The 72089-nt window shown below is 32.1% G+C and overlaps 3 protein-coding genes across 5 annotated transcripts; 1 reads left to right on the top strand and 2 right to left on the bottom strand.

The window, feature by feature from the left end:
- The first annotated feature begins 15485 nt into the window (after nt 1–15485).
- On the top strand, nt 15486–19188 carry LOC107411154 (enoyl-[acyl-carrier-protein] reductase, mitochondrial). 2 transcript variants are annotated; one of them, XM_016018687.4, is made up of 10 exons: nt 15486–15774; nt 15870–15967; nt 16497–16628; nt 16859–17002; nt 17076–17178; nt 17343–17442; nt 17708–17784; nt 17921–17999; nt 18648–18714; nt 18937–19188. In XM_016018687.4, exons 1-10 carry the CDS (start codon nt 15596–15598, stop codon nt 18945–18947), a joined length of 990 nt encoding a protein of 329 aa, XP_015874173.3. In that variant the 5' UTR covers nt 15486–15595; the 3' UTR covers nt 18948–19188. The 2 variants fall into 2 exon arrangements, with proteins under 2 accessions (XP_015874173.3, XP_015874172.3); XM_016018686.4 differs by having other exon boundaries at nt 15487–15774; nt 18648–18766.
- A 12046-nt stretch (nt 19189–31234) lies between these two features.
- LOC107411173 (DNA-directed RNA polymerase III subunit 1) lies at nt 31235–53391 on the bottom strand. 2 transcript variants are annotated; one of them, XM_016018715.4, is made up of 27 exons: nt 53130–53389; nt 52866–52995; nt 52502–52651; nt 50281–50443; nt 49237–49427; nt 48960–49069; nt 48715–48811; nt 47057–47272; nt 46819–46967; nt 46582–46720; nt 45925–46065; nt 44617–44805; nt 43456–43669; nt 43086–43179; nt 41801–42035; nt 40685–40876; nt 39988–40086; nt 38679–38882; nt 38323–38598; nt 37128–37275; nt 36831–36982; nt 35089–35244; nt 34898–35014; nt 34706–34791; nt 33916–34120; nt 33596–33798; nt 31235–31577 (listed from the first exon to the last, which is right to left on the bottom strand). In XM_016018715.4, exons 1-27 carry the CDS (start codon nt 53213–53215, stop codon nt 31523–31525), a joined length of 4197 nt encoding a protein of 1398 aa, XP_015874201.3. In that variant the 5' UTR covers nt 53216–53389; the 3' UTR covers nt 31235–31522. The 2 variants fall into 2 exon arrangements, with proteins under 2 accessions (XP_015874201.3, XP_024926501.3); XM_025070733.3 differs by lacking the exons at nt 31235–31577; nt 33596–33798; nt 33916–34120; ... (1 more) ...; nt 34898–35014; nt 35089–35244 and adding an exon at nt 36108–36330 and having other exon boundaries at nt 53130–53391.
- A 17351-nt stretch (nt 53392–70742) lies between these two features.
- Nucleotides 70743–71970, bottom strand: LOC107411157 (chitinase 2). The gene has a single exon (XM_016018690.4). The coding sequence runs from the start codon at nt 71909–71911 to the stop codon at nt 70988–70990; it is 924 nt and encodes a 307-aa protein (XP_015874176.3). The 5' UTR covers nt 71912–71970; the 3' UTR covers nt 70743–70987.
- Between the last annotated feature and the right edge of the window lie 119 nt (nt 71971–72089).

Below are 72089 nucleotides of genomic sequence, written 5' to 3'. Positions count from 1 at the left end.
AGCTCGGACAGACATCAGTTAGTTCGGATAGGTCATAAGTTAGCTCGAACATCAGGCAGACATAAGTTAGCTCGGTTGAAGACATAATTCAGCCTAGATGTCAAAGTCAACTCGTTACCTAATTTGCGATTGACTTTTTTTTTTTTGGGTTTTTATTTATTTATTTTTTGGACAAATCACTTTAGAAAGGTTTTTATTTTATTGTAAATTAATTAATTCCTAATTTAATATAAAGGAATTAATTAATCAAACTTAGATTAGGAAATGAAGTATAGTTTCAGCCAACTAGGTTTTTTTATGTGTGTGGCCGGTTTTTCCTAGGGTTTTTAGGATTTATTTTGTTTCTTTCAAAGCCTATTTAAAGGCTTATTTTTCAATAAGAATACAACTTGGATTTGATTAAGAAAATACTTGTGAGATTAATTATCTCTTTATTCTTTGAGAACACCTAAAACACCATTAGAGAATTGGTTGTTTTAGCTTGACTTATCAATAGGTTTTCCATCCCCTATTGTGGCATCTACACTATACCAAGGTTTCTAACCACAGGTTGGTTAGGGGTTGAGGTCAATTCCATTAGAACTTGAACATAATTAGATCCAGGCTAATATAATATGGGTTTAGGAGCAGGTAGTCCTAGGTTCGTATCATTTGGTATCAGAGCTAAATTTTGTTCAGGTTTGATCTATCTTTATTTGCTTTATTTGTTTTTGTGTTGTTCTGCAATTTTAGCATTAGGTTAAGGTTGCATCCATCCCATACACGTTCTGCATCTTAAAAAAAAAAAATAAAATTCATTCCTAGTTGAATTAGGATTTCCTAGTTTTATCGTATTTTTGTTTCCTACTTTGTTGGTTGTTTTTCATCATTGTTCTTTTTAATTTTGGTTATTATTGATTTTTCTTTGCTGTTTTAGTCTTAAATATTTGCATTCATCTATTTTTTTTATAAAAAAAAAAAAAAAACTGCACATTTGTGTTTAATTGGAGGTCACGGCTTTGGTGTTTATTTAGGAGTTGGAATTGCAATTTTGGTAATTATTCTTGCTACTGCAGTTGTTTATGGTCTGTGAGTGAAAAAAAGGAAAAAAAGAAAAAGAAAAAAAAAAGAGAAGAAAGCCGAATATAAATATATATATATATATATATATATATATATATATATATATATATATATATATATATATATATATATCGGTTTGTTGAAAATTGGTGTTGAAGTTTGTTGCTGGAAATTTCTTGTAACTGCTGCTGTGTTGATTATTTATTTCATATTTGGAGTTTCTGGAGAGTTATTTTTGCTGCTGGATATTTGAGTTTGAGTGCTAAATTATTGGGATTAAAATTAGTTAAAGGATTTGATACAAAAACTTGAATTACAAAGAACAACAACCAACAACTTTTCTATATTTCTGTTCTCTTTGATTCTTGTTCGTATTTGAATTTCTTTTTCTAGAATTTTATTCTTGAACTCATAATATATTACCATCTGGTCCAGTTCTTCAAAATTCCAAAGTTTTCTCATTAATTTGCTTTATTTTGTCTAAAAAAAACCGAAAATAGGTATTTTCATTCCATTCGGTATTTGTTTATTTTTGCTTACTATTTTGTTGATAAGTTTAATTAAAACATACTAGTGATCTAATTGCTGTTTTGTGGGTGTTTTAATTGGAACTTTGAGATAATTCATTGAGTGGAAAAAGGCAAGAGTGTGTGAGCTTAAAAGAGGGTAAAAGCCGTAACAAGTGTGCAAACACTAGTGTCGAGTCCTCATTTGAGTGAAACACGTAAGGGAGTGAAATTGTAAGGTCCTATTTTATTTCTATTGCATTATTATACTAACATGACAAAATCAAGATTGAGGAGAGGAGAGCCACCGTTGAGGATCAATGAGGAGGAGTCCGTAGCATACCATGGCGATGCCCGAGCTACCGGGAGTGGAGACCAAGTGGACATGAGAGCTGTTTTGGAGTCAATACAGCGGGTTAGTGCTCAAGTTGAGCATGTGAATCAAAGTGTGGGAAGACTAGAAGCCTTACAAGGAATGTCGAATGCAAGAAATAGGCAAGAATTCCATGGAGGGCGAGGCCGAGGACAAGGAGGTCGCGAGAGACCGAGAGAGGAATTTGATGAGCCATTCGGTGGAGACTTTGAGGAAGGTATGGATGAAACTTTTGCTGTCCAAGATAGAGCTGGCCGTGGAAGATATAGGAGGGAAGATACAGATGATGATTTGGGAAATATCAAGGTTAACATCCCACCTTTTATGGGTAAAAGTGATCCCGAAGCTTATTTGGAGTGGGAAGAAAAAATGGAGATGATTTTTAACTGCCATAACTATTCGGAAGGTAAGAAGGTGAAGTTGGCAGCAATGGAGTTTGGATATTATGCACTCCAATGATGGACCAATGAGCAAAATACCAGAAGGAGAGTTGGTGATGATTTAATCTCGACATGGCATCAAATGAAAAGAGCCATGAGGAAACGGTTTGTGCCATCCCATTACCATAGATTGCTGCATCAAAGGCTTCAATCTTTGTTTCAAGGAAGTAGGTCCATGGAGGATTATTACAAAGAGATGGAGATGTTAATGATGAGGCTGAATATGAATGAGGATAGGGAGGCAACAATGGCAAGATTCCTTGGAGGGTTAAACCGTGACATTGCCAACCAGCTTGAATTACAACAATACTTGGAATTGGAGGAGATGTTGCATGTATCAATTAAGCTTAAGAACCAATTCAAGAGAAGGGGTGTTAGCACACGGTTTGGAGGAGTTTCTAGCAGTGGAAGGACAAGTTCAAGTGGCTGGAAAAACAATTCTACTTATGAAAGCAAGCTGAAGCCGAAGCTTGGTGAAGAAGCTACTAACCGGCCAAGAAGGGAACTTAAAGCTGAATCTGTCCAAGCCCATTAAAGGTGAGGTAAAATCTAAACCTAAACCTCAAAAGTCAAGAGAAATTATTTGTTTCAAGTGCCAAGGAAGAGGACATATAGCCAGCCAATGCCCGAATAGAAGGATAATGGTAATTAGGGATAATGGAGAGGTGGAATCCGAAAGTGAGGCTAGTGAGGCTGAAATTGAACAAGAAGATGAAGGACTTGATGATGAGGCCAAACCATTAAACACATCAAATGCTAAATTTGGTCTCAAGGAGGGTACTTGCTGTCTACAAAAATGAAGAGCAGATACAAAGAGAAAACATCTTCCACACTCGCTGCGAAATACAAGGTAAAATTTGTAGCATGATTATAGATAGTGAGAGTTGTACTAATGTAATAAGTAACCTTGTCGTTGATAAATTGGGCTTAAAAACAATAAAACATCCTGAACCATATAGATTACAATGGCTTAATGATAGTGGTGAGATGAAAGTAAACAAACAAGCCAAAGTAAAATTTAATATAGGTAGATATGAGGATGTAGTTTTATGTGATATTGTACCCATGATTGCTGGACATATACTATTAGGTAGACCATGGCAATTTGATAAAGATGCTACTCATTTTGGTTGAAAAAATAGTATTGTTTTCAAGTTTAAAGGGAAGAAGGTCAAGCTGGAACCATTATCTCCTAAAGAGGTTTACAAAGACCAATTACAAATGCAACAAAGGAGAGAAGCCGAAAAGCTCAAGGAAAAAGCAAGTATGGCACCAACGACTTCACCACCCTTTCAAGGAGGTAGGAATGAGGTTGCTGACCAAAAGGTTTCTAAGACTCATATTGAGTGGAAAGATCAAGGAAAAGCCGAAAGAGAGGGGAAAGAAAGTGGCAAACCTGAGAGCATGGAGAAGGAAGAAAAATCCGAAGGTTTGCGCCAATCCAAGGGAAAAAAAAGAAAAAGAAAGAAAAGAAAGGTTAAGTAGCAATTTTTAATTGAGTTTAGGGGATATTAATAAGGTTATTGAGTGTAAGAAACCTTTGCTGGTCATGATTTATAAAGAAAATTATTTTAATGATCAAACTAACTTTGAAGAACTTGAATTGCCAAGTTCAATGATTTCTCTTTTGAAGGAATTTGGAGATGTCTTCCCAAATGAAATTCCAAGTGGACTACCACCTATTCGAAGGATAGAACATCAAATTGACTTTGTTCCAGGGGCTGCCATACCAAATAGACCAGCTTATAAGAGCAATCCCGAGGAAACAAAGGAGATGCAAAAACAGGTAAGTGATTTGCTTGATAAAGGATATATTCGTGAGAGTTTAAGTCCATGTGCTGTTCCTGTTTTGTTGGTACCTAAAAAGGATGGTTCTTGGAGAATGTGTGTTGATTATAGGGCTATAAATAACATTACCATCAAATATAGGCATCCCATTCCTATATTAGATGATATGCTTGATGAGTTGCATGGTGCTTGCATGTTTACAAAAATTGATCTTAGGAGTGGTTATAATCAAATTAGGATGAAAGAAGGTGATGAATGGAAAACCGCATTCAAAACTAAATATGGGCTGTATGAATGGTTGGTTATGCCTTTTGGATTATCCAATGCACCTAGTACTTTTATGAGGCTTATGAATCATGTAATGCGTCCATTTATTGGTAAATTTATGGTTGTTTATTTTGATGACATTCTAATATATAGCCGAAATTTGGATGACCATATGGATCAACTTAGGCAAGTTTTGCAAGTCTTTAGAAAGGAAAGATTGTTTGCTAACATTAAAAAATGTGAATTTTGTAAAAATGAACTTGTGTTTCTAGGATTTGTAGTAAGTGCTGCAGGAATCAAAGTTGACTAAGCTAAGGTGAAGGCAATTCAAGAGTGGCCGATTCCTACTTCTATCACCCAAGTGAGGAGTTTTCATGGCTTGGCAAGCTTTTATAGAAGATTTGTCAAGGATTTTAGTACCATAGCAGCACCATTGAATGAAGTTTTCAAGAAGAATGTTGGCTTTAAATGGGGGGAAGTACAAGAAAAATCTTTTAATTTGTTGAAAGAAAAATTGTGTAATGCACCTTTGTTAGTTTTGCCAAAATTTTCTAAGACTTTTGAAATTGAGTGTGGTGCTTCGGGTGTAGGTATTGGAGCTGTCTTAATGCAAGAAGGAAGACCCATAGCCTACTTTAGTGAAAAATTAAATGGAGCTACCCTAAACTACCCGACTTATGATAAGGAGATGTATGCTTTGGTGAGGGCTTTGGAGACGTGGCAGCATTATCTCATGCCAAAGGAGTTTGTGATTCATACGGATCATGAGTCTTTGAAGCATATCAAGGATCAAGGAAAGCTCAACCGAAGGCATGCCAAGTGGATTGAATTTATTGAAACCTTTCTATATGTGATCTGCTACAAAAAAGGTAAAGAAAATGTGGTTGCCGATGCATTATCCCGAAGGTATGTACTCTTTTCTACCTTAAATGCTAGATTGCTTGGATTTGAACAATTGAAAGAACTTTTTGAGCATGATAGTGACTTTGGAGAAATTTTTAGAACCTGTTTGAAACATGGATTTAATAAATTTTACATATTTGAGGGATATTTGTTTAAGGAAAACAAACTTTGTGTGCTTAATTGTAGTATTAGGGAATTATTGGTTCGGGAAGGACATGGGGGTGGTTTAATGGGTCATTTTGGTATTTTGAAAACTTTATCCTTACTGTAAGAACATTTTTATTGGCCTAACATGAGGAGAGATGTTGAGAGAATTTGTGAAAGATGTTTGAAGTGCCGAAAAATAAAATCAACATTGAAGCCGTATGGATTGTATAAGCCTTTGCCGATTCCTACCTATCATTGGGTAGATTTGTCTATGGATTTTATTCTTGGGTTGCCTAGGTCAAGGATAGGTAAGGATTCAATTTTTGTTGTAGTAGATAGGTTTTCTAAGATGACACATTTTATTGCATGTAACAAAACTGATGATGCATCCAATATTGCTAATTTATTTTTCAAGGAAATTGTGAGATTGCATGGAATGCCAAGAACTATTGTTTCGGATAGGGATGCTAAGTTCTTAAGCTATTTTTGGAAAACTTTGTGGGCTAAATTAGGTACTAAGCTTTTATTTTCAACTACTTGTCATCCACAAACTGATGGACAAACCGAAGTAGTAAATAGAACCTTGTCTGCATTGTTGAGAGCATTAATTAGTAGAAATTTAAGAACTTGGGAAGAATGTTTGCCACATGTTGAATTTGCATATATAGGTCTTTACATTTCAGCAACTAAATTTACTCCATTTAAAATCGTTTATGGTTTTAATCCTTTGACTCCATTAAATTTAACACCTTTACCTTTAAGTGAGCGTGTTAATCTAGATGGAAAACAAAAAGCTGAATTTGTAAAGCAGATTAATGAAAAGACACGAGCAAATATTGAGAGGAGGACCGAGCAATATGCAAAGGTGGCTAATCAAGGCCAAAAATCAATGGTGTTTGAACCTAGAGATTGGGTGTGGTTGCATTTAAGGAAATAAAGGTTTCCTGAACAAAGGAAATCCAAACTCATGCCGAGGGGCGATGGACCTTTTCAAGTTTTGGAGAGGATAAACGACAATGCCTACAAACTTGATTTACCGGGTGAGTATAGTGTTAGCTCCACCTTTAATGTTGCTGATTTATCTCCTTTTGCTGTAGGTGATGACTTCGATTTGAGGAAAAATCCTTTTCAAGAGGAGGGGAATGATGCAAACCCGCCCGAGCTCGCACCACCGACAACTCACTGGGGTACTGATCCGGTACAGATGAAGACTGGACCGATCACTAGGGCTCAAGCTAAGAGGTTTAAGGACAATCTTGTTGCCTTTATCCAGAAAGTAATTCATTCTCAAAAGGGCTTGTCCATACCTGAAGATAAAAGACTTGTTTTAAGTATCCAAGTAGTGGAAGCTGATACATCGGATACTCATACATCGGACATTTTATATCAGACACCCTTGCCTTGGACATCTAATCTCAGACCTCGGACATCAGTTAGCTCGGCCAGACATAACTTAGCTCAGACAGACATCAGTTAGCTCGGCCAGACACAAGTTAGCTTGGATAGATATCAGTTAGCTCGGATAGGCCATAAGCTAGCTCAAACATCAGGCAGACATAAGTTAGCTCGGTTGAAGACATAATTCAGCCTAGATGTCAAAGTCAACTCGTTACCTAATTTACGATTGACTTTATTTCTTTTTGGGTTTTTATTTATTTATTTTTTGGACAAATAAATTTAGGAAGGTTTTTATTTTATTGTAAATTAATTAATTCATAATTTAATATAAAGGAATTGATTAATCAAACTTAGATTAGGAAAGGAAGTATAGTTTCGGCCAACTAGGTTTCTTTATGTGTGTGGCCGGTTTTTCCTAGGGCTTTTAGGGTTTATTTTGTTTCTTTCAAAGCCTATTTAAAGGCTTATTTTTCAATAAGAATACAACTTGGATTTGATTAAGAAAATACTTGTGAGATTAATTATCTCTTTGTTATTTGAGAACACCTAAAACACCATTAGAGAATTGGTTGTTTTAGCTTGACTTATCAATAGGTTTTCCATCCCCTATTGTGGTGTCTACACTATACCAAGGTTTCTAACCACAGGTGGGTTAGGGGTTGAGGTCAATTCCATTAGAACTTGAACATAATTAGATCCAGGCTAATATAATACGGGTTTAGGAGCCGGTGTTCCTAGGTTCGTATCAGATCTCTTCATCGAGATCTCCATTAAGAAAGGCTGTTTTCACATCCATTTGATGTACTTCAAGATTCCGCAATGTAGCAATTGCCAGTACCATCCTTATGGAATTTATTCTCGTCACCGGAGAATAAATATCAAAATAATCAAGGCCTTCTTGTTGCTTATATCCTTTAATTACAAGTCTTGCCTTGTACTTATCTAGTGTTCCATCTGCTTTCATCTTCCTTTTAAATATCCATTTGTAACCTAACGGTTTACAACCTGGAGGAAGATCTACTAGTTCCCAGGTATGATTTTGCAAGATGGAATCAATCTCACTTTTTATGGCTTCTTTCCATAAATTTCCTTCAGGAGAACTAACAGCTTCTTGGAAGCTTTGAGGTTCACTTTCTAGCATATAAGTAAAAAAATCCGGGCCGTAGGATTTTTCCGTTCTTACTCTTTTACTTCGTCTTAATTCAACCTCAGTCTCAACTTCGGTCTCCTGATCTTGATCACTATCATGATCATCATCACTGATAGCATCATAAGTTCGTTTAGACGTACTCGATCTTGCTTCAATTTTATACGGAAAAATATGTTCAAAAAATGATGCATTTTTCGATTCCATTATTATATTCTTGTGTATATTAGGAATCTCTGACTTATACATGAGAAACCGATATGCACTACTATTTTGTGCATATCCTATAAAGATGCAATCTACTGTCTTGGGACTTATCTTTACCTTTTTAGGAGTAGGTACCACAACTTTGGCAAGACACCCCCACACTCGTAAATATTTATAGGTAAGTTGTCTTCCTTTCCAAAGTTCATACGGTGTTTTCACCTGATCTTTACAGGGCACCTTATTTAAAAGGTCGTTTGCCGACAAAATGGCTTGCCCCGACAAGTTCTGAGGTACTCCAGAACTTAACAGCATTGCATTCATCATTTCTTTCAAAGTTCTATTTTTTCGTTCAGCCACACCACTCGATTGCGGCGAATATGGTGGAATAACTTCATGTATTATGCCATGTTGAGCACAATACTCTCCAAATGGAGTTACATACTCTCCACCATGATCATTTCTGATCACTTTAATTTTGCGGGTGAGTTGATTCTCAACTTCCTTTTTATAGAGAATAAATTTCTCTATAGCCTCATCCTTGCTCTTAAGCAAGTATACATAGCAATATTTCGTGCTATCATCAATAAAGGTGATAAAATATTTATTACCATCTCTAGTCGGTGCAAACTTTAAATCACATACATCACTATGTATTAAATCCAGAGGTTCATTATTTCTTTCAATTGTTTGATATGATAACCTCGTTAATTTCGCTTCTACACAAGTTTCACATTTATGTTTGGTATCAATATCCAACGTGGGAATATGATTTAAGTTAATTAACCTCCGCAGAGAATTAAAATTAACATGACCTAGTCTACCATGCCACAAAATGGAAGACTCAAGCAAGTAAACGGAAGAAGTACTAGCTTTATTATTAATAAATTTTGGTTTTACAGTCATTACATTCAATTTGAACATACCATTGACTTCATAGCCCTTTCCCACAAACATCCCATACTTGGACAAGATAACTTTGTCTGACTCAAACACTAATCTAAAACCATGTTTGATTAGCAGCGATCCAGACACCAAATTCTTTCGAATGTCTGGTACATAAAATACACTATTTAGAGTCAGATCCTTCCCAGAGGTCATCTTCAGGACAATCTTGCCCTCCCTTTGGATTTCCGATGTGGCAGAGTTACCCATGAACAACTTCTTCCCATTTGCCTTTGGTTCGAAGGAGGTGAACATGCTCCCATCTGCACACACGTGGCGGGTTGCACCTGTATCTATCCACCACTAAGTTCATCTCAGAGACAACAGCGCATAGGTCAATATCATCAACCTCTCTTGCGATGTGCTCCATCATCTGTGCCTCCTTGTTCCTTTTTCTTTTTGGCAATCTACAATCTGCCACTCTGTGACCCATCTTGTCACAATTGAAGCATTTTCCTTGGAACTTGGCCTTTTTGGAGATGCCTCCTTTAGGCCCCAACTTGGAACTCATTCCAGATTTCTTCTTTTGACTCTTGGAGCTATTCCTATGCTCCACAACATTGGCCTTCACAGCGGCCTTCATGGATCTCCTATCAGATCTCCTATTATCATCTTCTATGCGAAGCTTGCTAACAAGAGCCTCCATATCCATCTCCTTTCTTTTGTGCTTCAGATAATTCCTGAAGTCACTCCAGCTTGGAGGTAGTTTCTCAATCATACAAGCCACTTGAAAGGCTTCATTAATGATCATCCCTTCAGCAAGAAGTTCTTTGATGAGCACTTGCAACTCATATACCTGACTCATTAGTGGCTTGGTATCCACCATCATATAGTCCAAAAATCTGCCTACCACAAACTTTCCGGATCCGGCATTCTCAGTCTTGTACTTCTGGTCCAAAGTTTCCCACAGCTCTTTCACTGATTTCGAGCTACAGTATACTCCATCAAGGGAATCCGATAGGCCATTCAGGACATAAATAATCGGAATTCTTCCACACATCCACCGCCATCAGAGTTTCTTTGTCACTCTCTTCACTACTAGGTGGTGCGTCCTCAGTTAGGAACCTTGCAAGGCCCAATGTAGTCAGGTAAAACAACATCTTCTGTTGCCACCTTTTGAAATTCGCTCCATCGAACTTCTCAGGTCTTTCTGCATGACTTGCAGTAAGAGGAGCTTGAACCACAGGAGTCTGTTTTGCCACTTGTGCAACGGGCACATCTCCACTTGCCATTTCTGTAAAATCACAAAAACCAGAAATCAACTAGTTGTTATTCTATCTTAACAAACTAATTCCAACCAATTTCCAATACGAAAACACAAACAATATGATTTTCTAGGGTTTTTGTATACACCCATAAAATTGCTGTATACACCCACAAAATTTACTGTTCACGTGCACTGTTTACATGTACTGTTCACAAAACACTGTTCACAGCAATGTCACTAACACGTGGCGTCACCAGAGGCTGACACGTGGCTCATCCACGTGCGTCTTCGGAGGCCAACATGTGGCTCATTCACAACGTGACACATGGCATAGTTAAGGTGACGACAAATGGCGCTGTTATATGCGGCACGTGGCGCCACGAGAGATCGACATGTGGCATCTGTAATAGGTAGCAACGTGTCAACTCAATGACCCGACACGTGGCTCTCTCAGAGGATGACACGTGTCGTTTGTGACAGGTCGACACGTGGCGTCTCGATGGTCGCCACGTAGCCTTGCCACTGTGCACAGTGTCACTGTTCATCTGCCACGTGTGCGCTCTATCATGGTGACATGTGGCATGCCCATATTAATTGGGCCACTGTTCATTTGGGCTGGGTCTTATCTGGGCTTTTGCCTTGGGTTGAACAGTAGCCTATTCTAACCTGGGTTGGACCTTTAAACTGGGCCAGATCCAACAAGTATCCAATTTCAGACCCATTAACCCAAAATCTGGCCCGTTTGCCCATTTTGACCCTTCTTCAACCTCCAACCGGGTCAAATTCGACCCATTTTACTGGTTAACGGGTTTTCTGACTCGGTTCATATTTTTTCACCTCTTTTTCACTAATCTAGCGCCAAAAATTGCCCAAAAATCATCAAAAATCTTAAAATTCATGGATAATTCAATTTTGGAAAAAAAATTTTAATTTTAAACAATGATAAGGAATTGCCCAAGAATTTTCAAACCCATAAGAAACAACTTTCTCACAAACCCAACACAACAAATAGATCAAATCATGGACATGTATATTTTACAAAAATACTTATAAACATTTGAATAAGTAAAAGCAAAAAATACCACATGTCTATCACACAACCCACTTGGGTTTGAAGCCTAAAAAAAAAAAATACACATGCCCACCTCATTTCTTTCACACGGGTTTCATCACAAACCAAGGACAAAAATATAAATATATATAAATACAATAAAGGGATAGAATAATTGATGGAAACAAATTTTGAGAAACTAAATAAACAAAATATACTAATTCCCATGACAAATCTAATACTCGGGTGTGAGGATTTTTTTTTTTTTTTTTTTTTAAAACAAAAAACTTTACACCCGAAAGTCACTAATCAACAACAAGATCGAACAATCCACATACATAAACATATATTCATGCGGAAATTGTCTTAAGATTGTTAGAAAAATAACATGGATATATGTGTATATATGTGGAATAACAATTGTCAATAATCATTATCAAATACAGGAAATAAAAATATAAAATAAAAACCTGCATGTCCTTAGTTTTAATCTGCTGGTTGAAAAATAGTCCGAAGCCTGTGTGATACCACAGTGTCCTTGAAACCGTCCCACCGGTGCAGATGTTTTCTGACGGTTGTCTCCCAGGATACAACGAAATCTAAGCTTTTGGATGCAGCACCACTAAAGCTTTCCCTTGAACTTTCAGTATACCTTTGCTTTACCACTCTCTAAATGCAAACCTTTTTGAAAATCTTTTCACTGGTCAAACAAGAATAAAAAAAAAAAAAAAAAAAAAAAAAAAAAAAAAAAAACCAATTCTATTTCCTACTCTCTTCTCCCTCCTTTTTCTCGTACCCCAGAAAAGCCTTTTCCTTTTCCAAAAAACCCAAAACGGCACCAAAATAAATTTCATTTAATGCCCACTATTACAAACCGTCCAAATCATTCAAATTCCTTAAAACGTTATAAGTTTCTCACTTGCCGTTAAAGGATGCAGCAGCAACAAGTATCCTTTCCCGGCAATGGTATCGCCTCTGGACTTATACTAATACCCTCAACTTCTATTACGAACGAAGTTCCAAGTGGGACAGTCAGAAGAATCATATCTGTCTGTTCATGGAGTGGGTGGATACTGTAATTAAGCAGCATAAGTGTGACATAAATCTGTTTAGTGTTGTTTTTAATCTCAAAGCGACATCTAAATCATCTTTTTCTTGCATTAATAATTGGATTAGGTTCGCCATGAAAAAGAGGGTTCAAGCTCTTCATTTGTGTTTGTTTACTACCCCTCGAGTTCCAAAAATTGAAGCCAGCTATGTTCTTCACCAGAAACTGTTCAGTCCAAAATGCTTCGTTGGGTTTAAGTCGTTGAAGGTGCTTCATTTGATAAATGTAAATGTTTGTGGAGAAGTTATAGAGTACGTGTTGTCTAAATGTTTTAGTCTTGAAGAATTACTTGTTCATGGTTCATTAACATTGGTCAATTTAAGAGTTGTTCGACCATCACTTGCACTGAAATATTTGGTGATAGCATATTGTTTCAAGATTAGGAGCATTGAAATATGTGATGCTGAAAACCTTGTTTCCTTTTATTGTTGTTGTTATGAAGAGGACCGTGACTTAAGATTGCTTATTAGGAATGTGCCTATGCTTCTTAGACTGTTTATTTATTCATCCCACATTGGCTATCGTTATGTTTCGAAAAACAAGTTTTCGTTTTGTCTCTCCACGCTAAAGTTTCTCGGATTTGACTAAAAAGGTTAGTATATGAAATTTATTTTTATGATGTTTTTCTCAAAAAATGACTTTTCATGTTAGAAGCTACTAATTTTAATTAACTCACTTTTTTTTTCCCGAAAAAATAATAAAATTCAGCCCTATGAAGAGAATGGTGTGTATCCTATATCAACAAATCTCAAATGGTTGACATTGGTACTTAATTTGCATGACAAATTTAGTCTTCTTCGATTAGTTCCTTTCATGAAGGCGTTTCCTTATCTACATAGACTTACATTGCAGGTATGGAAAGTTTTCTTAATTTACGTACAAATTCTATTGACATTGGTAATATGGATTTGGATTTGAACTTGAATCATTTTTAAGGAAATAATAGGCTTTGCCACTAGGTTATTCCAAAAGAAGCAAAATTTGTGCGTATAGATATAGCATTTCGAAAATTGATTACCCGCCAAGGTCTTTAGGTGTTTGAAGATTTATTCTTTTTTCTCTATGTGTTTTCGTTATATGTAGACATGTGAGGGGTTATTGGTGGTTCTTACGAAGATATATTTTTCTTGGTGCAGTTATTTTCCTATAAGGAAAATGAGGAATTGGACTTGGAGCTTTTGAAACCTACAAAATGCCCTCACAATTACCTCAAGAAACTGTCTATATTAAACTATTTAGGACGTACGATTGATATTGAAATTATCTTCTACTTAATTGAGAATGTAGTTTCGCTTGAGCAAATCTCTGTTGATACTGACGGTAAAGAAAAGGGGGGAGGTCATGCCATGCAACATCTGAAAGTAAAGATTCCCTCTCGTATAGAATTTGAATACATTTAATAAAAGTCTATTTTATTTGTTTTGAGAATTAATGTGGAGATTGTTATAATGTAAATAAATATACATATATATAGTTACTGTACATCACCAAATTAGTGGTTCGATTATGGAACCTGAAGCAAAAACTGTTGCTTTCATTTTATTATTATTTAAGATCAGTGGATTGAAATTTATATAGATATTTAAAAATAATTGAGTTGAGATTTGAAATATAGTTATTATTTACAGTGAATTTCTTTTTCAATCTTTAAACCATGTAACAATTACATATCTAAAGTGTGCATCCTTCTATAGTCATTAAATGCTCTATAAATTCAAATATTCAAGCCCATTTAGCTATTCTTGGAGAGGTTCTGCCAATTCTCTATATAATTTTCAATGAGGTTTTTCTTGGATAGGGCCATTCCAAAAATCTTGGAGAGACTCCTGGGTGGATCCCATCACAAGGCTTGTAGCCAAAGGTTTTCCATTAAACTCAAGCAATTGATTACATTGAAACATTTAGGATGCTGATCAAAGCTACAACGATTAACATTGTTTTAACCTTGGCATTCTCTAATAATTGGCCAGTTAGACAATTTGAATTCAAAAATGTTTTCTAAATGGTGATTTAAATAAACTAGTTTATATGGTTCAACCATAAGGATTTGTTCATCTACGGGCTACTACTCATCATGTAAATGTTTGCAAGCTTTCTAAAGCTTTGTATGGGTTGAAACAAGCTCTTATGACTTGGTTTGACAAGCTTAACAGTATACTCCCTAGTTTCGACTTTACAAACTCTCAATCAGATGCTTCTTTATTCATTTTGAAGCTAGAAGCTGCTTATATCATATTGTTGGCCTATATAGATGATATTTTGCTTATCGCCGAGCAACTGTGTAATTTTCTCTCTAAAGGATTTAGAGGACATGCATTATTCTTGGGAGTTGAAGTGGTGAGAAAGGATTCAACGTTTGTTCTAAGCCAAGCTAAATATATCTCAAATTTCCTTAACAAAAACTAAGATGGATAGTGCAAAAGCTGCATCAACTCCCATGTGTTCAAGCAAAAGGCTTTCTCAATATGATGGTGATCCCTTTCTTGATCCTATTATTTATAGAAGTACAATAAGTGCTCTTTAATATCTTTCCAATATTACAATAAATGATATTTCATTCACTGCTAGTTTCTGCAATCTCAAACAATACTTCATGTGTTCAAGAAAATGATACTATGTAGAGTTCAAATAATAAAGAGTTAGAAAGATAAGGAAAACTTACGAAAATAATAAAAGAAAAGAAAAACAAATGCATACACTGGATGAGGATGATGAGATGGTAGAGTTTATTCATTTTACTTTTATTATGAATAATAAATCGTTTTTTTTGTAATTTGTAAATCTATGCTGTAGATTTATAATTTTTTTTAATATTAAGTTTAAACTTTTTTAATACTTTTAAATATTTTTAATTTTTTAAAGTTGAAATTTCCAAGGGTTTTATTTATACTAAAATAAAGTTTTATCTCTTCTTTTATTATTATTATTGTTATTATTGCTTTGGGCGGATATGTGCACACCAATAAACGACGACGTCTTATAGCGCAACGGCGTGAAAGTTCGGAAATATTCTAGCAGGTAGTTCCGTGAGAGCTGGACAGAGAAAGTAATGGCGTCGGTGGTGCGATCAGGGGCTTGGAAAGCTCTCAAAAATGGTTCAACATCGGAATCCTTCGTCCACCTCCATCGATTCCAAACCCTAAGAGTACGCTCGTTCTCGGCCACCATGTCGCCGCCGTCCAAGGCCGTTGTGTATGAACAGCATGGACCTCCCGATAGCGTTACCAGGTCTGCCTCACTTGCTCTTTTACCTACTCAGCTTCTCAGAGACTTAGAAAAACTAAAACCCCCTAACCATTTTGGTCATTATTCTTTGCTGGAAGAGTCGTAGAATTACTGCCAGTGGAAGTGAAAGAGAACGATGTATGTGTTAGAATGCTCGCCTCTCCAATCAACCCCTCTGATATCAATCGCATTGAAGGTTTTCTATTTCCCCCTTAATTTTGTTTTAATTTGATTTTTCCTTTTTTTCTTTTTCAAATAATTAATTGGATAATTTAGATTACCATTGGTTTGTCTAGGAACATGAGGAATCAATTGAAAAAAAAAGAAAAAAAGAAAAAAAGAAAAAAAAGATTCCAATAGATGGTTCGAGTTATTTGTTGGAGAAAAAATAATTGAGATATGTTGTTGTGTTAAGCTTGGGCTAGTGGAATTTAAGTCTTTATAGGTTGAAGTTCAAAATATGCAACATCTCAGCAGCCATCTTAAAGGAATGCATATTAATTTGATTTTTTTTATTATTTTATTTATTCATGGGCCTTAAAAATATATATATATATATATATATATATATATATATATATATATATATATATATATATATATATATATATATATATATATATATATATATATATATATATATATATATATTTCGGTAGAAATATATGTTTTTGGAAATTAGCTATAGTTGATGTTGACGGGTTTTTGAACTTGAATCGTGATAGGGGTGTATCCTGTGAGGCCACAAGTGCCAGCAGTTGGAGGATATGAAGGTGTAGGAGAAGTACACTCCGTTGGCTCTGCTGTTAAGGGTCTCTTACCTGGTGATAGGGTTATTCCATCGCCGCCATCGTTTGGTATATATATTTTGTTCTCCCCATATTTACATTATTGATTTTCATCATGATGCATTTCTGATAACACCAAACCAAGGCAATAGACATCTTTGAATTTTGTTGCTCTTTCATTTCTGTTTTTGAAAGAGTGCTGTTGGCATTTGGCAGGAAGAAAATCTTAACTCATGGCACTCAATGCCTGTGTGCTCTGCCTAACTTTACTGGGTAATAATATATTTCTTTTTGCTTAGGTACATGGCAGACTTATATTGTTAAAGATCAGAGTGTCTGGTACAAGGTCAATAAGGAATCACCTATGGAATATGCTGCCACTATAACTGTAAATCCTTTGACTGCTTTAAGAATGCTTGAAGATTTTGTAACATTAAACTCAGGTACTGCCGTATCTGTATTTCATATGTTTCTTTTCTTTAGCTATTAATCTCTGATAAGTTTGAGTTTGATTAGGAGATGCTATTGTTCAGAATGGGGCCACAAGCATTGTGGGGCAGTGCATCATTCAGATTGCACGATCTCGTGGCATCCGTAGTGTCAATATTATAAGGGACAGGTGCTAACTGGAAAGTTTAGCTTTTGTTCTTGAGCTTGTCTACTTTTTATATTTGCAGTCTGCTATTTATGCAAATCAATTATGACATGGAAAATCCCCATTTTTTCTGAGGAAATTTTCCAAAGAAAAGGATTCTAACTTTCATTTGAATTGTCTTCTAACAGGACTGGGTCAGAAGAGGTAAAACAAAAGCTTAGAAAACTTGGTGCAGATGAAGTTTTTACAGAGAGTGAATTGGAAGTGAAAAACGTCAAAAGTCTTCTGGTATCATTTTCATTTACTTGTACTCATGGTTTCTGATATACGGATGTCCTGCTGCTACTTTTTTTTTTTTTTTTTTTTAAATTTATTTGTTCATGTTTTACTAAATTTTTGCTACGTACATCTTGTTGGCAAAAAAGGCTGGTATCATTTTCAGTTACTTGTACTTTTATGGTTTCTGATATATGGAGGTCCTTAGCATATGAATATGCATTGTGTTTTTTTCTTTCGTGTTTTTCTAATTCTGTACATCTTGTTGACATGAAAGGCTGGTCTACCAGAACCTGCACTTGGATTTAACTGTGTTGGTGGCAATGCTGCTTCTTTGGTTCTCAAATTTTTGAGGTGGGGATGTATTACATTGTTTTTTTAAGGACACCATGCTATTTGTCTTCTTGTTATTTATTTATTTATTTATTTTGGTTCTAAAGACTAAAATCAATGTCCCCAAACAAATAAAAATAATTTGCTTTGATCTCAGGCAGGGAGGAACAATGGTAACCTACGGTGGCATGTCCAAGAAACCTATTACAGTATCCACTTCATCTTTCATTTTTAAGGTAGTTATTGCATGCCCTTTATTGCTGTTCTGCTTAATAGTTCTGGAACAAAACTATCAATGAAAAACTGCAGGTTTCAGATTACTCTTCAACATTATGATGTGCATGTATAAGCAAGTAGAACATTAGGAGATGTTACATTAGAAAATAGCCAACATAGGGAAACCTTACTTGAATTTAGCCAAAACAAGGGTGAGATATAAATACCATAAAATGAGATGGTTTATTTAACTGAAAAGAAGACCTCACTTAATGAGCATAGATGAGTAATAACAGTTGAAGTTTCCAATAGATAATAAAGAAAGATATCGTTAAAGATAAGTCTCCATAGCAATAGACAAAGGTGAAAAAAAGAAGGATAGAAATATTGTTAAAAGAATTTGTTGAGCATTTTAAAATCCCATCCAGGTTGACTGTACATTCCGTGGCAGAAGTGGAGATTATTTTGATAAGTAATATGTTATCATGTTTTCTAATGACCATTGTTAAATATGCTCATCAGTCTATAATTCTGGAAAATATATCCCCCCCCCCCAAAAAAAAAAAAAAAAAGTCTATAATGCTAGAGACAAAATTGTTTCACCGATTTTATACCAGTTTGCGATGTCATGTCATGTTTGCGTCATTAATTATTTATCTGCTTTTCAGAACCTTTCTCTGAGGGGATTCTGGTTGCAGAAATGGATGAGTGCAGATAAGGCAAAAGAATGTAGAGGTATGATAGATTACCTCTTGGACCTAGCTCGGGAAGGGAAACTAAAATATGAGTATGCTCTCTTTTGTTGACAACATAGTTGCTCCTTTTGAATTCTTTCATCTCTATTTATGTCCTGACAGGCAACCGCATTCAGTATAAATGTATAAACAAGCGAATATTTATATTTTATATTTTGTTGCATGAATTATAAATGTTAATATAGATTTTACCAATTTGCAGGATGGAGGTGACTCCTTTTGACGATTTCCACATTGCACTTGACAAAGCACTTGGGAAGCAAGGAAGCCAACCGAAACAAATCATCAAATTCTGAAGTGAAGGTGTTTGTTTTATCATTGTGCTATATCTATACATCTTGTAGTTACAGTTAATAGCATGGCACTAATATGTCAGATTTTGGATTTCCTATACATAACAATGTAATTGCAGTAGTTCTTTGAAAATGCATTAAAAGCACAGAGACTTCTGACTTGCTGATGAGATTTACCATAAGGGAAAACTTTATCGTAAAATTATAATATACCAACGATGACCACCAACTCTGCCACTAAATATGATTGAGACTGTTAGACATAGAAACCTATTTACAATATAAATTATTTTAATTTTTGTTTTTAAGAAGAGGGCAAAGAAAGCTGAAGAACTTCTTTAGACAAAGAACTTCATTAAACATAGTGATACAGCGGGAAATTTTAACTACAACTGATTTTAGGGATGTGCTATTATGGGTTTTCTTACATCTGTTAATTTTAATCCAAAGTGAACTATAGCAAGGAACAATGGTATAAAGGTTTTCCTGAAACTAACCGAATTTTTCTTTTAATAATAGGACCAATTATTATTATCAAGTTCAGAATGATAAATATAAAGTGAACACAATAATTCCAAGAAGAAATTAAAATTGACTATATATATATATATATATATATGAGTTTTAAAATTAAGGGAATCTATATGGATCAAAATTGACTAACCAAAAAAATTTAAATATTAAAAAAATTGACTAGTTTTTTCAATTTACATATAAGATGAAGAAAAATATTGATTAATTAGAAAACTAATCATTTTTTTCAACTTTTAAATTTTTTGGTAGTTAATTTGAAAATTAAACTAATACGAATTAATAGTAAATGGAAGAGCTAATGCATAACATTTTAATTTTAAAACTCGATAATCCAATTTACAATTTAACCAAAGTAGAAGATATTAAAATGCAATTAACCTAAAAATTTAAGATGATAATTAATTTATGTTATAGCACAAGAATATATAATTTGAATGTTATAACTACTTTTAGATCAACACATTGAACAAGATTATTAAATAGATTGTATTTACATAATTAATTAAACATGAACTATGTTTTAGCATATGAATTATAAATTACTTGTTCATCAAACCAATATATATAAGATATACTCAATTAAATTTAGAATCTATGAATTAAATTTTATGGTCTTAAACCCATTCATATACCATGAGACCTATTCCCGATATAAACTTTCAACATTGAGCTATCCCCAGATGAAACATATGATGAAGGAGCCTGATCAGGAAATTCTCAACTCATCTCCTTCCATAAGCAGAAGACAATCAGGAAATTGAGCCATTTTTCTGACCGACCGTTTTACTTTATTTATTTTTAAACACCATACAGGGCTATATTTGCCCTCAGTATAATTTTTTTATACAAACCAAAAAAAAAGAAAAAAGAAAGAGACTATCCCCAATAGGGGACTATCCCCAAAAGGGGAGCTTACATATCTACATATAAATTTAAAAAATAAAGCTATCGACCAAAACAAGATCAACTATAATTCGATCCAATACCTATATGTATCATGTCAACTTCGCAATAAGCTAAGATCTTCAACCAAATTTGCAATTTCTAAATAATTGCAAAATTTAAAAAAAAAAATTCAATATATCGCATGCCTTTTAATAACAATTGAAAATATGATATCAAAACCATTGATGTGCATTTTAGAAATTAAAGAATAACACAAAATCCAAGTGGCTAATGGAAGCATAAGCGAATACTTATATAGCATATTGATATTACATATGTATCATATCAAACATGATTTAGTGGAAATATATATATATATATATATATATATATATATATATATATATATATATATATATATATATATATAGCAAGTAGGAATACAAACCTTTAGCATAAGGCTCTGCGAATAATGAGAAGCCTTAATGAAAGGAATTTTTAAAAAAAAATTGAATTTATCCCATTGCCTACGTATCAACTTAAGCCGCTGTAGGTTTATTAACATAGGAACAGGATACTCTTGATTTTACACAATCCGGTCAACCAGTAGGGAATTCCATATATTTGATCTTAAGGCCAAGTAATGAAAGTATTGAGACTGATCATTATTTAAATATTGAGACTGATTTTATTTAATATTATGTAATAGACTTATACATGATCTTACATGAATTAATTTGTATATAAATTAATTATGTCTTTCTATTGACGTTTAAATTTATGCATCTTAAATCTTATATATAATAATAATAGTCTTGCAGGACAGCATGATGGCAATTCCATCTTTCATAGTTTATACATACATATATATATATATATATGTTAGAATAAAGCGAGATAAAGCTTGGTTCTGGTAAATTTGATCATTTATTTACCATTTTATTGTAAAAAGCACTTATTTCACAATTGTGACGTATTTCATTTATTTTACTTTAGTATTGAGATTGAAATATTGTCTAATTGCTTTTGTTTTATTATTATTTACAATCTGTCCATTTCATGAATATAATGAAATAATAATAGATTGATTGATTTGAAATTGTTATTAATATTTTTCTATGGAAAAAAAGAAGAAGAGATTACTGGGAATTGATTAGAATTAATAGTTGTAACATGTACATTAGTCATCACTTTGTTTTCTTTATTAATAGGCAACCATCTAGAACCGAATTGTTTCTTGGTAGAACAATTACAAGAGATGATTGTAGTTTGTCCAGGTCTTATATGTTCTTTTGAATCTAAGAAGACGAGTAATGTGGCTCACTGTATTGCTAACCACAATGGTTTACTACTATGTTTCGAGCTGATGTTTGATGGTTATTTTTGTTTTTAAAAAAATTAATTACCACGCAGTCAAATTTCAACAGAAGGTTAGTTATTGTTAACAAATAAATCAAATATGTAATTAAAAAAAATTGAATCGCAGAGTAAAATATTTTGGCGATTAATAAAATATCGTGTTATTTATGATTATTTCCACAAGCGTAACTAACTATATTTCCACACATTCCACTCTTTCAAATTCAAGGAGTACACTTCCACTAAAAAAAAACAAAAAAAGACAAAAAATTCTGATGTTTTTCCTTGGCGTTTATGTGGTTTCACCATGTTTTTGGTCTTATTTATTTTTTCATGCATAGAATAAACAGAGGGATGAAGTAAAAAAAATAAAAAAATAAATAATAATAATAATAATAATAATATTATGGATATTCTATAACAGAGAAATAGAATTTATATGTTTTGTGCCAACTTGTATTAGGTGAACAGAATCAATCCTGTACATTTAATAAGTAGAGGGTTATAAACATTTTCTTAACTACTTTACTTGGGATTTTTTTGGCTGAAACTGAGATTCTATTCGAAGCCTAAAAGAATAGGCTGGTAGAAACCAAACCTCGATTCAGGTAGCTACAACATATTCACTTTTTTGAATCAAATCCGTTACAAAAGAAGAAGGCAGAAAGGTGGTATCCACCTCGCTAAAAAAATTAACATGTTTAGCCCATTGTCCTACAAAATGGGCTGCTTTATTAGACCCTCTAAAGACCCACGCAAAAGAAACATTGACGAACTTTGGAACCAAAAGAAAGATGTCATTTGCCAAGTGATTAGCTTTCCAATGTAAGGAGCTAGTATCTCTAATAACTAAGCTTTCAATAACGCTGAAAGCATCTGATTCAGTCAAGATACTCATCCATCCCAACTTCTCTGCAGCCTGCAAAGCCATCGAAATGGCCTCTACCTCTGCCATTTCTGGAATTGAGATTTCCAACTTGAAAGTTTGGATTCCCAACAGTCTCCCCTGTCATTCCGGGCCACCATCGCTCAGCAGCTTCCATTTTTGCTCAAGGCAGCATCCGTATTGATTTTTATGACTCCTACTGGAGGTCTGCTCCCCAACAATGCCCTGAGTTGGAAAACAAGTTTCTTTGCACTGAATCATGACTACATAAGGACTTAACTTCATTAAACCTATCCATTATCAGCCTCATTAAGGATTCAGCTATGCCAACTTCTTCCCTTCGTGTCACACTATTACGAATCCACCATAAATGCTCCAACATGATAGTGCTGAACAAGAAGAAATTAGCTATGTCTTCTGGATGCACTGGGAGCACTCCTTCAGGTTCCAAAAGGCAATGCAGAAAGGAAGAGAGGTTTCTACAGTTTGTGAATTCCCATCTTATACACCACGAACTTGCAAACCAGTCTTTTTGCCATCTCACATTGATAAAAGACATGCTCTTCATTCTCATTAGTCTCACATCCATGCATGCACAAAGGAAATTCCACTTGGACTCCTCTACTTATAAGGTTGGACAGCACTGGAAGGCCCCCATTTGAGAGTTTCCAAAGAAAGAATTTTGAAATTTTGACTGTTCATGAAGATTGCTTTTCCACACATACTTCGACCACTTTTCATTACCTTCCAATAACCCCTCTTCCAAGATATAGGCTGACTTGACACCAAAAGAGCCTATTTTTGAACCCATCTAGATTAACTTGTCTTCTTAAGAGTTTCTTGCCCAAAATATCTTTTTGATGTTTTGTATCGAAGTGTGGTAAAAAAGTCTGGAAAGATAAGCTTCAATTCAACTCTCGTTACTCACCTTCAAGGAGTTGACCAAGCCAACAGTATTGAGGAGATGAAGGGTGCTTTGGCTTTGGGAGGAAAGCCAGGCTGTCTGGGATTCAAGGATCTTCCCATATGTTCACAGAATCCCCTTTTTCCAATTCTAAAGCCAAGACCTCTAGCTAATAGGGGTTTGATTTTCAGCACGCCATACCAGATCCAAAAGTAACCTTACTTCTTTTAGCATTTTATGAAGGAAGTGTAAGGGAAGTACTTAGCCTTGAGAGCTCTCACCCAGAGCTTATTTCTCCGTGGCACTTTATGCCCACCTCATGCCTCGCCATCGCCCATGGGAGGCTTGCTTAGCTCAAGCTCAAAGATAAAGCCGAGCTGTGGAGTGGCAGACACGGACCGACCACTTAAAGAGCTTATTTAGTCATTTTCTTTTTGGCAATTGTAAATATCACTTTATACAAGAAATCATAATGGGGTTTTCTCTAGTGATCCCTCATATCTTGGCCCGTCATTCGATATGCACTATTCTAGTGACATTCTTAAGAGATTCCCATGGTTCGGAATCAAAAATCTCGAACTTTAAATATTTATAAAAATGCCATTAGACCATTCTAAAGGTGCAGACCGTCACATTTTGCAATGAGAGCTTTGTTGAAGGATCTCATTCTTTTAAAGTCGAGCCCTCCTCTAGATTTAGGTTGACAGATCCTTCTCCAAGCCACTGTAGTGAAACCTCCCCCTCCTTTAGAATCATTTCTCCACAAAAAAAAGCTCTAGCAACCTTTTAAAAACTGTCATAACAAATTTAGGAAGAAGACACGTGGACATTGAGTAAACTGGAATAGAAGGGGCTACATGCTTAACAAGTGTAGCCCTTCCTATTTGAGATAGCAACTTTGCTTTCCATCCTTGGATTCTGGCCTCCACCTTTATTTTCAGATCTTCAAAGGCTGGCAGCTTATTTCTATCCATAAAGAGAGAGATCCTTAGGTGCCTAGTTTTTTTGTCTAGCTCTTTCATTCCAAGGCAGCTTTTAATTACCACTTTTGATTTTCCAAGTACATTTCTAGAAAAAAAAAAACATCCACACTTCTCAAAGCTAATTGCTTAACCCGTCCATCTGCAATAAGATTGGAGGCATCTAAGGACACTTCTTACCTCCTGCTCATTTGCTCTGTAAAAAATTAGCACATCATCTGCAAAAAAAAAGTGGGTTATGGAGAGGGAAGACCGACCTAGCTTAACACCATTGAATTTTCCCTCCCTTTCCCACTTGTGTGACATTCTGGATAGCAGATCGGCTACAAGGATGAATAAGGAGGGAGATAATGGGTCTCCTTGCTTTAGGCCTCTTTCCATAGGAATTTTCACAAACACACCACCATTTAGCAAGAGCTCCATAGAAATGGAGGATATACAATTTAGAATTAACTTGGTGCATTTGTCGGAGAAACCAAAGAGAGTGAGGATTCGGATAAGCACCACCTAGTTTACTCTATCATAAGCCTTCTGCATACATGGATCTTTTAATCCCTTTTTTACGCCTTATAGAGTGGACTATTTCATTTGCCAAAATAGTATTCTCTCCGATCCAGCGACCTGGCACAAAAGCTGATTGACAAAGATTTGATCCTTAAAATTTTTCTGAACTATTGTTTTTGTAACTTTTTAGTTGAATTTAAAGTGCGTGTTAATTGAAAAGGCACCATAAATGTGATTTATTCTTTTGAGTGGCTGTTCTTGACTATGTCAAAATGCTTAATGACACCAAATCGACAACATTAAATTAAAAAAAGTATCTTCCAAAACAATTTACTGAAACCAAATGGACGACATAAAAAGGAGTTGTCGATGACACTAAATTTGAAAAGGTTCATCTAATATCGTGCACATTCAAAGTAAATGGACGATACTCAGGTTCTATAATGTCGCCCAATTTATTAAAATAGATGACGTCCAATTCTATAGTATCATCCAATTTCCCAATATGGACGACATCGATATTATGACATTTGTAATGTCTTCCCATTGCTCAAGATAGATGACACCTGTTGAGTAGACTCATCCAATTTCTCCAAATAGACGACACTAACTTCTGAAGATGTCATGCAATATATTTATTAAATTAAATATTTTTTTCATAAATAAGAAATTGTATATTTAATCAAATATATATGTAATTTATTATTTCAGCAAAATTGTAGTCTTCTTCCTTTTACTAATTTATTGCACTTATTTTTTTTTATCATAATCATTAATTTCTTAATTTACTGTACTAAAATTTATTTCAAAATTATTTAAACAAAATAAATAAAATTTATTTAGAAAATTTATTGTAAAATTTATTTTAGTCAATTTACAATATTAGAGTAAATTTATAAATTAAACAATAGTATTTAAATAAATAAATTTAAAATAAATTGTACAAATAAAAATAAATATATTATATTTACAATTTTTTAAATATTTTTTAATTTTTCATAAAGAATTAAAGAAAGAATATATTTCATATACCTCCCCGGAGGTTTGGAAATTGCAACGCCCATCCTGAGTTTTAATGAAATTGTAACATCCTTCCCTACTGTTAGACTATCTCCATTAAACTTAATTGGAGAAGGGCATTAACATATTCTCACACCTCTGAACATAATTGACCTGTTTGACTATATGATAGAGATGTAACCCCAATAGCTGAGAACCATTTTCAGGTATTTTCCAATGGTTTTCTTAAAAATTCGTGGTTTACGCACTGACCACCAAGATTTGGTGGGAATAGAAGATGGTTTTCCCTCCTACTTGCATAGGAAGGAAGAGTGAGGAGTGTTGTAATGGTTTTGAAGATTGACAAAGGATTGTGTTTGAAACTGAAGCAGAAAACGAAGAACAAAGAAAGGTATATAATGGATTTTGAACTCTTATATGGTTAGGTTTTTAGATTGTAATTTTGTTTAAGTTTTAGAGTTTTCTTTGTTATTATTATTATTATTATTTTGTTCGGTTTTGTTTTAGAAAAGTTGGATGATGTGGGCATAATTCTATAGGAATTTTTTTTTTTTATTTAGTATTTTGGTTTTTGTTTTGGTTAGGGTTTCAAATTTGGGTTAGGGTTAGGATTTTAATTTGTGTTCCAAACATTGGAAACTTATGTTCAAATTTGGGGTTTCATTTCACTACAACAATCACATTGACAAGAGATGCAATTAATACGTCATGCAAAATAAAAATCGATGCTTCATGAAGCATCGCATGATATCGTGTCATTAAAATTAAAACACAAAAGCCGACGTTTCAAAAGTGTCGCCTAATATTCAAGAAAAACTGACGCTTCAAAAGTGTCGCCTAATATTCAAGAAAAGCCGAAGCTTTTTAATATTAAAAAGTGTCACTATATGTACAATAATCCGACACTTTTTAAAAAAATAGTCGCTAAATGTTGAAGAACGGCCGATGCTTTTGCCAAAAAGTATCACTAAAAGTTTAAAAAACACCAAGAGAAATGTTGACATTTTCTTAAAAGCATTGACTAGTCAAACAAGTTTTTAGCGAGAGTTAGACGTTTAACGACGCTTTTCATCGCTATATAAAAATCATCGCTAAAAATTTATATAATAGCGGTTGAATGGGTATCAATTATGATTTCAAATATTCCATCTCAATGAGTATATATGCATGGTAGTTTAATTGCTTTTGTTTGTATGTATAAAATAGTTGACCAAATTGTAAAAATATTATATGGGTTAATATTTAATTTATTCGAAATATTATTTTGTTATACAAATATTTATTTTAATTTTGTTATCTTTTAATTATTTTGCATGAAGTTAGCTTTTAAACAATCTAATTTTGACAAAAGTAAAACACCATTCAAACCCAAAAAAAGAAGAAGAGAAAAACTAATGCTTTTAACAAAAAGTGTCACCAAATATAATAATAGCTAACGCTTTAACATAAAAGCGTCGGGTTTTTCTTTTCTTTTTTTGTGAATTTTAATTTTTTTAAAGTTTGATTAATATGCATATAATTATGTAAATTATACATAGATAAATTGGGGAATAAGTGGTTGGTGAATCATTTTGCATGAAGTTATCTTTTCAATAATCTAATTTTGTAAAAATTAAAACAACATTCAAACCAAAAAAAAAAAAAAGCCGACACTTTCAACAAACAGCCTCTCCAAATTTAACAATAGCCGACACTTTAACAAAAAAGCATCAGCTTTTCCTTTTTTATTTTAATTTTTTTTCAAGTTTGACTAATATGCAGATAATTATCTGTCGTCTATCCATTAGGCAGACGCTGCTGTCACTCTATTATCTGTTACGCAGAACAAAAAATTTAATATTCATTCAATTTCAATGTTTAAAATGTTAAATATAGTGTATGAAGATTTTGGTAATACAGTGTGATATACTAATTAGATTTATTAAGTAAAAATTTACATTATTATTTTTTTATTTTTTCAATGTTATAGGTGACGAGATTGGTATAAAAAGTGTCCCCTATGTCTTCCCTTCTTAAAAAAAAAAAAAAAAAATTGCAACATATTGTTATGTCTGCATTTTGAATTTAATTTTTGCATTTTTAACTTATTTGTTTGTTAAATTTAAGAACTTAAAAAAAAAATTTAAATCAACACAAAAGTATCGCCTAGTGCTTTGATATTTCAAAAAAAAAAAAAAATTGAAGCTCCTCAATTTAACAAACAAGTTGGTTAATATTACAAAAATTAATTAAGTTAAACTTGCAAACAAAAAAATAATAAACATTATAAAAAAAAAAGAAAAAGAAAAGAAACATATTTTTAATTTAATTTTTTTCAAGTTTTATTAATATGTATGCATACAATTATGTAATATATATATATATATATATATATATATATATATATATATATATATATATATATATATATATATATATATGGATAAATTGGGGAATAAGTGGTTAGTGAATTATCAAGGTACCTAGGATAGAAACATTTAGGCTTCATATATCTGTGGATATCAGATTTGTTAAAACTTGAGGACAATAGTGTGTCCATTAAGCAGACTGGTACTGTTACTTTATTATCTGTTTTGCAGAACAAAAAATTTTATATTGATTCACTTTCTTTGTTTAAAAGATTAAATATAATGTGTGAAGAGTTTGATTATACAATGTAATATACTAATTAGCTTTATGAACTAAAAATTTACAATTTTTTTTTAAAAATTTTTTCAATGCCATAGGAAATGCTTTTGGCATAAAAAGCGTAGCCTTTGTCTTCCTTTTTTGTTTTTAATAATTTTTTGCAATGTTGACTTATTACTGTGTTTGCATTTTTAACTTACTTTTTGCTTTTTTTACTTTTTTTTTGGGGTTAAATTTAAGAACTCCAAAATTTTTTTAACATCAAAACATTAGATAACGTTATTGATGATAAAAGTGTTGTCTAATACTTTGAAATTTCCTAAAAAAAAAAAAAATTAAGCTCTTCAATTTAACAAACAAATTAGTTAATATTGCAAAAATTAATTAAGTTAAAATTGCAAACAAAAAATAATAAACACTGCCAAAAAAAAAATAGAGACATAGTTAGGCAACACTTTTATCAATGCAAGCGTCACCTAATTTTCTTTTTTTTTTTTTAATTTTAATTTTTCTCAAGTTTTATTAATGTATGTGCATATAATTATGTGTATATATATATATATATTGGAGAATAAGTAGTTAGTGAATTAGTAAGGTACATAAAATACAGAAATTAAGGCTTGATATATCTGTGGATATCATACTTGTGAAAACCTTAGGACAACAGTATATTCATTAGGCAAACTGCTGCTGTCACGTTTATCTATTTTTTGCAGAACAAAAAATTTTATGTTGATTTAATTTTTGCATTTAAAAGGTTAAATATAGTTGTGAAGATTTTGGTAATACAATGTAATATACTAATTAGCTTTATGAACTAAAAATTTACAATTTTTTTTTAATTTTTTTTTTATGTTTTCAATGCCATAGGCAACGCTTTTGGCGTAAAACACATCACCTATGTCTTCCTTTTTTTTATAAATATTTTGCAATATTGACTTATTGTTGTGTTCGCAGTTTTAACTTATTTGTTTGTTAAATTTAAGAACTTCAAAAAATTTTTTAATATCATAACATTAGATGATGCTTTTGATGATAAAAACGTTTCCTAATGCTTTGAAATTTCAAAAAAAAAAACCATTTAAGCTCCTTAATTTAACAAACAAGTTAATTAAAATTACAAACAAAAAAAATTATAAACATTGCAAAAATTAAAAAAAATATTGAGACACAATTAGGCAACGCTTTTATGAATGAAAGCGTCGCCTATTTTCTTTCTTTTTTTTATTTTAATTTTTTTAAAGTTTTATTAATATACATGTATATAATTATGTAAATATATATATATATATAGATAAATTGGAAAATAAATGATTAGTGAATTAGCAAGGTACATAGGATACAAAAATTAAGTCTTGATATATCTATGGATATCAGGCTTGTGAAAACTTGAGGACAACAGTTTCCATTAGGTAGATTGTTGTTGTCACTTTGATTTGTTTTGCAGAACAAAAAAATTTATATTTATTCAATTTCTACATTTAAAAGGTTAAATATAGTGTATGAAGATCTTAGTAATATAGTGTAATACTAATTAACTTTATGAAGTAAAAATTTACAATTTTTTTTTAAAATTTTTTCAATGTCATAGGCATAAAATGCATAGCCTATGTCTTCCTTTCTTTTTTTTTTTTAAATAATTTTTTACAATGTTGACTTATTGTTGTGTTTGGATTTTTAACTTAATTTTTGCTTTTTTAACTTATTTTTTTGTTAAATGTAAGAACTTCAATTTTTTTTTTCTTTTTATTATCAAAACATGAGACAACGCTTTTGATGATAAAAGTGTCACCTAATGATTTCAAATTTCAACACAAAAAAAAAAAAAAAAAACAACAACAACAACAACAACATTTAAGCTCCTCAACCCAACAAACAAGTTGGTAATATTGCAAAAATTAATTAAGTTAAAATTGCAAACAAAAAAATTATAAACATTACAAAAAAAAAAAAATTGCTGCTAGGCAATGGTTTTATGAATGAAAGCGTCACCAATTTTCTTTTTTTTCAATTTTAATTATTTGCAAGATTTATTAATATAAATACATATAATTATGTAAATAGATATATTGATAAATAAGTAGTTAGTAAATTAATAAGGTACATAGGATACAGAAATTAGAGTTTGATAAACCTGAAGACAACAGTATATCCATTAGGCAGACTGTTTATTCAATTTGTATATTTTACTCAGGTGTAATTGTTTAATTTAATAGGTTTCCATTGGACTGGTTTTCATCCATTACTAACCAATTAAAATTAGAATACATATAAATATTCGACATAAATTTAATTTTCTAAACATATTTCAGAAGATTTAGAATAAATTTAATTAAATAAAATTATTCTACAAACAAATGTAGAATCCAATTATAATAAATGCTAATACATAATTTTTTATTAACCAAAAAAATATATGCATTATTGGATCAGATACTTTGAAAAGTAACAACATATAACCAAACCAATTTAATTGGATTTTTAAATCCAATTCAATCGGATTATACTGTACAAATTCAAAATTTTGTTATATAGGGTTGGAATGGTTTGGTTGGGTTGATTTCGTTGGATCAGCTAAAATTATGAACTCCCTTACAAAAAATCGTGCATCCAAAAACGAACTGTATTATCGTAGACGATTCATGCAACTAACCGCTGCCTCAAAAAAGCAACTTTTTCATAAGTTTATATATACATACTGACCAGGAAACTACAAGAGAATGAACAAAATTTCCATTAGATTATATAGCTGCAAGTTAGTAATGCATCAAAATTTCATCTGTAAAGGAATGACTTCAACTCCGTAAAATCGGATCCGGACCATAACAAAGATCTGAAGGCACATCAACTCTGCACAAAGGAAGATTCTGTAATTAGTAAAGCTTCTGAAGTGTTCTCAAACGAAATCAGTATGAACTGAAAATCATTACTTAGAAACAAATAGAGCAGATATTGCACTAGCAGTACAGTGAAAAAGAAACAAAATTTCCTAAGATTACTAAATCTAATTCTCATCCATCCTTAGCTATGCAGCATGTGCCATATTTATAGAGTACAAGAGCATATCAACATACGCAGTTAATACAGAAAACTGAGCATGCTTTTTCTTTCTCCAATAAGATTATTTTCATCATATTTACTAACCACCACTAACATAAAAATGCAGACCTAGCAATGCTTACTAGGAAAAGGAGGAGAAAATTAGAATGAGCCCCTTTAACTGCTGTGTAAACTTCCCATCCGATGGCAACAATCACCATTACATTATTTATCATCAAGAAGTGTGAATCAACCTTTCCCCATACCACACTTTCAAGTCACACAAGGGAAGGAGACAAGCTTTCTCAGCAATAAGACTTAACGAAAGTGAAAAGCAAAACATATGCAAACTGCATTTGAATTGACAAAGGCATTTACAGAGTTGAACTACATATGTATTGAGATACAAGCAGTGAAACAAAATTTGTCCTAGACTTGGTGCTACCAATGGTAGGTGTTACATAATGCACATGAATGATGACAAGTCCTTAATTTGAAATTTCATTTTCAATTCTGTTCTATCAATTTCAACATTGTTTCACTTGAAAATAAAATTAATCACAAAAAAAAGGCCAGTTTAATGTTTGCAGATAGTCCCACTGATCCCACTAACACCTCTAAACTTAGAATTTGGAGCAATTAACATATCTAGACTTGGTAAACTTGTTCACCTTTATAATACTTTGGTCAACTAATGTCTTTAGTCATAAAGCATTTAATGCAAGTTGCCCCTAACATAATGGTAACTTTAATATTTACCTTGCATATTTATCTCTTAAAAAAAGAAGGTTATCTTACATACTAACTGAAAAAATATACTTATCAATATTAGATTAAAGGATCATGATTTGAGTGCTCATCTTAATTAACATTTGGAATGTTGTCAAGATGGTTCTGAATGATCTATTGCTTGCCATAAAACTCTTTACAAAGGTTTGGGATGTTTTGGTTCCCCATGTAAAAAAAATTTCCAATGATTCCACCAACAAGTAACAGACTGTTTTGTCAATCGTGTTCCACTTATAGTATGCCTTTCAAATGAACTTCAGTAAACTTCACAGGCTGCAAATATTAGGTACCACTAAGCCTTCATTTCTCGTATGGATCTTCTCAATAACATTCAGGTCATGAATGCATATAGTTTGACACAAAAATGCTTAGACCAACCTTAACTTAATACACTGTACAAAAACTAAGAATTCTCAACAAATAGAATGTTATTTTGATAAGAACTTAATGCCATTTCCCCTATTGCATCAATGGAAAAGCACTCAAAAATATTGTTCTGGTAAAACACACACAGCTCATTTTATTTTAAATATGCTTCAAAAACCAAAAGAAAAAATAGAAAAAGTTTTTCAAAGTCAGACAGAAAAAGCGTTTGATTCATTGTTTATGATATACAAGACATGCAATGCCTAATTTCAACAATTTAGTCACTTGAAACTGCTAAAAGATTAACCTGGCAATTGGACAAGACGCTTCAAAGCAGGGTTGAAGAAATCAAGGACTAACTTGACCAAAGAGTCAGATTTAATATCTTCAAATAAAATTTAGCCCATATTCTGGTCATAACCAGCTGAAGATTTCAAGTGGCTTTATGAATTCTATTCTGACCAAGGACACCAAAGCATTCATATTATATGAAGAGTAGCATCCCATACAACCTTATAACCATGTAGATTTTTTCTTAATTTCTCATTAAATCGCTCATGCATCAATTGGATGTGAAAAAAGGGCTACCAACTAGCTCTAACTAGGCACGCATGTGCAACATATTTGAAGAAAATAAGCAGCATCCCAAGTTTTCTACCAAAACATATTCTTACCTTTGTTTAACTTTGAACAATCCGGTGCCTATCTGCACTGGCATACCCATGATTATGGATTCAGAAACTCCTTCAATATTGTCAACTCTTCCATTTACAGAAGCATTGAATAAATGATCTGCCGTCTTCTCAAATGAAGCTAACATCAATATGCTTTTGTCCATATTTTGAATGCCAAATCTGTTGATTCCAAGGACCTCTCCCTGTCATGAAAACCACTAACTTTTTTATCTTCAGGTGGGGTAAGGGGAAGAGGTATTTAAAAAATAAAAATAAAAATAAAATAAAAAAAAGAAGAGTAAATAAATAAAAAACCTCACCCTAAATGTCATTACATCTGCCAGAAGCATCATATGCCGATTATCTATGCTCATTCCATGACTTTTCATAGTTTCTTCTATCTCATTAATGATACATTTCCTCGCTGCTTCAATCCCAAGTGTCTGATATACTTCAATGATATGATTACTTGTGGTATTACGGCCATCTACTCCTTCTGTGCCCATAACATCTAGAAGACCCGTTCTGAAAGATACATAACAGATATTAAACTCATTTCAGAGGAGTTATAAAACTAATTACAAGTGTTACACCAGTAGGATGAAGCCAACACATAGCAAGCCCTGCAATGACACTGTTGCAATTATATGTCAAAAAAACATGCCAAGACACTCAAACTTATTGCTCCCTGACATGGAATTGTGTAAAACATCACCGGTGTTCCATGTTTCGAACAATCATTTCAACAAAGCAAATATACGCAGACTTTATGCACAACAAGATGACTCATGAAATTTTTATGAAGCAAGAAATAAATCTGACAAAAGTGATGGAAGAAGCAATAGTTTTCCCCGCACTGCATCATTTTTGGATTTATTGGAATCACACAGGTTGACTAAGAAATCATATATCAGTCACCTATTGCATAAGAATCCAAACAAAAGTGAGGCACGACTAAGAAATCATATATCAGTCACCTATTGCATAAAAATCCAAACAAACGTGAGGCACACAGATGGATCATATTGATACTAATTTAATGAAGAAACCAAAGGCACATGTCAAATAGCTTAAACCGCATAATGTTTAGCAGAGTTCTCAAATACTCACCCTTCTACGAGTAACTTGCATTTACTCATCTGTGTTTTTTTATCTTCTTCTTTCTTAATAATGACCCGCTCAATAGTTTTTATACCCTGTCATCCAAAAAAAGCACTGAATGGGCTTCTGATACAAGCCTTCTAGAAGTAATTGCTGCATTGTCTTCGATAAACAAATAATTTTCATTTCTAGAAAACTCACCTTTACTATAACTGTTGGGAGAATACTTTTGAGATAGTTGAGGTTAAAATGGATTTTACTTCTATCTACCTCTTGGGGAAGAATTTCTAGTTTCTTAACCTCCAAAACTTTAATATGCTGCAATATAGATGAATTTGAGATATGTAATTGCAAACTCCAAGGGTTACAATCATTGATTAAAAAATTCTCACCTCTTGCTTCAGTTTGATTTTTGGTGTTTTTAGGATTGATTCTTGTACAACATTAGCATCTATAGACAACTGTGCGTCCTGAATCATGTCCATGTCCAGTGTGATAACTATTGCTGCTGATCGGTTAGTCATTACAGTCTTTAAAGTCTTAGCAACCTGCACAGGAAGGATTTTTCAAATCAAAAATGGACTTTGGGTGAAGACAAAACCCTACATTGTTAATCACAAAGAAAAATGTTGAGCAATATCAAATTTATTTTTTAAAATATGTATAAATTTGTTAAGTCCCAGCAACCAGAAAGAAAGACCGTGAGAGCGAGAGCCTGTTCGTTTTTCAACCAAAAAAAAAACTTATTAGGTCTTAATATAAGTAATTAAGATATGTATTTTTTTCTTTTTTCCCTAAAGAACCAATTTTAAATTCGTTCGATCAACTGAAAAAGCAAAAGATCTGAGTGGCTTTTCAGTTTTCCCATTATTTTTTTCAAAAACACCCTTCCTTGACTCTTAATCAATGTGTTAAAAATTGCCAGAGGCATACGCCTCGAGGCGCACCTCAAGGCGAGGCACTGGTTTCATGAGTTGAGGCTATAGCCTTGACCCTTCCAATTGAGGCTTTCACCGCTGGGATGTGAGGCAGTACGCCTTGAGGCTTAAGCCTCAAGACTATTGAGGCATAAGCCACAGTTTTTCATGTGTTTTAAATAAATTTTGGTAGGTATTAGACGGGTCAAGTTGACCCACACATGACTTTTAGGTTTTAAACAAACTAAAAATAAAAGAGAAGATGAAAAGACAAAAGAGAGAGAGAGAAAAAAAAAAAAAAAAAACACAGAGAAAAGGGCGAAGAGATGAAGGGAAGAGTGGATCAGCTGCAGATGTGACTTTTTATATCCTTCATAATTAACTTTTTTAATTATGAATATTATGGGATTTTATTAGTAATTTTATATTTTATATTTTTTTAATCAAAAATTGAGGCTTGCGCATTGTACCGCCTCGAGGTTTATGCTTTGCCTCACTTGGGCAAAACGCCTCACGTATGCCTAGGACTTTTAAAACATCGCTCTTAATTTTCGAAGTTGTCTTCCCTCCATAGCTTTCTCTTCCCTTACTCAGTCCCTCCCATGATATGTTTTCCTCTCTCTAGCTCTGTGAGCAAAAGAACACTATCTGAAAAAGATTCCTCCCTTCACCATGACAACCACAATCCCATGGATCACTTATTTGTAACAATTGAACCTGAAACCCAAACCAATGGCAACTAGATGATGTTTTCCAACATCTAACATAGGTATGCCTTGTAGCCCAATGGCTTTAAGACTTTATAAGTAAAATAATATAAGACTTAATCAAAACTTATAAGGGAAAATAAAACCATAAAACTTATAAACGACCGAACACAATCAAAGTTTGAGTTTGAGAATGAAGAAGGTGGGAATTCAACCTATACTGATTTTTTATGTAAATCAAACCACTAATTCAATTTTTTCAACAAAGTAGCCGCTAGAAGATCCAACTACATAGAACAAAAGATTTACCATGCTAAGTTATCACATTTGTACACAAAACATTTTGTAGGAAAAGTGTATCACTATGCACAAATGAGAACATCATATTCACATATATACATATATATATATATATATATATATCACAATGGCTTGTTTAATGATAGGACACGGTTATACAATTATTTAAAAAACATAAATCAAAATTTTCTTTAATAAATTGGTACTTACATCACATAGCCTTGTTTTCTCAATTCGACCTCTTACCACCCGTGCAACATTAACATTATCGTCGCACTCGAGAGTTGCAGTGATGACAGGAGTACTGATCTTTTTTGCTGCATTTATTATTTCTTTAATACGAGGAACTCCCTGTGTAATGTCTAAGAACGAGTTAAAGATCAAATTGGAAAACCATGCAGTTAGCAGCATAATCACTTCCATTAGAAAACGAAATAAAATAAAATCTCAAAGTATTGGAAATCGGAAACTAAATTCGTCTATTATCCGAATTAAAAACAAGGATACTCATGCTTGCAACTCCAGCAAAGTGAAAAGTTTTTAATGTCATCTGCGTCCCTGGCTCTCCAATACTATGGCCTCCAATTGCTCCAATAGCAGTTCCAGGTTCAATTTTTTTCATATGATAACGGGAGATACACGTATCTAGGAAAACCTACATAATTTGTAAAGAACGGTAAATTATACATAACCATTTTTCCAAATGTCAACAAACTCCTTAGAGAGGGGGGGGGGGGGGGGGGGGGGGGGGGGGGAAACAAAACAAAACAAAACAAAATACAAAATACGAAAAAAACAACACAGATCTTAGTGTACACAATCTACAGTCTACCTACTAGATAGCACAACATGACACATGACAAAGGAAACCATATGAAGAGCAATGAGAACACTACAGGTCTCACTGCATTATGCTTGGAATAACAAAACATGCAAGGTACAGGTATAATCAATCAGTGCTCAGAGAATTTCTTCTAGCATTCTCAACATTATTTTCTCATCAAATGTTCCACCCTTGTCATGTAGTGTTTTATCAATTATAATAAAACTCAAAAGCAGCTAATTGGAAAGACATCATGACTTGCTGATGTGTACTACTGTTTTGTTCTTCTGCTGTAATTTAGTTTTTGAGGACTTCTCATCCTCCCCTTTACCCTTTGTATTGATTTCCTATCAATAAAAAGTTTTTTTTTTTTTTAAATCAAAAACTCCAATATACTGCTACAGGTATTCTAGCTCAGCCATTAGTTTTTGACTCTCAGGTTCAATGGTTGTAATAAAATGTTTTTCCTTATTCCTCCCTTCAAATAGCCCAACTATCATTTATTACATGTTTATTAAATTTTTTACATAGGTATGGAGGGCATGAAAATTAGTGATCTTTACATAGCCAAAATGCTACATAAACCACTGGAATAGAAAGGTCTTCACAACGCTAATACTTAAAGTAAAGGCAAGATACGAATCTTTATTTTAACTTACTCCAAAGTTCATAATAGGGTTTCATAAGCCTGCCCTAGGTCATTGACTGTGTGCAAGCTATGCTTTCTTTGCAGTAGAATACAAACGTACAGTATCACTTTAATAATTCAAGCATTAAAATAAAAATAATAAGTATTCTATCTTTTTACTTTTAAAGGAAAATCTGAAAAAGAAATTTTAAACTCTGTTAGTAAAACGTTTAGAAAACAATAATTTGTACCTCTAATTGTCTAGCAGTCACTCCAGATATATGAAGGACAATCTTTTCTACAGTTTCAAAGTTTTCCATCGCAGCAAGACTTTCAATCAATCCAAATCTTTCCTGTGTTCTTTTTAGTGCCATAACGTATTCATCCAGGAAACACTTCAGAGAAGTTTTAAAGGCTAAAGAGCAACCCCACTCAGGAGTCATATCTTGTTGTGAAATCCTGCTCTCCACTATTTCAGACACTTTTTCGGGAGATAGTTTTTCATTTTCTCCAGCAGGACATGTGGCCTGAAAGAAGTATCATCAACTACATATCAAAAGAAATCTTTTTTTTAATTGCAAATTTTAACGAAGACCGAGTTTCAAACCTTTGCTTTCAAAAATAACCGTTCAAAATTTAAAGGAGCTCCATTTTTCCCTTCCATATTTGCAGGATCCATATTATCATCTCCATAGCGGAATTGAACAATGCATCCACTTGCATTCCGCACTGCATCGTCATAATGGACACATAAGTCTTCCATAGCTTTCATCAGTCTACGAGACATGTACCCAGTATCAGCTGTTTTTACCTGCAATAATCACAAGATATCGGAGAAAATGATTGAGGCCAAAATCCCATCCTTTCAGGAAAAGAACATAGAACCACACGCCAATAAAATTTATTCATAAGGATAACTTGTTAACTAATTTGCCTTGTTTAACTTTTTCATCAGAAAGAATTTCTCAAGTTTAAAGCAGCTTATCTCTCTTTAAGACAGCCACTCTCGGTGACAAGTAAAACCTTTTTCATTCCTTAATATATACAAATAAATAGTAAGATTGTTCTTGTGAGCAAGTGCCATAATAAAATAAAAAAACACAAAATAAAATAAAAAAAGAATAGCTTTGCTTGGTAAAAGTTTCACAACTTTATTTTAAAATAGTAATTCTTCTATTAGAATATGTATTGGCATCGTATGCACAACTGAACATTTGAAACCATAAATATTTAAATTTTCAGAAGAATGTAAAAACATATTATCAAGGCGGGGTTCTATTTGTTCTTATATTTGAATCTTGAGATTCCCATTTCTAGTTATTTTTGTTCCGCATGTTTAACACCGTTTTTGGTGTCTACTTAATCAGAAGACCTACCCAAGAGAGCACATGTTGATCCATGCCACATTGGCTCCATATACATTGAGTAGGTCTGATGCCTAACAGTTTAAGTTTTAGGTTGATTGTGTAAACAACTAAATAACATAAAATGAATTCAAGGAAATTTTAGTTTATCCACCCTAAAATAGTTCACCATCAATTTCCCAATAAAGAATACACAGTTTAGGAATTTTAACACTTTGTGTATCACATTTTGCTCCTCATCCCAATACCTTAAATTTTTAATCAAGGCAATATATTCCACTGTTCAATATATTTTACAAAATAAAGAGGCATCATAAATAAAATATACTCATATGAGTAACAAGAACCTATTATGAGATAAATATAGAGTATTAATAAATAACCAAGTTAAGGTACTACTTCATTGACTATAATACAAAAGTTAAGCCAAGGAAAGGCCCAACTATTTCATACTTTTTAGTGCACATGACACCTCCACAGGACTCAAAAGAGTTGACATATCAGTGCCACACGAATAAACACAAAAGATTGAGTAAGAACAAGTAACCATACCGCTGTATCCACTAGACCTTCTCGCCCTCCCATTGTATGGAAGAAAAACTCAGTAGCTGACAAGCCACTGTAGAAAGAATTAGCAACAAAGCCTTTAGCCTGCATCAACAATATGTTAATGACAATCACAATAACACACATTTGCATCTAGGAAATTTTCATCTTAAAGCAACTGTTCCCAACTACATGTCCCAATTATTTTAGCTTATTTTATTTGACAAGAGAATTAAATTGAACAGCCTATGATTGTGACATGGAAAAAATAAGCTTAATAAGATAAATCCTCCCTACAGTCTTTTACTTAACTTTCCTTTTTAATTTCATTTCCAAGTATGAGAGCATACTCTGCTATAAAAAAATTTCAGTAGATAGGATATCTAATACACTCAAAAGCAAAAATTAATTTGTACTCATGACATATTTAACAACACTAGTCATCTCAAGTGATGGAAAATGCAATGCAATTCACTGCAATATAAAAGCACGATTCAACTCAAAATATAATTCTATTATTTGGTAATTTAGGGTAGAATGCATAATGCTTATGATTATTATGATTTTGTTGGTAAAAAGAGATAGAACGCTGCCGTTCATCAACGGGTAGTTCATATAAACTCAAAAGAAAATTCCCAGGCAACAAAACCTTGGCAGACATCTCTCACACATGACGAAAATAACAAAGAGCTTAAAATCTTACTCCAGGGGTTTTTTGATTTCTATGAAAGTGAGGAAGGCTTCGATCTATGAATCCATCAGGTGCACGACGACCACCAACTGATTGCTGACCAACACAGGCAATCATTTGGCTGATATTGATAGGAGATCCTTTGGAACCACACTGGGACATGATCAAGGGACTATTTCTCCAATGTAATTCTTGCATGCACAACTATAATAAAGACCAAAAAAAAAAAAAAAAAAAGAAAAAAAAATTAGAAATTTCCATCGCAAAACATCAAAATGCTTCTTCTAAGAAGCCCCCATGACAACATAAATTAGTGAAGAATTCAAGAATTCCATATTGAATTACCATTCTCTCCAAAAGCTTAAGTTATTGAAATATTTTGTTTCTAATCCAGTCTATGAACAATTTATAAATTTATGGTATAAGATACACATTTAAAAGGAAAGTGATTAAGACTAATACCTAATTAAGTACAATTTAGACTTAATTCACTAATTCCTATAAGAACTCAATAAATATAGAAACTCATTACTAGAAATTTACAAAAATTAGAAGTAAACCAAAAAAAATTTGAGCAGCTTCTATCATGTACTTCCTCAAACTAAAATTGGAAATTGTAAGATATCAGCCAAGACACAATCACAGTTTGCACCAATAGAGAAGGGTAGGCTGAAGGTTATACCTTCTCTAACGTTAGCAATATATCAACACGTTAGCCAATATATCAATGCCTGAATCCATGGGCAATATTTATAACCAAACAACACTAGGAAAACTTAAGCTGCAATTTCTGATTGCATTGCTGATTTGGTTTTTCTTTTCTTTTATTTATTTTTTTAATCTGAAAACCAGACATTGGAAGATTCCTCACATCTACAAACTGTTAATTGAATGCCCAAAATGTGAATAAAACTCTCCCCTCCCATTTTTCATACTACTATCTCGGTTTCTTATACTCTATTAATTGCTAATACAATCATTCATCAACATTAATAGTCTCTACTCAACCTTGCAAGCCATTAGACTCACAAAATGAATAGATAACTGGTTGTCCTCTATTAACATCCAAGCCTCTCACGAAATATACTGATGAAAGCAGTGATTCGCTCGACAAGAACAAAATCTTACCTTCCCAGTTGCATCCCTGATACCATTTAATATTTGCGATATTTTAGCCTCTAGTGTCTGAGCAGCATTACATCCAGGTTCAGGTGGTAGACTTCCTTCATTATATAAATTTATTTTCTCATCACATTTACCATAACCTTCCAAAATTAGCTCTTGCTTCTGATCATGCAATCTTTTACTTGGCTGGACATCATCAATTCCAATTGAGAATCCATGATTACCAATCCACCGTGCACTGCATCCAATCCAGCCAGAAAATGACATACTAGCACAAAGTCATTAAATTTACCAGCAGTATAGAACACTAAATGACATTATATGACCAAGCTTCATGTTATGCACATGAGAAAATGATGATGGTATCCACCTACTTATAAGAAGACAAGCAAACATTGTCATAGGAGACATTTTATATTTACAAACAAGAGATTAAACATCAAGTCTACCATTATAATAGAAAAGCATGATCAATGAAATGCACCCTATTCAAGTGACAAAAGGTCAACAAAAGGTGGATTAGCAAGACGCTCAACAAAATGTAAATATACATATTATATTTTGAACACTGAGGTTGTGTTTCAAAACTGCTTAATAGTGCATTTCCTCTTAACTTTATTTCTTTACATTTTTTCCTTGATTTGTGATCTCAAATGGTTCTGATATTAAGTTTATCTGTAGATTAGAAACAAAAATTAGATGATACTAATGGTTAGATATACTGCAACAACATTAGAAATGCTGTGAGGTAAGGAACCTTCCAAATTTGAATAATAGCAGCAAGGTTGCTGACAAGCAGGAAGTGTGAAGGTTCAAATATACAGTAAACAAATGAACGAAATTTTTATCATTGAGTAGTTTGTAGCATAATTACTACTTATGTTAATCCTCTCAACTTTTGTTGAACTAAACTATACTTTAAGGGGCTTTTCCATTTTGTAAGTGGTGTCCCAGTATTCTTGCTATATAAAGAATACTAGGTGCTACTTTTTATGCAGAGGACTGTGAGACTGTTTGTGAGTGTTCAATCTGTTGTGAAGGAGTGAAACTACCTTGTACCCTTTCTTCTGATTACAGTGAAAACCTGCAGCAGCAAAGTGGACATAGCTCTTGCATTTAGGGTGAACCACTTTAAATTTTGTGTCTTCTTGTTTTCTGCTTTATTTTTATTGCTCTTGCCATTAGGGATTTAAATTAAATCACAATATTTATTCGAACAAGTTCAAAGAAAACGCACAACATCCAGATGACAACAAATAGAGGTTAAAGAATGTGATATACAGAATACCTTAATTTAGCCAGGCGATTCATGCAAGCAGCAGCAGCATGAGTTTTGTAGTCTCTGAGAAGTACAAAGTAAAGTCCATCCTTATTGCCATTTCCTAGAGCATGTGGCAAATATAAGAGATGTAAACATCGAATGCCAAGTAGGCTGGAAATAAAAATAAAAAATAAAAATAAATAAATAAATAAATAAAAATAAAAATAAAAAACCAGTTGATAAACATAAAAATAGCTGTCATGCTCTTTCAAGCATTAGAAATTTCCATCCAAAATTTTTGTTTAAAAAACACAATAGATTAGCATAAAAGTTATGAGCAATTCTCTTAAAATTCAGAGCCTTTGCCAGAAAGGAAAAAGGGTAATAAAAAACAGACCTAAAGTTGCCTTCCCAAGCTGCCCAGATATCAGCTCACTGTTACGGAAATAAACAAACCCGTCATTAGGGCATAATGCTTCAATTTCCCTTCCATTTACTAGGAGCTTGGTGTAGTTTTTCTCCCTAACAGTCAGATTCAAAAAGACTCTCACATTTGCATCTGGGCGCACTAGAATGCTAAATAATTGCTTCCCTGTCCAGAGCTCTACAGGCTGCAAAAAAGTCTCATGGAAGATGATTCATGCTTTAAATGCAAGATGACTCATCCAAACAATAATCATTAAGTAGCACCAAAGTAATTGCAAACTAAATACAAGATTTACAATCTTTTACAGCTTTATATACTGCAAACTTAGGTGAGCTTTAGCAGGAAAAAATGAAGATTAAGTTTAGCAACATGGAGAAATGCGAAAATGCACGATGTATGCAAAACCAAATAATCAAGAATATAGTCAATAAATCCCAACTATAATAATAAAATTATAGGTGGCTATGGGCAATATATGAATGTTATTAATAGTCAAACTCAGAACCAGGAATTTTATTAGATTTAGATTAAAAAAACATTCGATAGAACTCTTAACACAACCAGAGCACTTTTGCTAAGTGAAAAGACCGTTTCACATTATGAATGAATGCTTAGTTGGCTACATTAAAATAAGTCTTAACACTTGCACGGTAAGCATTATCAAGCTTTTTAAAGAATTAACAAATCAGTACTGCTTATATAAGTTTTTATACAAAAAAACAGCATTCCGTATAATTACTACTGGAATAAGTCCTTTGTAAGAGTGCTACTTGTTTATAGTGTTTGTGAAATGCCAGCTAGGTCCATATTAAATGGATTCAAATACAAGTTAAAGAAAGCATAGTGTCTTTCAAGTGAGTTGAAATTTCAAGCTCTATGTTACTGCCAAGAAGTTATTATATGTTTGCTTTTTGAAGAATATTTCATGTTAGTATTGGATAATTATTCATAAAAATCCGATCTGTCGCATGCAAAAGTACATTGTATGTTATAAAAATAACAAGCATGGAACTGTCCCAGATCACCGAAATTTAACTTTTATATAGAGATGGAATGAAACACATCCTAGCATATGAGTTTAATTGCATTACAAGTTACAACAATATTGAAAGATCAAGCTTGATATCTCACCTTAATTACAGCAGGCGTTGGCAAATCAATATGATCCATACCATCCCCCATGTATGAACACATGAGAGAAAAAGCTGCACGATCATAAAATGTGTCCTTCCTTGTGATGAGAAAAGAAGATGTTAAAAAATCTTGAGTAGAAGCAACCAAAATCTCTCCATTTTTTGGCGTGCATAAATTGTTTTGCACCTGCAAACACATGACAACTCTTATACAAGAACAATATGCAATAAAAGTCAATAAGACTATTAGTTTCTATTCGGACAAATAGAACTAATCATCAAATGCTAATTTAATGTAATTAAGCATCAATGCTGTTTATATTTTAAAATACAAAATTATCATTTCAGTACCAACAATCTAAAGTTAGTACAAGGCCATTGCTCTATATAAAGAAAAAAGATCATAAAGAGCTAAAGAGAAGTACAAGTATAACTTATAAAATTAAGACATGACTGCTAATGGTCCTCATGGTTCCTCAAAAAGCACTAACTAATGTATTAGAATCTATCTAAGTGGTTTAGTTACTTGAATTGATATTATTGAGACCACTACGAACATGTATGGAAAAATAAAAATGATGATCCAAGTGACTTTCTACAAGAAATTACATAAGCAACCACAATTACCGCATTCAATATCTATTAATTAGCCTAGACTTGACTATCACAACTAGGTGTCACCAAAGAAATGAAGATCACCCTGGAAAAATCAAAGACGACAACATTGACCTCTGCTTTTCATGTAACTTCCCATTATTAAGATAGAGGCCCAAGTTTTTAATTGCACATGTCACTCTAGATGTTCAATTGAATTATTAGTTGAACACATAGGTCAATTATGTTGTTGGTACTTCAAGCAAGAAAGATACTAAACTATATATTATCCAGTTGGTGGTAATAAATTATACAGCAGGTTTGTTAAAAGAAAAGAGAGAGAGAGAGAGAGAGAGAGAGAGAGAGAGAGAAATTGTCTAATTAATGACAGATGGTATAGAAAACATCAATGTAAATTGAAGTTTCCAGTCACATAGTTTTCATAACTCTTATATTTATCATGGTCAACCTTATCTAAAACCTTTCTCAATGATCAATATAAAGGCTGTAATTCTTACCTATCACCTTAAAAGATCATATATTTTCCACGTATAAAGTTTTATTTAACCATTGTATAGGTAATAGCATATGGACTGAAGAAGAAATGCATGATTAATGAATGATAAACAATTAATGCTCATGGAACTCAGATCTGAAAACATAACAGGTAGACATCCACATAAATCTAGAAAAAGCGAGATAGTCCATTTACCCCCATCAGTAGAATTGCCTCTGTTCGAGCCTCCTCTGTTTGTGGAACATGCATATTCATTTCATCACCGTCAAAATCAGCATTATATGGGTTGCACACAGATTCATTAAAGCGTAAAGTTCTCCAAGGCATAACCCTTGCCTGCATGAACAGAATGACGGAACTTTACTACTAGTATTTTTGCAATGTAGGTTTCAACTAAAAACATTATTACCCCACCTTTTAAATGTGATCTTTTAGAACAAACATTAACTTAACATGACACCAAAGCATAATAATTTAAATGATATAGTGTCTGTATCTCGTAACCTTATTTGCAATAGTATTTAGAGTTTGAAATTGTAAATCCACATTTAGGTCAACTTGTTGAGCGAGCTTACATGAAAGAGAGGGGAGAGTATTAGCTTGTTGTGTCATGATCAACTTGATAAATGTTGTCGACATCCTTTTGGTTATCAAATTTAACATAATTAATGTGTGATTGTGAATCATAATAATTAAAGTAGAGTAGTTTCCAATTAGCTAATGCTTTTTAGGAAAACAATAATTTAACGTTTGATTATATTATATGAATAAAACATTTTAAGATAAGCAAAAACAGAGATCAGATAATAACAAAGATTGGGACAAATAAAATAAATTCAAAAATGTAATCACCCTATGACACATGATAGACATCCGATGCAAGCTTGGTTGTCTGTTAAAGAGAACGATGTCCCCATCTTCTAAATGACGATCAACAATATCACCATATTTTAATTCATCTGCCCGGCGCTTTCTTGCAACATTTAAATTCCTAAAACACAAAATTATAGGTCCGACAACATTAGACAAATAAGGAAATTCATAAAACATACAAATTTAAGACAATAATGATAATAGTTGAGCCCTTGCCATTGAGAACCATCCGCACGTCTTAGCATCCTTGCACCAGGATACTTATCAGGGCCATTGCTGACACACTGCCTCAACTTCTCAATATTGTGATAGGAAACTCGTTCTGGATAAGTCAAGATTCTAGCCATATGTATTGGGATTGCAACCTGTATAAATTTTAATAGAAACAATTCAAAAGCAGGAAACCAAAAAAAAAGACAGCTTCAAAATGCCAGGCTTTATTATAATGTCTAACCTCAGTGATTTTCAGATTAGGGTCAGGTGAGATGACAGTTCTGCCAGTATATTCAACACGCTTCCCTGATAAGTTCCCACGAAATCGCCCTTGCTTCCCTTTGAGACGCTGGACAAAACCACCCATCGGCTTTGCAACTTGCATGGCAAAAGGACCACCACGAACATCACTATTTATGTATTGGGCAACCTCAACTTGAAGATCATCCCATCCCGACTGAATCACAAAAGCACCGTAAGCATAACACATTCACACTAGCACCACTAAATATATCTATCATTCCATATGCCTTTGTAAAAATGCACCAAATAGGAAGTAATGTAATACTAAAGACGTGCAAGAACAGCCATTCACACAGTAAATCAAATTTTTAACATACACAAACATCATTAAAAGATTGAAATGTTAGGAAGTTTGCCTACTTATGAACATCAAGTTAGCACACAAACAAAGTTCAACCAAAAAGTTACAGAAACAGCATATCGAGAAATGATCGAAAATGCAAATCTTTTTCACTACTTCAAATAGTATATCAAAGCGAGACCTCAGTAAAGTAGTTTAGAACCCTCTGTTAATAGTAATAAAATGAAGTATATGCTGAATCATTGACAGATACTGCACTTCAAATTCTTCTAGTTATTATTGTTGTTATTATTATTAGTAGTGGTGGTGGTGGTGGTGGTAGTAGTAGTAGCCTATTTAAGAGACTTTTCCAACGCACAAAGTATTTCTTGATGCAGCCAGCAGTGATCTTTAAAATATTAGAATGGAATATTATAAGATATAAAATATCCATTTAAGGAGATATGTCTGTCGATTAAATTTGTTCAAATGTATCGCACTTCATCACAATCCTAATCATGACATTAATCAATGGATAAATGCTAACTCCTCGTTCCACTCCAGGCTAGGTTGAAAACTTCAAAAGAAGTTCTGTCTTAATACTATCTTAAGGTGCTCATCGAAATGAAACGAATAAATAAGTATATCTTGGAAAAGGATTCTATTAATATAAAATAAAAAATAAAATTAAAAAAATGTCCCACATCATCAAGTTTTCAAAGTAGTGGTAAAAAATTGCCAAGGTAGCTAAGTAGTTTGGACTACTAATCTTGGCATTTTAAAGTTATCTAATACTAGTTTAAGATATAAAGATTTTTTGATTGGCAAACCATACAAGGGTGATGTTTGGCCCAAAATAAAATAGAAACCAGACACTTTTTCACAAACAATAAGAATAACTAAAAAATTCATGACAGATAGCTAACAAAAAAGATTTTGTAAGAAAAATAAAAATAGAAAACCAGAAATGTAGATTGATCCACCAAATTTTTTTTTTCAAAATTCCAATTACATGAAGAGGTGCATGAGAAACTAACATCAAGCATGACATCAGGCTAATCAAATGTACATCATTTCCACACATGCTATAGTAAAGGCTGTATCAATTAAAATGTCAGTCATGAAACTCATACCAGGAGTACATATCAACCATACAATATTTTTCAACAAGTACGAAGGCAATAAATGAGGGCAGTGATAGAACAACATATAAACATTAGTAGCTGAAATCCCCAAGAACACTAGGCAAACCTTAATTCTACATTGACAAGTTCTTAAATGCAGATAAACTGATAATTCAAACAGATTTGTTGTACCAGACGTGCTGCACAATTTGCTTCTAATAACTCCTGTTGAAGACTAGCATTCACTTGAACAACTCGCTTCAACCGCTCGGTAATGTCATTTTCATTGCTGCAACAGAATATGTGGAGACCCATGAGCATTCCATACAAGCTTATCACCATAAATGAAATTCACAGAAGAATTCAGACATCTAATTAAAAAAAATAAAAAAAATAAAAAAGCTTTGACATTTTAGAAAAATGAATGCTGAAATGACCTCCGATCTCCATCTGCAATAACAGAAGGGCGGATTGGTATAGGCGGCACAGCAATATTCACCATCATGAGTTTCTCTGGTCTATCAGAAAGATAAAGCAGCTCACAGTCCTGCAATAATTTGAATTATATGCATATCCACTTTTAGAAATAAGTAAATTGATGCAAGGAGAAACCTACACATCCCATTTTTTATTCTTCAATTAAAAGAAAGTATGCAATTAACAACTTCCCAAACAAAAAAATTTAAGATGTTCAAATAATTTAAGAGAATATACCTCATCAAGCATCCTTTTAAACAGAAAATGAACCATAGCAGGGTTAATAACGTGATTAGACATATCTAAAGATATTTTGGAATCTTTTATGTGAGAAATTGCTGATTTGTAGTCTTCTAAACCATCAAAAAGTCTGGAACGATCATGAAAAATTTTAACACCCTGACTGGCTGTACTTTTCTTCACTTTGCCTGTAACAATTACACAATTAAGATAATCACTACTAATAGAATCATATAAAAGCCAAAAACCCCAAAGACATGCAAGCATTAAATCCTCAGACCTTATCCAGGTTCAGGCCATAGAAAATTTTTTGATAATAAACAACCTTTCACTGTAGGAAATCAATGCAAAAGGTAAAAGAGAGGATAATAAAATCCTCAGAAAACAAAAAGAAAAAATAAAACGCCAAAAAAGTAACATTAAGAGACTAACAACGACTTATAAACACATCAACCACTCATGACATCTTTCCAATTAAGAACGATCAAAGAAAAATGGAAATCTTTGAAAGCTTTATCAGTAGAAGCCCAAAAAGCTTCTAAGTATTTAGCTTTCTCAAAAAAATCGTCACTGCTCATCAATTTTGTCTTCAATGGTTCTATTGTTCCTTTCTATACAAATTACACACAGCAAAGAGAAAACAATAGACTTCCACATCACCTTGGCCAAGTTATTAGTACCAAAACCAATTGGTTTGATCAGGCCCTACGAAATCAAACACCAACTGCATACCCTCTAAAACTCATAACTTTTATATATATATATATATATATATATATATGTATATATTTAATAGATCAACCATAGACCCTACATTGCAAGAGATCTTTCAGCCACTCTATAGCACACAGGTAGGGATCATCAAAATACTTCACAAATTAGTTAATAAGTTTAGAATCAAGCATCCAAATGCAACACTTACAATTTATTAATATGTGATTCTCAATTAGAAACAATAAATAGCAAAAAGTAAGCAAACCATTAAATTTATATTTTTTCTAATCATGATAAAAGTGTCAAGTAAAAAAGCAGAAGTGGTACCATTAACATATCCACATCTATAGCACTTTATTGCTTTATTTGACAAGTCCTTGACTATATCCTTCATCAGTCTAGTCTTCTTCAAAGCATCCATCTTAGGACTTCTCATCTTCTTCAAAAGCTTTTGACGTCGTTCATCCTCCAAAAGTATACGAGAACAGTTCTGTAAAGTATTATATCAGCATAACAAGCAAAAGGAAATCAAGACTACAATCACAACCTAAACTTCAAATAAACAGAAAGCCCAGTTTAAATTGTAAGGGTCATTGCAGTAGACCTTAACCTTTGTATCTCTTATCATACGAAAGTTACAGCCAAAAGGAGATGAGCTTAACTATGACTAAATACAGCACATTCAATTCAAGAATCAATTTTATCAACTATAGGTCTTTAATAAGTCAAGATCCCTAAAAACAAGGCTTCATGTTACTACACATAGAAGGATAAGGAGTCTACTATCAGAACGGTTATATCTATTTGAGTCATTACTCAAGAAGTTCCTAGACTATGACAACAATAATGATATATAGAGCCTTTACAACCCACCATATACATCCATCTTAAGTTATGAATCCAAATCTTATTATCAAGCAACCTATGGTATTTAGACTCCATTTATTTCACCATAACCATGTTCAACAGTGGACACTGACAAAGGTAGGCTATTGGCCACTCCATATACATGGAAAAGATTTAGAAAGCAAATAAATCAACACTTCACGCATATTCACAGCCCAAACTGACACATGAATACAAGCAAAATAGCAGCCAACTAAAACAACCTCATGATCAGATATTTTTTACAGTTAAAAGCAAGGAACTATAGGAACTAAACAATGTTATTTTCTTAGAGTTAACATTAAGTAGCTTCCACAAGCTTTTAGACTTCGTTAAGCTGTTTTTTTATTTTTTACATCTAGACAAGGAGTTTTTGCTTAGAGAACATGGAAGAATTTCTTTTTTTTTTCTTTTTTTGTTGTTGTTCTTGTTGGGCATGTCTTATTCAAAAAGAAGATATGAAGTCTGCGACGAATGAGAACTGATTAGAACATAGTCAAAAACTTTAATTTAGTTCAAAAACTATTTAGCAAGGCCTAAACCCCAAAATTTTCCCCACTTATATTGCTGGTTTTCAAAGATTACTTGTTTTAACTCACTTTTTTCCTACATCACTCATAGCAATTAAGGTGGCTTTCTACAGAACAACATGCTTTAAAAGCCATATCAAGCTCTATTGACACACATGTAATGTAAAAACTTGGGTAAAAGGTAATTGTCCAAAACCTGGGAAGGGCTAATCTGCCTAGTTTCTTATGGAGAAAGTTGAGTGCATTACTCATTGCATACTTGTACAAGGTCATCCAAACAAAAGCATCCCAGAAGTTGCTTGTAGAGTTCCCTATTTATGATTTTTCCATTTAACCGCAACTATTTTACTGGAATATTAACCGAACCCTAGGTGGCTACAAAGAATGAGTACAATCTTGACTCTTTTTATTTATGTCAGTAACAGTATTTTAGCAGGATGGGTTTCTCATTTATAGTTAAATAATATATCACTACAAAATGATAGATATCATAATTTAGACAATAGAAAAACACCAAAACAATTAACTTCCAATAAAAAGTCAACAGGCAAGCTAGTATCATATATTCCATCACAACCCAGGGAAAAAGAGGTTAGAGAGGGCAAACTCAGCCACAAATCTGTAGCCAATCCCACTCTGCAACATTCTCTTAATATTTTATAGAGGATAGCCAGGACATAAACATAAGGGAATGAGGCCAAGAAAAGTAGGAAAGCTGAAGACTTTGAAGAACAGGAACTAACAAATTCAAAGTCCACAAAATTAACTTCAGATGGACCGATATAAGCCTGAAACTATTGCTATACATTCAAACATGTGTAAGCAGAGAATAGTAATAAACAAAAATCGATAAAAGAGATCTAAGCTTAACCTAGTCAGAGCACTGCTCAGGTAAAGTTGATTCATACACCATAACATGGTTTAAATGATAAGGTCTCCTGTAGCAACTACAGATACCACAACTGATGCTCAGAAGATAAAAATAACTTACTAAAAATTTACAACTTTCAAGACATCATGGAAACAAAATATCCAATTAATCAAATACATCCATAAAAACTGCAAAGAACTGGAAGAGCCTAAATAGATATCCAGAAGGTTGCATAAATAGATATTATGAATGTATTCCTTACCTTACAAATACACTTCAAAATATCAACTATACTGCTTATATAACCAACATTATAAACAGGAAGAGCCAGCTTCAAGTATCCGTAGTGACCTGGACACTCAGCATAACTGCCATGGCATGTTGCACATTTGGAGTTCTTATTTGGAGGACCCTGGAAACAATTAAGTGGAGAATGAATGCAGTGATTGGTACAAAGTAAAGATTTTTTAGAAAAATACAGTTAAGTAAAATGAAACAAAAAGATGCCCAACTTAGAATAGCCCCAGTATAGGATAAGAACTGTAAGCAAACCCAACTATCAAAGCAAATACAAAGAAAAATATATTAAAAAAAAAAAGTTGAAAATGAACAGATTGTGAGAGTACCATCCGGGGATCCAATAAGCCGTTTTCTATTGGTTTCCGATTGGAATCATAATATTGGCCTTTCCACACTTGAACTTCGGCCAATTTGCTGATTTCCGACCCAGAAAGAGTGGTAAACTGCATGCTTTTTCTATATAACCAAACCCCCCAAAAAAAATAAATAAAATTGAATTAAAACAGTGATAGACAAAAACAAAATCAAAACTTTTTTTTTTAAAAAAAAAAAAAAAAAACATATTTTAGCAAGATAAAAGAGTCTCTCACAATCGCCGCGGCCCCACATCTTCGATGAAGAGCTGCTTGGTGAATACAATGCTTTGAGTTTGGTCTCTGTTCGCCACCGCCGCCATTGCCAAACGGCGGAGAAAAGCACAGTGCTCTCAAAACTGACAAACAAAAACAGCACACACCCTTGCAGGGTTTAAGCTTTCGGTAACAATATATTTAACACATACAAAAGGACTGTTGTTCCTCTTTATCTTCGCCGTCGTTCGTCCCTCCCTCGTCGCTCGCCCCTTTTTTTTTTTTATATTAATTTTTTTCCCTTCAAAAACGACACCGCCTATTTTAGATTTTTGTTTTTTTTTTAATTATTTAAAACTGCGTCGTTTTAGTGGTTTTCGAAATTTTTGAATTGTTTTTTCCTTTTTACCCTCCTGTTTGTTAAAATATGAGGTTTAGAATATGAGGGCCAAAAGGTAAAAGAAGAGGTTTATTTTATTTATTTTATTCTTTTCTTTTTTTTTTTTTTTTTTTAGAGTAATTTCGTTTGCTGTGTATTGGGGGTTTACAGTGGTTCCAGAGAACTGAGAGTGAGGCCTTTGCACCAATCCAAACTTCTTTACCCTATCAGACTCTCTTTTCTGGTGAAATTCCTATTTCTTTTTTTATATTTTTTTTTTTTTTAATTTTTCTTCAAACTTGTTGATAGGTTATTATGGTACACCACTTATGAATAATGGGGTTCAATTTCCTTTTTTCTTTGTAAACGTATTTATACTATGTATTTGGTTGCCCAGATCTTTTTGGTGAGGGCACACTCTAGTAGTCCTGTTCGTTGGGTGAAAAAAAAAAAAAAAAAAATTGCAATTTAGATTTGTTTTATGTCGGCAGGGCATGAAACACACATATATACACTTGTAATGGACCAATTAACTCTGGACAATGAATCTTTTTTTTTTTTTTCCTCACTAATTTTAAGCATCATTTACTTCCATATTTCTATAAGGACCCTGTGATTGGATATCTGTCATCCAAGGTTTTGCTGATTGATCTTTTTGATCTTGGGGATTAGAATTATCTGTAGATATGGTCCTATGTGAATGGTGCAGCACATTAAGTAGGATCCTATTACCTGAGATTTTGCGGTTTACTTGATGGTCAAGTTATGGATTCTAAAGTTAAACTTACACATGGAAGTTCTGGAGGTAAAAATAATCTCTTTTTCTTATTTATTTTTTATTTTTTTTTCAACCAGGAAGAGAGTATTAGCGAAACAAACAAATGATTTCATGATAAGAGGGACTTAGTTTGCCCCGTGTATCCTCTTAAAAGCCACAAAACTAACCTAAGGATTCAATTTTTCATTTTCTAAGCAATCAAACAACAGCTCAATATAATCATTTAAAAAAAGAAAAAAAAAGAACAAACGTGAAATCATATACCAATGGTGGCGAGTGCGCAGCGGCAGAGAGTGAAAAGTGGTGGCGAGCTGGTGGGTTAAGCTTTCTGCACTTCAAATTTTAGGGATTTTACGAAGGAAGACATAAAGAGGAAGGGCGAGACTGTATTTTTCTGCACTTAGGGATTTTACGAAGGAAGAGAGGGAGGATTGTGGAGAGAGAAAGGTCTTAAGCTTTCTGCACGTAGGGATTTTACGAAGTATGGATGTCTCTCAACAAAACGGCCATGACTCATGAGGGTGCGCTCGTTGTTATGTAGACTGTCTCAAAAATTAATAAAAGAAGAAGGGAGAGGGTTGGGTTCCTTTGGATTAGGAAACAAGTACGAAAATATACTGTCTCAAACTTCAGTGTGAAAATAGAGAGTTTTAAATCTAAATTAACCAGTAGTGATATATCAAACACATCCTCAAATAGTTAAGTTTTTAGGAACAGAACCATTTTTTAAATATAATTTTTGTAAATTGAAGTAGCGGGAGAGTTATTATACGTACTTCCTAGAACATTCATGCAAATTTGCTACAAAACAGAGAGTACCTTGTTTAGCATTGCATTACATTCCTTGGACTTGTATTCTCTTTTTTGGAGCTACATGACCTGCACATTGTATGAGGCACAAAGCATGTACATTTGAAATTTTTATCATGAAATTTATATAAAAACTTCAAAGATCATAAAATAAATATCAAAGTGAAGTCCTGGATTGTGAACTTTTCTTTATGTCTATGTGCATGCAAAAAAAAAATATGGAATTAGACATGGTAGGAATTTAGTTTAAACCAGTAAAAAACATAAAAATATAAAGAGTCAGGAAGAGATTCTCATATTAACACCATGCACATTTTTACCCTCTGCAACTTGACCATCTAAGATACCAAGCTCGTTAAAATGACACCTGGAAGTAAAATTTGAGAGAAAAGATATATTTAATTTTAGTTTCTTTTCTAATACTGGGAAGCCTATGGAGTATAGTAGAAACCGGAGCCAGAGAACAAACAAAGCAGGTTCAATGAGTCAGATTAATTTGATCGGACTATATAAGGTTTGCTTAGCCATTAAATTCTATTTACTTTTTCAATTCAAATTTTATTAATTACAGTTTCCCTAATATATTATATCTATGATTCAAATTATCATCCACTGGCTATGCTCTAGGTCTTGTTTTGGGAAAAAGAAAAAATTCTAATAACATTTAAGAGTAAGTAAAAATTTATTAAATTTGAAACCGAAAAGATAAAAGATATTTCGCGTTAGGTACATTGTGATATTTTAATTATTTTCTCTTGGATAAAAAATCGAAAAATAACTAAGCATAAAAAAATAAAATAAAAAGGAAATATGCATCCGTACGATTGAAAGCAAAAAATGCTTCAACACAATATCAAAAATCATATAAAAATAGAAGAATAAATGTAATTAACAAATTTATTTAATTATTATTTCATAATAATTTCAAGTTGAAAATGTATGAAAAGATCAATTGTAAAATAGCTAAGAATCTGAAGGGCATGTATTCAATCTAGAGTTTGAAGAATTTTAGAAGTGTTTAAAAGTTCTGAGATATTTAATTTAAATTTTAAAGAAGTCTATACAAGTACAATGATGTTTAATTCAGATTTTAATAGATTTTATAAAGGTTTATTCAAATTCATGTAGGACTTTATAGAATTTTTTTGAAATCTAATGTTGTATTCAAAAAATCATTAAGTTTAAAAAATGATAGATTTTAATAGATTTGAAAAGATTTTAACAGTAAAATTGTGAAAAAAAAAATTGTCAATATGAAATCTATCCTTAATCCTAAAAATTTCATTGGATTCTTATAAATTCTTTATGAAATCTATGAAATTCCATTACAATCCATCAAATCTTTTAAAATTTATAATTCATTTTAAATCTACTAAACTCTAAATTGAATACATCCCTATAACACATAAAGAAACAGCACAAAATAAAACAATAGAGGAAAAAAAAAAAAAAATATATATATATATATATATATATATATATATATATATATATATATATATATATATATATATATATATATATATATATATATATATATATATATATATTATTTAGGGCTTCGGCTCCTTTGTAACAAATGATAATAATAATAGTAATAAGAAGAAGAAGAAGAAGAAGAAATGGTAAGGACCAAGATCATGGGTGGATTTACACTAGGTCCGATGGCACTTAATTTATTGTTTTTTTAACATTTTAATAGGCTAGTTTTGTTTGATTTCATAATTATCATTAAAATTTAGGAATGTGCCCTACTTAGTTTATGATTTCTTACCTAGTACTCACTTATTTCCTTATAAAATTTAATTTTGCCATTTTAACTTAATATATGTCTACTTCAAGACCAAATACTATATTATATAAATAACAAAGTATGCACTTCCTAAATAAGCAAATTTTTTGTTTCATTATAAATTATTATAATTTGAATTTTTTTTTTTAAAAAAAAACCAAATTGTTTATAATGGTGCCCCCTCTAATCAAATTTTCTGAATCTGCCATTGACCAAGATAGAAAACAGAAGAATATCCTTATTATGTAGGCACTTTCCGAACTAAATTTAACCAAACATTATTTTAGTAAAAAAAAAAAATAAAGATACAAGAAATTCCATACAAATATAAAAGACCAAAAGGTCTGTACAAAGCAATCTACAATAATTCCATGAAGTAAAAACCCAATTGTGAAAATCTACAATAATTCCATGAAGTAAAAACCCAATGGTGAAAATCTTGACAATAAAAAAAGAGTACCGGAAAATCACCAATTTTAATTCATATTCTACACAAAAATATTAAATAATTATTATAAAAACACGTCAATTATATATTGACAAAAACAAAAAATAGAACGATAAAAACATTAAAATTAAACAAATAAGAACTTATATGTTACATATACAAAGCATAAATTAAATTTTCTCAAAAAGCATTTGATTACAAAACACAATACTAAACCATAAAACTATTAAGCCAATAGAATAAAACCATTTTTATTTCAATTTTTTCATAACAATTTGATCAAAACTATAAATAAAATAAAATAAAATAACCTCGAAACTTAAATACTAAAAAAAATATATATTTAAAAGCCACATGATCAATGCCGGTACGTATATGTATAGGTCAAATGTGATGGGTATCAATGTACATATTATAATAGAAGTTGGTATCCAATTATATATAATTCTTTTGTAAAAATTCAATCTCTTCCAGCACATTATAGTCTAGGTATACACGTATCATAGCAAAATTAGTGGGTCGGCTCAACCTCTTTGGAGCTTAAGGTAAGAATTGAAAATGCTCTAAATAATTTTTTTTTTTGTTTAAATTACTAGTTAAATTTTACAATACTACTTTTTTTTTTTTTGAAAGAAATAATTTTGTTTATTACATGTGTAGGAAAAGCAAATTAACATGGGAATGCTTAATGCATATTGAATATGAGAGAATAATGCCAGTTTAATTAGTTTGGTTATTTATCAAAAGAAATATTAATTAATGATTTGGAGATATTTATGAATATAAATGCTTGATTGATTCTGATATAGAAGTTTAGAAAAATTAATAAATTTCTTTAAAAAAAAAAGTCTCTATATTTCCTAAAAGCAAAATTACTATAGTTTATAAAATAAAATAAAAAAATTAAAGAAAATTACATATATGAGGTAATTTTTGAGGGTCCTGTTTTCATTGTGTAGCCTTAGGCTATTGCCTCACTCACATTACCCTTCGAGCTGGCACTGTACAATTATAAATATCGGTTTTTGGTCCAATTTTTACTGTTTATTTTGGTTAAAAAACGGCAGTCCGCATACGTTTTGCCCTTCTTCTACTTCTTTTTTTTTTTTTTTTTTTTCATATATCAAAAGCTGGTTGCACCCTTTCAACTACCCCGTTTTTCATCTAACCGCTAATTTTGGCTTTATTATATAAATACTCTTGCTTTCAAAGAATTTAACATGCCATTAAAATTTTTATTTATTTAATTTTTAATACACAACCAAACAAATGTAAAAAAAAAAAAAAAATGAAAGCAAAACATTCTTAGAGAAATAAACATTTTTTTACAAATATCAATTTATAAACATTCTCTTCTTTGGGGAATAAATATCAATTTATAAATATCAATTTATCCTCTTCTTTGGGGAATAAACATTCTTAGCGTCACAGAAGAAGCGAAGAGGATAAATTGATATGTACAAAAAAAAATGCAGTTTATTCCCCAAAAAAAAAATGCATAATACCTCTTAGAGAAAAATATTTAAAATATTAAATATTGATAGGTAATCACCAAAAGCTGGAAAACTAGATAGAGTTCAGAATTAAACCTTGCCACTACTGGAAATGGAGGCTGGTGCTTCGTGTTGAGTCAAGAGAGAAGGACGCAAAAAGAGAGAGAGAGAGAGGAAGGTATTGATCGGCATTGAGAGAGAGAAGCAAATTTGAGATCGGCGTTGAGAGAGAGAAGCAGACCAGAGATTGGCTTCGCATCGAGGGAGAGTGTGAGCACCTTAAGCCTCGATGATAGGCTAAGTATGGTGACCATGTGCCATGCTTAGGGCCTAGGTGTGTTTTGAGGGCGGCACACGATGTTGCTGTGGGTGAAATGAAGCTGTGTGGGTGGCATGGCGCGATGCAGCAAGGTAGGCATGGGAAGATGCTGAGGACATAGTAAGAAGATGCATGATAGACTATGCATCATGATGGTGACCGAAGACATGAGGAGGTGCTAGTAGGCAGACCGAAGACACGTGGAGATGTTGGTAGGCGAATGCATGATAGACTACGCATTGTGTGTGGCCAAACTTAGTACATGGTGGGGAGACCGTGTGCGAGCATTATGGCTAGCATGGCTGGTTGAGCAGCCAAAGACGTGTTCGATGAGGAACAAGCATGTGGGCATGTGCATGTGTGTAGAAGCGCATGTACATGGGGGAAGTCGAGAGAGGTGTGCATGAGCGGAGCATGCGTACGAACTACACGAGTGGCAATGGCAGCTGATGATACAACAGATGTAGTAGCAGGTCTAATGGTACCAAGGCTAGTGTAAGGATGCCTGAAGCTGTTCGGCATTTGCATAAGAGGCGCAGGTTGCAAACATGCGAGGAGAGCATGGCTCCCTAGAATGCACGTAGCATGGAATGCTGACTAGGTGTGTGGAAGGCTATGTGAAGAGTTTGGCTAGCACAAAATGTGGATGGGATAAGATAAGATCAGTTAGGTGATTGCTTTTTGAATGCTTCCACGATAATAGGCTTCATTTTGAAACGGGGCTAAGATATGGATTTGGCCAAAATTCAAAAAGTGATTGCAAGCTTTGATAAGTGGAGATCAAGGAGGATTGTTGCAATCCTATCCTGGTTCAAATTTAAAAGTGAGTTTGAATTTGAATAAGATGGGTTTAAATTCAGATGGATATGAGTTTAAATTCAAATAGATAGAGGATTTGGCTAAAGATGACACGTGGCATGTTGGGAGGCATGACACGTTGAAGGTAGTTATTGGGTGGATAACTACGTGGCTAAGTGGCACGAGATCACAGGTTCCAAGAGTTTTGCAAAACTAGGTTAGTAAGTTGTGATCCCATATAAGTAGGGATTGAGATAGTTGCAAATCCCACGCAACTAGGGATGTTAGTGCAATCTATTTGTATAAATAGATGAAGATACAAAGGTATGAGACACCAACCCAAAGTGAAAGAGGATGTGTGGTGATCCATATGAATAGGGCCATTGTAGCCTTTATTCTTGATGGACTAGGAAAAGGTTGGGGCAAGGAAGTAACCCCCTAAATCATGTGTGTGCCTTTGTGATTACCTTAACATTGTGGTGTGTGTGAGTGTGTGATGAGGCATACTCGACCCTCAGGTTGTGTCTAAACACATTGAGTTATGTGGGTGTGTGTTGGGTGCGGCCCATGAAACCTTGCAGGTGGGTGTGAGTTCTTTCGGTATGCTAAGGTTGGGGCCTAGGCTGAGTTTGCATAGATGGTGTACAAAGCTTTCGCAAGTTTCCACTAGAGCGTGCAAGGTGTGCACGTGAGTAGGTGGACTAGAGTTGGAGCTCTACGCCGCACAAGAGCAAAAAATTTTGGAGAATTATCGCCCCCGTGACATGGAAAGAGAAGTAGTCTCGCTGTGACTCGAAACGTGGTGGGTCAGATTTGTCCCCCAAATCTTGCCCTATTAAACTGTGTTTGTTTCACCGGACTGGACAGGTCAGTATAGGACTGTGTCCTAGTCCAATGTTTGGTTATTTTGAGAATGGGGACAAGTTGATGTTTTCATGCCTTGCCAAGAAGTTCTCTGTGCTATTTATGATGTTTATCTTGGCCATGTCTTCGATGATGGTCCACTGCCAACAGGGAAACATTACTATATCAACAGGTAAATGCTTAATAGTTACTGCATTGTTGATCCTTTTCTCCTATCTTTATGTATAGTTATCTCAGAAGTGAATTTTGATTCTTTGAGATGTAACTATCCCTACAATGCCTCCCTGAAACTTAAAGCAAGCTAGAAGGTTGCTGGAGGAGCAGACTTGGATTGGAAGTAAATGGGGATCTGTAATGGGAATCTTCTAAGTTTTTTCGTCTAGAAGGTTTATGTTATGTACTAGGATTATGCTTAACAACAGATAATGTATGGCATTAATATTTACAGGTAATTGTATTGACTGTTAATAACATTTATATTACCATTTTTTAGATGAGTGCTGACGAAATATAATAAGCTTTTATGCTCTATATGTATATAGAGCATCCATAGTCGGACATAGAATGATTAAAAGGGAGAATCAATTTACAACTGATAATTTTTCATTATGTTTTTTCTAATATACGTTAAAACATATATGAAATAGGATTTAATTAAGAGAAATAATATAAGTTTAAACAATACTTTATCTAATAATTTTTAAAAAAGTTTATCTAATTAATTCATTATATTATTAATAATAATTATCAAAATTTTGCATATTAATTAGACAAAAAAAAAAGATTCTAAATTTTTTTGTAAGTATAAATATATCATTTGATTTTTCACTTTTAAAAATAATTATTTAAAATAATTATAAAATAATCCAGTCTAATCTGATCTTGCATCAAACATGGAATAATTAGTCTACCATTTAGTCTGGAACTGTACCAAATGCAGAACTACATTATATTATCCTGTCCGATCCAGTTTGGTTCGAACCTATCTTGTGCACCAAACGCAACCTTACTAATTTAGGACTATCTTGACCATTGTGGTTCTTTCTCTCTCTCTCTCTCTCTCTCTCTTTCTCTCTCTTTCTTTCTCTCCTAACATTGACCATTCTAGATTTTGCCCTAATGAACACCAATTATATGGATATCAGCCTACTCTATATTAATATATATATATATATATATAATATTATGCTGTATTATATTAGTCTATTTTATATCAATGTTGTATAATGTTTAGGTTGGATGGTACTTTACAAAATTGATTTTTTATTCTTTATAGTGTTGCTAGAATTAACTATATTATTTAAAATAGGTTAAACCATTTTTTATTATTGTTTATATAATTATATTAAATAATTACATTATTCATAATATAATTTTAATTATTATTTATGATAATAATTACCTTATCTAAAGTTATATAATATTTAAAAAAGCTATAAAATGTTTTAACCTTATCTAAAGTATTAATTATCAATAACATATTAAATTGAGTTTCGTTTATTATTTATGATTATGATAATGTTACATTATTAAACTAATATAATATTAAAAAGTTTTAAAAAAATTATTGGAAAATAACAACATTTTAGGAAAAAAAAAAAAAGCATTAGTCATAAACTTTCAAATATACCATGGCAAAGTAAAAAAAGGTAAAAAGAAAAAAAAAATAACAACGTTTTAGAAAAAAAAAATCCATCAATTATACGGTGTCCAACTTAACATAACTAAGAAAATAAAGAAAAAGAAAATATGCTTTAAGGGAAAAAAAATGTTAGTTATATTTTTTCTAATTGCATCAATTATATCACAGTGCATTCTTTTATATAAATATAATACGCAATTTCCATTATTGGCAAAGAAAAAAAAAGAATGAATTGGGCTTATATGGTGCAAACAATGATGAAAATATCGGTATCGACGGAAATGTCGAAGGTAAAATTTTATAAAAATATCGATGGAAATGTCAACAGAATTATAGAAACTATAAATATTTAATTTAAAATACAGATTTTTACATATGAGATAATTAATACAGTAAAACAATATAAAAATATATAATAATTAGAATACAAGGATAATAACATAGTGTATAAATATTAAAAATTATTATAACTAGAGAAAATACAATGTTTGTTATCACCAAAATATAGAAAATCTAATAAATAATATTAAGATAAATGAAATTATCAAACATAATTCATAATACATCATCAATACAAAAAAAAAAAAAAAAAAAACTCCTTGATGCTTCATATTGATAATTATATCTAGATGTTTTGCGTATAATAATAGGCATTCTAACTTATCATATTAGAGAATTTTTCCATATAATTGTGGATATGCCAAGCATATCTCTCTCCATCAATTCCAACCAACTATCTAAGTAGGAGGTAATGTGGATATACCCAAGAAGGAGTATGGCATTCATTTTAAGACATGAGATTTTTTGAAGATACCAGCACCATAATCATCATGAGGATTATGTGATCTCGTTTGATGACTTGGATACTCAAAATTTTCATATTGAGAACTAACTTGCGTACTTAAACTCATTGCATCCAAAGAGTTAGAAAGATAATCTTCATCAAGTTTGTTCATTATGGAAATTCCATAGTGCCTTCTTGAACTAGTGCATGCTGTTCGAGCCCCATGATCAAAATCTTGTGTGGCATGTGCCTATTGATCCTCATCAGTAAATGAACTTAATGATTATTGGCTTGGTTCTCGATAATATGTTCCACCCCCACCCTCACCGTGACCTATATTATATCCTCCTCCTCCATCGTTACCATAACCATTACCTCCATCATCATCATCATCACCGTCGTCGTCATCGTTGTCGTCGCATCAAGATCAACATCATCATCATCATCATCATCATCATCTTCATCTTTATACTCATCTAATTGAGCCTAACTGCCACCAAATATTTCTAAAGTAGGACTAAATCGCTTAATCGAAGGCTTTGTCATTACTTCAAATGAATTATTACCTCTACTATCACTGTTTATAACTTCTTTAGCAATAATTTTATCAAAATTTATCCCTCATTGTGAAGTATGCATTACAACTCGAGGATCTTGATTACCTTCATCATTATTTAAATGTGAATTCTTAACCTATTGAATAATAGGATTATTTTCATCTTCACCAGATCAGCTCTAATTTCAAGAAGATCCAAATCATCTTAATCTAATTCCAGTTGATTTGTTAATTCCATAACACGAATCCGCAATTTCATATTATAGTATCAAAAAATCAGTTTTTGAAGTTTTTCATTATTTTTTGTGTATCAAAGCAAATGTGCTCTAATTACATTCGCATGCAGATGATGATACAGTTTGTGATAAAATACGCATTGCTAATTTTCTAAGTGTTGGAGTACTATTCCCATACATTGTCCACCATTAAGTTGTATATATTAAATGTTAATACAAATAACAAATATTCCACAAATGATTTTCCTAGTATAATTAATAATTATACTCAAATGCACATTAGTAGGTACCATTTTTGTTTGGACCGCAACTGCTGCACGATCACTAAACTCTTTTCGTGCATCTTTAAAACATATTATCTACGTGTAATTACAAAAAAATTATAAAAAAATTTATTAATATGTTAGTTTGATTAAAAAAATAATAAATCTTGCTTAATTTCCAAATTGAGATATACGATCCGAATTTGGATCTAATACTGCAAAAGCATCATGAACAACTTGTACAAGATCTAGATCAATACCAATCCCTTCTTTATACTGGAATCATGGATTCTGAAAGTATGTTGCAAACATTTTAAAAAATTAAATCTAATATATAAATTATTTGATAAAATAACAATTAAAAGTATGTAATTGAGATAAAATTACCAGCCATATAGAGAGGATGAGAAAGTGTATTATCCCACCGATGATTTATGATGTTCATAACCCACCAAGTTCCTCTTTGGTTGTTGATTGCATATCTCATTTTTTTGAAAATAATTATATAATATTAGCATTGTAGGTATAAACTCAGCATCAACAATTCACAAAATAGTATATAATGGCTCATATATATTAACAACGTGAGCAACAGAATCCCAAAAATGATTGTCAATAATAAGTTTTTCCACTTCTTTACCTGCTTTTGTTCCACTCAATTAATGCTCAACCCTATCATTACCAATAAACACTTGTTTTAGAGAAGATTTATTCTTAAGGAGACTATTTAAAGCAATACAATTGGTTGCAAATCTTGTTTTTCTAGATCGCACTATGTCTCCTTTACATATATCTCGCATTAAAGAAAGTAACCACTTATGATTATAAATATAATTAGTTATTATTCTTGCAAACTGAATGACCTTGGTAATATTCTCATACTTTCCTATATCTTCAAATATAATATCAATACAATGTGCAATACATGGTGTCGAGTACACGTTGTAATTTTGTATCAATTTTTTACTAGCCTTTACAAATGCAGAATCATTATCCGTGACTACGTGCACAACATTACTCTTGTCCAATTCATAGATAACATCCTCCAAAAGCTTATATATGTATATATGGTCTTTGATTTTATCTGAGACATCAATTGACTTAAAAAAACACCAACGACCCTTTGCAATAAATCATAAAATTTAATATGGACAATTTAGTTGGTACTGTCCATCCATCGCATATAATTGTACAACCATATGCCTCCATTTTTCTTTGAACTTTTTAATATGTTTTTGCATATCTTTATACTTCATATCTAGATACTTTTCTTTAATTTCATGTAGAGATGGAATTTCAACTTCCATACCTGTCTGTTGAGCACCAACAATCATATTTTCGAAATGGTGTGATTTTGCCTTTGCAGGTGGAACATTATCATAAATAAAGAACTTTGCTACTAGTCTTCCCAATTTTTTCTTTGACAGTACCTTTTGTCAACAGAAATTTTATATATTTTTTATTTTGCTCCGGATAACTTATATAATGAATGTGTAGCTGGAAGAAATTGTTTGAGACTGTTGTCTATGAATTGGCTCCCTTACACTTGTTGTACAACGAGACTGAGAATATGATTGACTACAACCTTCTCTAATAGATCTTGATCCTTGACCTCTCCGATCAAAAACAATTTCTCTTATGTTCTTTCTCCTATCTATCTTATTTAAAAGCACGTACTGCAACTCTATATAAGTCTCGTTCATCAGGATGTATATCAGCTGAATATATACATACATCATCATCATCATCATCATCATAATTAGTTCGAGATAAAGCTAAATTACCCCGGAACTCATGCCGAATATCTTCTTCGATTGCCTTTTTTTTTTTTTTTTTTTTCAATTTTGCAAATTCTTTCTTCCTTAAAGAATTATAACTTTCTTCATTTTTGGAGATACATTCGGACATTTTTTGACATTAATTTTTTGGATTAGAATGCGATAAATGATGCTTTAATCTTATTATTCCATCACTTTACATTTTATGGTTACAATATTTGCAAATTGTACCATAGTTGTTACCTTTAATTGGCATACAATATGACTAAGCTGGATCTGCTCTTCTACTACCACTTTCCATTTTTTTTTTTTAATAATCATAAATAATTATAAAGTTAATTTCTCATAATAATAACAACAATAAGAATAATAGTAATAACAATAATAACAATAGTAAGAATAATAATAACAATAACAACAATAATAAGAATAACAATGATAATAATAATACTAATAATAATAATAATAGTAACAAGAATAAGAAAAATAAATAATAATAACACTAATAAGAATAATATTACTAACAATAATAGTAACAAAAACAAAAATAATAATAACAATAACAATAGTAATAATAATAATAAAAAATTAACAACAAAAACAATAATAGTAATAATAAAAATAAGGATAAGAATAACAATAATAACAATAACAATAATAATAACAATAGTAAGTATAACAACAATAATAAGTATGACAATATAACAAAAATAAAAATAATAATAATTATAACAATATAACAACAACAACAACAACAACAATAATAATAATAATAAGAAAAAATAAATAATAATAACAATAAGAATAAGAATAATAACAATAATGATAAGAATAATAATAATAACAATAAATAGTAACAAAAATAATAATAACAATAAATAGTAACAAAAACAATAATAATAATAATAATAACAATAATAATAATGAAAACAAAAATAATAATAACAATAATAAAAAAAATAACAAAAGATAAATAATAATAAGAATAATAATAAGAATAATAAGAATAATGATAAGAATAATAATAGTAACAATAATAGTAACAAAAGCAAAAGTAGTAATAACAATAACAATAATAATAATAAAAAAAATAATAATAACAATAACAATAACAATAACAATAATAATAATAATAATAAATAATAATAATAACAATAACAATAATAATAATAATAATAATAATAATAATAATAACAAAAATAAAGAAAAAATTAATAATAATAATAACAAAAACAAAAATAATAGTCACAATAATAATAATAATAACAAGAATAAGAAAAAAATTAACAATAATAACAATAATAACAACAATAAGAAAAAACTTAACAATAACAATAATAATAATAACAAGAATAAGAAAAAATTAATAATAATAACAATAAGAAGAAGAATAAAAATAATAATAACAATAACAATAATAACAATAACAATAATAATACCTAATACATTGTTATACATTCAATTTAAGCATCATATTTCTACCATTAATAACTAATATACAGAATCATATTAATAAATGTTAAAATATTAATAATTATCAAAATTCATAATTACATAATATATTATTTTGTAAAACAAAATTAGTTCTATATTAAATAGTAAATAAATTTTTTGCAATATTTGTTATTAAAATATTTACTTTTGAAGGTCCAGAAACTATGAATTGAGACATTTTTTCTATCTTGAATCCTCCAAAAATTTTTTCTTTTCATGAACATAAAATACGGAATAAAGAAATAAAAAGATGTTGAAAACTAATCATCTTCACCGAAAACAAAGCTTTCGTTATTTTCTAATTTTTTGATACTTTCAAAGTTAGTTTCTCTACATGATTTTATATTGAAGAAAGAGGATTCAAAATGTAAAAATAAAATTTTATACGAGTGATGAAAGAATGAATATCATATTTTTATAAAAGAATAAACAACAGTACAAACATTTCCTTATCTCACAAATCAATAGAAATGTTTTTTTCTCATGTGATATATGTACATTTTAAATGTTTGAATGTACAAAGTTATAATAAAATATTTTAAAAAAACAAAGCAATTTTTTCTTTTTTAATTCGTTATGATTGTACTTTGTCATTTCTCCCCCTCATAGCTTTATTTCCTCATGATTTTTTATTTTCAGTCTATATTTAGAAGAAATCTATATATTGATTACTGTAAACCTGTGAAAAAGATTTTAAATTATTATTACTATTAACATGTGAATTGTGATAGAGCTTCAAAAATCACAAAATATGTCATAAAAAAACAAAGTTTGCAAAGATTCGCAGTAATTTTTTTTTCTAAACCATCAGACTAATTGACTACTTTCTCATTCTTTCAATCTCCATCTCAATGGTTACTACAATTAATTGGCTCAAGCTCCACCATAACCTCCTCTATACTACTTCATCAAATCAAATTTTAATCTTTCTCCAAATCCAAGTATTATTTAGAAATTAATTCTCAAAACAAAATAATTTAAATAATAAAGAATTTTGTTAAAAAAAATTAATTAAAAAAATTGGAGGAAATAGGGGATCGATCGCCATAGCCACTGCAGTGGCTGTTCATGAGACCGATCACCATAGCCATAGGCCCATAGCAGCAGCTCTCTCTCTCTCCCTATCTCTCTCTATAAATTGTCTAAGCTAAAAACCAAAAAGGTATGAAAATTAATATCATTTTCTTACTTAGGTATTGAAAATTTTACATGGGTTTTTGCCTAAATTTGAAAGGGAATATGGAAGGGGATCTCCAGGCTGGAGTAATTGCTGGTAGCTGGTGCCACTCCTATGGTTGTTGATGTGGACCAATTTCGCCACTGTTTCGTAGGCCAATTTTGCAGAGGAGTACACTGGTTGGGAAAGATTGGAAGAGATGAGAAACAGAGGTAGCCATTGAATTTCATTGGATTTCCATAAGTTTCTATCGACATCCATTGAATTTCCATAATTTCCATAAGTTTCTCGAAATTTCTACTAATTTATTCCGACAACGAGGAAATTACAGGACACCTGTGATGTTTCCACAACACGGCCGATGGAAATTTCTTCCCCCTTCTATCGAAATTGATGGATGGCAACACCTGATAATTTTGGCGATATTTCGGTAATTTCGTCGATATTTTCTTCCTTGGGTGCAAGTTAAACCTAACCTTCTCTTGGGTTTATATAGTGCGGCTTGAGATGTCTAAAAGGTGGGGTCCACAAAATTTAGTACAAATTGGGGCATGTTCTTTTACCTCCAAACATCAGATTGCACCAGTAATACAATACAAGGAGAGTTAGCACAGGGCATCAAACATGCACTATGAATCTATATCCTATCCTAAGCCAATCCAAATCGATGATACAAACATGTTTCAAGAACTAAATCAAAGTATCCGTCATTGTATAGCAAACATCACAATTACCATTGGTTTAGATCATTTGATAACAAGTTCATCGTTTACCGTGGATAATATTTTCAAAAAATTAACCAAGGTTTATTATTTTATAAAATGCATAAATGCAAGTAATAGTTGCTTTAATAAATTCTTAATAAAAATTTATGTAAATATGAATTTATTTTCTAAGAGAAAAAAAATGAAAATTTCTAAAAATAAACAAAATATAAAAGATAAAAAGCTCTTGAATAATAGACTATTATTCAATATATCATTGCTAGAAATTATCACATTGAAACTTATAATGTTGACAATTTTAATTAAATAAGTTAGAATTTAAAACTTATTTACTTAGAATTTATTAGCTATATTTTTAATTCAAACTAAAAATAAATGAAACATATAATAAAATAAAATAAGTATGTACCTAGAAAGGCAATATTAATTGTTAATTGCTAGAAATATTATATTGAGTGGATCGTAGGACTATATATACCATGTGATAAAAAGAAGGATTTTGTGCCATATCTAATTAACAAAAATAACTCAATACATGGAGATTTTCTATTTTAAAACTATAAAATTATATCGATTTTTATTAAATGTATTAATGCACGTATTTTACAACTTTAGAATCCGTTATGTTTGGAATTAAAACAATCATATTCAGTAATATTTGATAAAGTTAACAACGATGATGAGATCTTGGAAGCGAGGCAAAAATGGCAAGTAGTGTAGACCTTTCACAACTAAACGATGCTAAAAAAAGATCACACAGAACTACAAAGTTCTCTCTCATTGTATGATGAGCAGCGAAAGAAAGTTTGCTGAGTCTAAGGACAAAGAAAGAATGCTTAATTAGTCACCATGGAACATTCTTTTCATCAATATTGGGATGATAAACAATTGTAACTTTTTGTAAACTATTACAAAATACTTTGTTTTTACTATCCTACAATAGTAGCACTAATATTAATATTTTATAAAATGCAAGATGTAATAGAAAATAGTTTAGATATTACCTGTTTTTTCATTAAATCTTGCAATTATCTTAGAAAAACATCAATGGTGCTTAGATATCTCATTTATAATGCAAATACTTTGTGTTTTCACTTCTCATTTAATTTTTTCCTTAGTAAAGGAATATCCTATTTTCTATAAAAAAAAAAAAATCACCTTTTATGAAATGCTTTACATGATTGTTCTATTCAAAAGACTTCTTTATTCCTATTAATATAAAATTGGAAAGATGATTAATAGATAGACGCTTTTTAAATTATTATGCCATAGTAATCATAAAATCATTTTAATTAGAAATATTCCAAACAAAAAGTCAACTATTAGATGTCAAAATTACATATTAAATCACGTGCGCATGGCACGCGGCCACACCTAGTGTGTATATATATATATATATATATATAGCAACTATGTAATTTTTTCTTGCTTCAACATAATCCGACACCCAAAGCTTAAAGACAAATGAAATCACACACAGTAGCCATTACAGTCTTCAACGTCATCAAGAAGAAACTAAAAATCAGAAATACAAAAATGACTATCAGCTAACCAAGAAGCTCTGTGATTGCTTCTCGAAACGAAAATTATCTTTCTTCGAATCATCTGCAGACCAAATGAAAATTCCATCAAGTTTCCCTTGCTGTTTAAGCCTAGCACAAGCCTGAAAAAAGCCATTTTCAGGTTTCAAACCCCCACTCTCATCGGTTCCAAAGCTCACTAGAAGCTTGCAACCTTTGTAATTAGACCTTTGAGTCTCAAAATGCCCTATGAACTGAGATATCGTTGTTCCCTTATCATAGGCATAGAACTGGAAGTTCACATAGTCTATTACATGCCCATACTTCCTCCACAAAGCCAAGTAATGGGCTTGAACCGTGCCATCATCGTACGGTGCTATCGACGCAAATGATACAACCTTCTGTCGTTTGAGGATGATCAAAAGCTGTCCAATACATTCAGCAAATGTGTTAGGATCAGCATGGAAGTGTTCATAGTCTATGTCAATTCCATCAAGGTGATATTCGTTCACCAATCGAGTTATTGATAAAATGGCATTTCCAACCCAAGAACTTATCGATTTGGGACTGAAAAATACTTTTTCTCCATTTACGGTATCACCTGCAAGACTCAAAGCCACTTTGACATTTGGTTTTTGGGACTTGATGGCGGAAACACGAGAAGGAGTGAGGTTTTGGGTATCCCAAAAGGCACTGAAATTTCCATTGGTTGGAGAAGGAGGTGAAGTTGATGTTGTGTAGTCAATGGCAAAGGAGAGAATAAAGTGAAATTGGTCCAGTTTGGAATCAATGGGTACTTCTGAGAATGTAACATCCTTGCCTTCAGCTCCTATGTATTCCCTAAAGAGCTTTGAGTTTGCTGGGGCTACTTGGATTGGTGAAACTACTAAGAGGATAATGATGGAAGTTTGAAGAAAAAGAGAAGCTAAAAACTTGGATATTTTCATGGATTGGTGAAACTGGTAGAAACTTTCAAGTTTTTCACTTAAGATTGATGAAAGTTAAGTGGTGGACAAAGTGTTTATTTATAAAACAAAGGGTTTTTTTTTTTTTTTTTGGGGGTGGGTATTGGTCTAGGCAGTCCTGATCTTGTTTGAAGCATGATATGATATATGTTTGTAGGTT

The sequence above is a fragment of the Ziziphus jujuba genome, chromosome 10 (assembly GCF_031755915.1).
Source record: "Ziziphus jujuba cultivar Dongzao chromosome 10, ASM3175591v1".
Classification (NCBI taxonomy): domain Eukaryota; kingdom Viridiplantae; phylum Streptophyta; class Magnoliopsida; order Rosales; family Rhamnaceae; genus Ziziphus; species Ziziphus jujuba.
The sequence above is the reverse complement of the archived record's forward strand: the minus strand, read 5'-3'. Positions and strand labels throughout refer to the sequence as shown.

Bases quoted from the DNA above. Each gene is read 5' to 3' on its own strand.
- LOC107411154 (XM_016018686.4), top strand. From the start codon at position 15,596: ATGGCGTCGGTGGTGCGATCAGGGGCTTGGAAAGCTCTCAAAAATGGT. The intron at 15,968-16,496 runs GTTTTCTATTTC...GAATCGTGATAG, and splicing joins TGATATCAATCGCATTGAAG to GGGTGTATCCTGTGAGGCCA. The intron at 18,767-18,936 runs GTATGCTCTCTT...ACCAATTTGCAG, and splicing joins GAAGGGAAACTAAAATATGA to GATGGAGGTGACTCCTTTTG.
- LOC107411173 (XM_016018715.4), bottom strand. From the start codon at position 53,215: ATGGCGGCGGTGGCGAACAGAGACCAAACTCAAAGCATTGTATTCACC. The intron at 46,721-46,818 runs GCAAGGGCTCAA...TTTGTGTTTTAG, and splicing joins CGTGCGGATGGTTCTCAATG to GAATTTAAATGTTGCAAGAA. The intron at 40,087-40,684 runs GTAAGATTTTAA...TTGTTGATGCAG, and splicing joins GAAATCAAAAAACCCCTGGA to GCTAAAGGCTTTGTTGCTAA.
- LOC107411157 (XM_016018690.4), bottom strand. From the start codon at position 71,911: ATGAAAATATCCAAGTTTTTAGCTTCTCTTTTTCTTCAAACTTCCATC.